The sequence below is a fragment of the Solanum lycopersicum genome, chromosome 2 (assembly GCF_036512215.1).
Source record: "Solanum lycopersicum chromosome 2, SLM_r2.1".
NCBI classification, from domain to species: domain Eukaryota; kingdom Viridiplantae; phylum Streptophyta; class Magnoliopsida; order Solanales; family Solanaceae; genus Solanum; species Solanum lycopersicum.
The window spans coordinates 38514898-38586986 of record NC_090801.1 but is presented as its reverse complement, the minus strand read 5'-3'; the positions used below and the strand labels follow the sequence as shown (position 1 = coordinate 38586986).

The 72089-nt window shown below is 33.0% G+C and overlaps 3 protein-coding genes across 7 annotated transcripts; 1 reads left to right on the top strand and 2 right to left on the bottom strand.

Annotated features, from left to right (window-relative positions):
* Positions 1–23328: 23328 nt before the first annotated feature.
* On the top strand, positions 23329–42246 carry LOC101258313 (katanin p80 WD40 repeat-containing subunit B1 homolog KTN80.4-like). 2 transcript variants are annotated; one of them, XM_004231487.5, is made up of 18 exons: positions 23329–24002; positions 24317–24447; positions 25158–25275; positions 25370–25596; positions 27122–27224; positions 28569–28639; positions 28772–28846; positions 28934–29077; positions 29181–29406; positions 29577–30104; positions 31377–31433; positions 31514–31635; positions 35893–36018; positions 40848–40922; positions 41081–41193; positions 41279–41395; positions 41476–41544; positions 41627–42246. In XM_004231487.5, exons 1-18 carry the CDS (start codon positions 23972–23974, stop codon positions 41688–41690), a joined length of 2397 nt encoding a protein of 798 aa, XP_004231535.2. In that variant the 5' UTR covers positions 23329–23971; the 3' UTR covers positions 41691–42246. The 2 variants fall into 2 exon arrangements, with proteins under 2 accessions (XP_004231535.2, XP_025884963.2); XM_026029178.2 differs by having other exon boundaries at positions 23428–24002; positions 41630–42246.
* Positions 42247–50007: 7761 nt separating this feature from the next.
* LOC101245306 (NAP1-related protein 1-like) lies at positions 50008–52547 on the bottom strand. Of its 4 annotated transcripts, none has more exons than XM_026029176.2 (5): positions 52449–52547; positions 52084–52172; positions 51315–51574; positions 51136–51231; positions 50008–51038 (listed from the first exon to the last, which is right to left on the bottom strand). In XM_026029176.2, the coding sequence occupies exons 3-5, from the start codon at positions 51570–51572 to the stop codon at positions 50328–50330; spliced, it is 1065 nt and encodes a 354-aa protein (XP_025884961.1). In that variant the 5' UTR covers positions 51573–51574; positions 52084–52172; positions 52449–52547; the 3' UTR covers positions 50008–50327. The 4 variants fall into 4 exon arrangements, with proteins under 4 accessions (XP_025884961.1, XP_069149379.1, XP_019067685.2 ...); XM_069293278.1 differs by having other exon boundaries at positions 51315–51548; XM_019212140.3 differs by having other exon boundaries at positions 52319–52457.
* A 5500-nt stretch (positions 52548–58047) lies between these two features.
* Positions 58048–64625, bottom strand: LOC101258013 (uncharacterized). The gene is made up of 5 exons (XM_004231486.5): positions 64388–64625; positions 64122–64305; positions 63830–64036; positions 58629–58817; positions 58048–58523 (listed from the first exon to the last, which is right to left on the bottom strand). Exons 1-5 carry the CDS (start codon positions 64468–64470, stop codon positions 58368–58370), a joined length of 819 nt encoding a protein of 272 aa, XP_004231534.2. The 5' UTR covers positions 64471–64625; the 3' UTR covers positions 58048–58367.
* Positions 64626–72089: the final 7464 nt, after the last annotated feature.

The following is a 72089-nucleotide window of genomic DNA, read 5'->3' as shown; positions in this document are numbered from 1 at the left end:
CTCTCATTGCCCCCTTTTTGGGTACACACTGGGCAGGGCATACCCAACTACTATCTGCGATAGGATATATGACTCCGGCATCCAACCACTTAATAATGTCATTCTTAACTACCTCTTACATAGGTGGATTCAAACGTCTTTGGTGCTGAATACATTGCTTGTGATCGGGCATCAGTTGGATTTTGTGTGAAGAAATACCGGGTGGGATCCCAATAATGTCCGCAATAGTCCAACCAATGGTTCTTTTGGAAATCTTTAACACTTCTATCACACACTCTACTTGTTCCACATTCAAATCCGATGCAATGATTACCAGCAAAGTGTCATCTCTTCCCAAGAATACAAACCTCAGATGAGGTGGTAGAGCCTTAAGCTCTAATTTTGGGGCCTCCTCAATAGATGGTTTCGTGGGTGGATACTCACGATGCTTTATATCTAACTCCAATTTCTTTAGTTTGAATCAAAAGTCACCTCGATCAAGTGGCACAACCAACGATCCATACTCTTCAATGCCATCACTCTCAAAATTCATGATCATTACCGCTAGTGCCTCAACACCAAGACGCTCATCAGCTTGTACCTCAGACGTACTTTGAACCCTGTTGATATAGAAGATACCATTTGGAGCTCACCACACTACTTCATGGACCTATAAATATTGAAAGTTGCTTCTTCATTGTTTAACTTAAACTTCATTTGCCCTATTTCCATGTCAACTAAAGTGCCACCGGTAGAAAGGAACGACCTCTCAAGAATAAAAGGTTCCTCAAAATCCACCTCACAGTCAAAAATCATAAAATCGGCTGGAAATATAAATGACTCCACATTCACTATTACATCTTGGAGTATCCCAATAGGCATCTTCACCATTCTATCGGCCATCAGTAACCGCATCGCAGTGGGCTTTGGGTCACCCAAACCCAACTTCTTGTAAATAGAGAGAGGCATGAGATTAATGCTTGCACCAAGATCACATAGTGATTTAGCAAACCATAACAACCCGATGGTACATGCAATAGTGAAAGCATCCGGATCTTCTTTCTTTTAATCAAGAGACCTTGTAGCAATAGCACTACAATGTTGCATTCGGTCATCATCCTCAAAAATTACCGATCTCTTCTTAGTAACCATATCTTTCATAAACTTGGCATAACCGGGCATTTGATAAAGAGCTTCCATCAAACGGACATTGATGGAAAGTTGTTTCAAAATAGTAATAAAATGATGATATTTACCATCCTCAGTCTTCTTCACCAATGTTTGCGAGAATGGTGGTTGTGGTCTACGAACGGGAATCACCTTTTGGGGTATCTCTGCTTATTTCACCGCTTTATCTACCAACTCACCATTATCTCCCACTACCTCATCATCTTTTCTCACCTCATCTTCAACTACAGACGGCATAAGTGGATCAATAGTTTGCTTAACCCCTCGAGTAGTGACTGCCATATAATGTCCATCATTTTTCGAATTTTGGACAGTATTGCTAGGAAGAGTACCCGGTTGACTTGGGTTCACAGTAGTAGACAATTGGGCCATTTGCAACTCAAGATGCTTGATTGGGATTGCATGTGCATCCAACTTTCGCATAATATTAGAAAAATCACCTCTCAACTCTTTGCGTGCTCATCACTAGCATCAAACCTTCTCATCATCTTTTGCAATATATCTTCAACTCGCGCCATACTACCTCTACTATCCCTAGGAGCAACTTCCCAATTTTGACGTAGAACATAGGGACCTACTTTGATCATTTCTGTTACCATAGTTACCCCACTTGAAGTTGTTGTTGCGGTTATAGTTCCCATCTCGAACATAATGACCATCTCTGTAGTAATTCCTATAGTTCCAACCTTGATTTACTTGACCTTAGCACCAATTTTCCTGATTGGAGCCTTGGGCATTCAGTCGAAAACCCCCCGTCTACTCATTCACTGCATAAAATCCTTTTCATAGTAGTAGTCATCCGCTGGCGGTGGTGGTTTAGTCAAATAATTTACCATATTAACTTTCTCTGCACCCCCACTAACATGTTTCAATACCAACCCGAGCTCAATTCTAACTTGAGTCATCACTTCAAGAATATCATCTGCGGTCGGGTTGTGTGTAGCTTGCACTGCAAAGGTGTTTCTCCCAATGTCCGATTTCCTAGTTTTCCAAGCCTTATTGTTGCGAGAGATTTTCTCCAACTTCTCTGCGATCTCTGCATATGTTCACTCACCGTAAGAACCACCCGCAATAGTATCAAGTATTGACTTATTATTATCATCTCGCCCCCGATAGAATACTCTTTCAATGACTCATCATCAATGCAGTGGTTTAGGACTCTAAGGTGAACCTATCCCAAGAGCAACTCACCAACTCCCCAGGCAATGCCACAAAGTTGTTCACTCTATCTTTGTGGTTGAGATTTCTAGACACCGGGAAATACCGTGCTAGGAGCACATCCCACAACTGCTCTCAAGTATAGATCAAATTATAAGGCAACTCAGTGAATCAAATTGCAGCCTCTCCCGTCAGTGAGAGAGGGAACACTCTTAACCAAATGACATCCATGTCCAAGTCTAGCCTCCCTACACAACTCTTACACACCAATCTTAGTTTGGCGATGTGAGCATGTGGATCCTCAGATGGTAGCCCCGAAAACAAATCTCTGGCAGTGAGCATCTGCATCATGCTACTAGTTACCACGAATGTGTGACCCTGTGGTAGAGGAGGTAGGACAAGAGGCCAATCAGAGTCAGTGATATTGATGTTAGCCCTGTAGAACTCTTGGGGGCGTGGAACGGGAGGTTTCCTCCTCAAAGCACCATCGCCAGGGTTCTCCATAATCTCTTGGTTGTGAACATTAACCGGTTGAGGAAGCCAACGGTTGATCCTATCAACGAGATTTGCGGGATTCTGTTGGTCATTCATTCTGTCGAGTGTACGGTTCAGTCCTGGATCAAGTGGAAGTATTGGTTCTCCTCGACTCCGTGTACTTGGCATACACTAGAGCTATACCTCAAAGACATAAAAACAAAAAAAGTAAAATTAGGTAATTGCTGACTAAAATTCAGTAATTGATATTAAAGTTAATCTAAAAGCCATTTTCTCCGGCATTGGCACCAAAATTTGATATGCTCAAATTACACTTCCCTAAAGAAGTATAAGCGGTCGTATCAAGCAAAGAACCCAATTATTAGGTTGGGGTCGATCCCACAAGAAAAATGGTTTAGACTTAACTTTAGTGTACGATTACCTCTATTTAGTCAAGTTCTTTCCGAAAACTAGTAATTAAGGGGGGGGAGGCTTTTGTAAAACAAAAGCTTTGCAATTTAAACAAGTAGCAAAAGTAAATTATTGGTGTTTATCAAGTTGTGAGAGAAACTAGGGTGTAATTTTTTCCCATAGGTTCATAACGCCATATCCTAGCTATAATAGCTCTTTCCTAGTATTTTTCAATACAAAGTGATAAGTTATGTATCTCTAAATCCTTGGTCCGGCATTTAGAGAATTTCACCCCATACCTTGGTCTGGCTACATGTGTCTAAGTTACTAACCCTTACCTTTAATTCATATTAAGCAACATATTCGATGTTTGGCTTAGTTATTACTTCACACCAATCAAAAATAGCATATTAGATAGTATTCACTAAATCTATGTCGATAATTCTTCTCATATTAACAACCCCCTTGGTCCGACAAGTAGCAATACAGCGAGTTCTAACGCGTGCACTCGTTAAAAAGACTTTTAGACGAAAGAATTATTGATGCATGCAATAACCTATTCGAGAATTGTTATTTAGCTAGGGTTATTTTGTCAATCACCATGGTTTCCACAACCTAGTTGTGGATTTAGTTACGCATGATTAGAAGAACAAAATTCATAATTGATAAATAAGATATCATGAACTTACTTTGACAAATTTGAAGAAAATCCAAAACTTCAACTTGAAATCACACAATTATCTTAAACACTAAATCCGGAATTTGAATTAATGGCAAAAAAAATCTCCAAGAAAAAAAGTATGAAATAAGTAAAACAATCCAACCCAAAAATGAGGTTTTCACCCTATTTATAATAAAAAGAGTCCTAAATTAAAAAGGATTCAAAATAAGGAAAGTTTTGTCCAAAACACGGCTTTAATCGACGACCTCACAGATGGTCCGTTGGTCAAATGATGGACCGTCGACTACCTCCCTCTCGGTCTATTCTTAGAATCTTTTCAAAGCCTGCACTTTTATCTTTTCTGATCCAATCGACGAACCAGCAGCACCGTCTATTGATGCTTATCGTTGTTCCATACTTAGTTTTTCTTCAACATCAGGTACTGGTACAGTCTTTGATCACATCGACGATTGTCCAGGACGGTCCGTCGATCAGTCGATAGACCTTCGATCCTTCCGTAGCCCAACACTTGGTCAGAATTCCCCGAACTGCTTCCAGATGCTTGAACCTCCAATCAATTGGACGACGGGCCATCGAGGGCTTCGTAGGTCACTTTTGCACTTAATTCATCACAGCCTTCTGCATTCCCATTTTGGACAACTTCCTGCAAAACAAAGACAAAATATATTAGAATTACTACAAAAAGGCTCTAGACACACACCATTATTAAGGAAAAGACATTGAAAGTACCGTGAAACCACGACACATCATAGGGCGAGGCGAAACCCAACCCTTTCGTTAGCTATCTTAGCTTTCCCTCTTTTCAATCTATATCAGATCCTTCATTACTTCTTCGCCAATACCTTTTAGCTTTCCTTTAGCTACTATTTTTTCCCAGTTCACGCCTAATCAGAGTAGTCAGTGTGCCTACTCCGTCCTTCTTTGACGAAATGGATGTTGTAAGAGAGGTTGGGAAGGAGGGACTTCGCTATAGATGGTATGTCCGTGCGCGAGGAAGGTTTTTTTCCTTTCTTCTTCCATTGCTTGACTAAGTTTGCTTTGCAAGGAAAGGAAGACATTCGTGCAGGTAGAAAAAGGTGGAGGTCAAGCTATGGTCACAAGGAGGTAAGGTATAGTAAGTTACTTTTTCGTCTTTTGCTTGTCATTGGATTGGAATTCATAGGCGATGCCTTCTTTCTTGTGTAGTTGGCCTTGCCTTCTTAGTGCAGAAGTGTGTAAAGTAGGCTCATTTTGGTTTATAAAGATCTTGTAATAGACGAAGGTAGTCCTCTTGTTAAATTGAATTTCATCTTATATAACAACACAACCAGGGACTTATTAATTTAGAGACTTAATCAATAGCATAAGTGGACCTCTCAAAGGTATAAGTAGATATTAGTCTTGCTGCTTCGGGCGGTAAGGCCCTGGGTAAGCTCGGGTTAGCCTGTCAGATTTATGCAGGTGGTGGATGTAGTTTTTCTTCTGAATCATCTTAGTTCGTAGCTGCCAAAGTGTAGCATTGAGGTGAGCAGCGCGCTAGCTAGGTGGAGTCCCCTTCCCGAACTACTTCTTTTTCTTTTTCTCTCTGTTATCCCCTGAATCGTCAGTATCGAGATAATTTTGGAATGTTGATAATCGTAGACAAGCCTGTTCAGGCAGTCACAAGCTTGCTTAAGCAAAAAATGGAACTTAGCTTTTCACTGACTATATCAAAAGTGAAATACTCAACTCCAAATACAATGCGAAATGGAACGGGGTTGTCATATCTGCTGTGGTGTATATATTCCAAGAATCGCACCATAGCCGGAGTCTATCGATGGAGACTCTAACGGCCAGATTTTGATGTAGAAAGGAGCCTTAAGCTGAGGCGGGGAAGAAAGCTTACGATTTTATTGGTTTGAAGTGAGCTCTAACAATCAAAGAGGCTAAAAAAGCCTGCTTTGGTGACCCTACGACAAAGTGTTGATCATCAACGTCAGCTTCAAACTTCTGGTAACCTCTTATCCCAAGGTAGGTGGGCTTATATAAGAAATATAGGCATTTTTTCTCTGTATTAGTCCTTCGATAAATCACTCAAACCAACGATTAAAGAAAGGAGGCCTTGAGTTGATATTTAAAAGGAGTTCATCCTAGTGTGTTGCTTCCTTTCCTTCCACTACTTTTTGAGTCAAAAACTCATATGTGGTTTAATTCACATTCAAATTTTCTCTAGTGGAATTAGACTTCCATTTCTATTTCATCAAATCCACCATCACATGTATCAAGAATCAAAGAAAAGTTCACAAATTGGCAAATTTAATGTTTCCATATCCCTCAGGCAGGAAATCATATATTGAATATAGGGTACTCCACTGCAGTAGAGGATATAACATATTAAAATAAAGGAGTTGATTGGTGGATCTCTCCCATCCGATAAATCAATGGCACCGAGCACGGGATACACAAGCAGGAGAGTCGATTGACTGCGCAGACCAAATGAGCAAAAAAAATTTAAAGCGAAAGCGTTGTGCCAACTTGCGTACATGATTTACATGTGGATTTGATACTATAGTAAAATCCTCTTCATAAGTCCTTTCTTACAGGTTATTTAAGGCCTATTGGCTTTCTTGCTTATGTGATACTTCAAAGGCTAAGCCTCGTTATGCACAGAGAAAGATCGTCGATAGGAAAGCTCTGTTATGCACCAATGATGGCCCCTTCTCTTTACCTTTCTTGTACCCTACCTCATTATTTTGTTGGCTTAAATTGCATCTCTTTTCTTCTTTGGTTGCGAGAGTTACTCATAGGAATACCCACTGATAGACTAAGACTTGAATGGATAGAATCTTACTACCACTATCGATGCCGGTGCTTCTTTTCGACGACCCTTCGTTTACTTCTCTGGAGTCAACAATGCCACTCTTTCCGTCACGGAAACTGCTTTCTATGCCAGGTCAAGGAAATTCAATTTTCTTGGTTGGGTTCTTTGCTTGCTTATTTTCTTCTTAATCATCCTTTATTTCATTAATTCGTATGGACATGGACCTAAAATGATTTAGATAGGTTCTACACTTTTCTCAAATAAAGAGGAAAGGTTGGCAGTTCAAGCTTCAGATGGATTTCAAGGAAAAATTTAATACGATAGAGCTTCCTCTGAAATAAACCTACTATTTGATTGATGTTCAGTAAGTAACGGGCGAATAAAGCTCTTTGAAGGACGAATGTTAAAAGAAACTATTTACGTAGTAATAGTAAGTAGTAGCGAGAACATGAAAGGTATAATTGCATCTGCCCTTCCAATCAAGAAAGCGACCAACGATTGCCATCAAAGCAAGAAGTATGGACTGAAAGTTCTTGCAGCTACTAAGGTTTCAAAAGGGCGGGCGCCCACCTACACTTTGTGTAGAACTGAAAGCTTAACGCAACGCACACAGGTAATCAAGCAACAATCGAGAGTCAACGGTCTGATTACACCTAGTGGCGAATTAAACTAACAAAGAAAGCAACCCTAGTTTTTGAAGAATTCTTACTCTACCTTTTTATCAGATTTCATCATACTGCTAGTCATTTTTATTCCTCACTAACAAGTTTATCTCCAGTTAGCAATCATGCTTTATTCCTCTTTAAAGTTGGAAAAAAAGAAGTAAGACCCGTATAGTGGTCTAGTTTCTTTACCGGCCAGAGCTCCTAGCTCTTTTGATTCTGTTTTATCTCAGTTAAACTCCACACCTTTATCAATTCATTCTTTGCCACATGTCTCTTTCTTTTTCTTTGTTGCCTTTTGAAAGGAAAGTTCTTCCATCAAGTCTATAGAACTCCGTCCCGCTAGAAGTGATCCTATCTAATTTGAGAATTTCCTTTGGTAATACCTATTTTCTTTACAGTGGATATTTTCCTTTGCTTTGGTCCACCATTCCTGTTCTGGTTGTTTCGAAGGTACAAACCGAGGTTATCTCATATAGCTGGCATTGATGGATCAAATCATTTTAAAAAAGTGATATGCTTAATACAAGCTTCCCAAATCCTACTTTCAAAAAATAGGCCAAGAGCATTTATTAAACTTCTAGATCGTTAGGGATGGGATTTCTAAGACTAAGATCGGTAACATCGTATTCTACGACTGGAAAAAAGAATTTACATTTAGAAAACTCATATTTAAGGTATCTTTATGACCTTAAGGACTCTTTTAAAGTGGGTTAAAACCTAATTTATTATAATAGAAATAGGATTGTAAATCTAAAAGAATTGACACATAGATACTACAGTTGATGAAAAAAAGGATCTGGACTTTCACTACGAATTCCTTTCGTTTTTGATTTGGGATTATAAGTCCAACCCTGCTAGACGTGCTCTCTTAACCGGTCTTGAACTTGAATTAGATAGACCAAAGTCTTTCTTGCCCATCCGATAAGCCTTTTATAGGCTCGACTCTTTCAAATCCTCTAAACAATAATTGACCGTTCACTCATGCCTTCATGGGAACAAGGAACTGGAAGTCTGTTGTTACTGATCTGATCTTTTCTTTCCTCCGTGTGGACGAGGCAAAGAAAAGTCTTCTTAGTCTTCCTTTTTTTCTATGATATCTATAAGAAGGAATGCCTTAAGGTAAACAGGAGTTCCCGGCTCACGAAATGATACCGACTGAAGGTAAGTAAATTCTTTAGTTTAGGGAAGGAATCAACTCTAAAAGCTAGTCTTCTTTTGTCCAAAGAATCTGATGCAGTTATCAAGAATCGTGGTAGTTCAATTCGAAAGGAAAGGAAGTTCAATCATCCGCAGGTAGAAATCCTAAAAAAAAAAGTATGATATCTCTTCTAGCCTTCTTTCTTGTTTTGATTCCATTTCCTGCACCAAGCCAAGTTAACTCATCATAGGGCTTTTGATTTTTAAGAAAGGCTTAAGTTCTTCCTTTATTAAGATAAGGTTCGAGAGTAAGATGGATTTTTTCAGCTCTTCTAACTATGTTTTCCGTGGTAGCTACGCAAAGTCAGGGTTATATCAAAGCAAACTACTTACTGGTAGTTTCGTAAAGGCTTTAGGGAAAGGCGTAATTGCTCTTGTCGAAAGGTATGGGCTACTATACTATATGGTAAAGATCTCCCAAACCTGGACCGGGCTAAAAATGATAAGTCTTCTCTTTTCAGAGTTCTACTCTATAGAACTAGAACAATAGACTGATTGACTGTGGTCAGGTCAGAGCCCTCTATTTTATGTTGGAGGAGATTGATTGAACTTTATACCGCACCTTACTTAGTATTCCGCTGGAACTGGATTATCTAAAGCTAAATAGAAGTACCCATCGGGGGAGGACTGAATAAGGAATTTACTTCTAAATCTAAAAAGGAGAAAAAAAACAATTTCATCTTTTTCTGGAACTGCTTTACTTGGCTTTTTAAGTAGACCGTTTTAGCTTTCATGTGTCAAAAGGGATGAAACCTTTAGCTTTAGCAAGTACTACTACTCCAATTTTTTCAGATAGTATAACCGATTATATGATGTTCAATTTGCTCTTGGAGTAAGAAAAATATGTTTGTAAGGTGCGTAGCGGTGAAGTCAAGAGATTCTGGAATCTCTCTTTCCTGTGCTATCAAGAATGACGAATAGCCAACAAGGTCTTATTCCTTATTATACGCACGTGCAAGAGATTCTATTTAGTGTAAGGTGCAACGCGAAAGTCATAAATGAAATAGAACTCCCTATCTCATTCCCTGCTAACCGTGAACAGAGTGAAGGGTGGGCCAAGAGCTTTTATAAGGGGTCTTTTTTCAACAACATTCCCTGGGCTCACATATATCCTATTTCTCTTCTAGCGGGCAGATTCTTTCTTATATCGATTTCTCAACTCATAATAAGTAAGGCACAGAGAGTTCAATGTATGAATCATGGAAAGGCAAGTAAACTATCTCGCTCCACTATCTAGGTAACTCCTTTTTCTAACTAAGCTTGTTGCATGCAAATAGGCTTTCTCCTCATTCCCTTTCCATTTTTCTTATATATTATGTATTTCAATTATTCAATATGTCATTGCCTATTTATTCTCATGCCTTCCTTCTGTTGAATCAGATGTGTGATTGATTGGGAAGCTCCTTCCCTTTTTTGCCTAGAAGAGGGTCAGTCTCAAAGCAAATGAAAGCGGTTGATTTTATGCTCTTCGAAAAATGCCACAAGAGCTGCGGATGTAGAGTAAGAACTACCCTACTTCCATCCCCTATCTCACCTTATTTTCCTGTGTTGATGTTGTCATTTGGTCACTAATGGTCTAATTAGTCATAGTTTTCCTGTTCGAAGGGTTGGTTTGCCTTCTCATCCAGCTTGAGATCGCCTAGATGGGCATTTGCTTTGTTTACTCAGAGTTCTTTCCGTCTATTCTGGTTTTCTTCTTTGTGTTCACTCGCGGAGTTCTAGTAAGGTGAATTCTTTGCATCTATCAATCAAATGAATGCGAAAATTCTCTCACCAACCAAGTTATCCCAAGCTGATTGGCTAAACAAAGGACTTGGTAATTAGTAGTTGGTTCAACAAGATCAATTTGATCTTATTGGCTTTCTTATTCAACTCGTTTGAGTAAACCTCGTCTTCCCTTCGTCCCTCTTCCCTTTCATCCATTACCATTAGCGCAATAGGCTGCTATATTTTCCATCTCGGCTCTTCTTGCCCTTTATCCCATGGCCTGGGTAATTTTTTTTAACCATAGTCAGTAGACTGTACTTTCCTTGGTGATTGGATCCGTGAGTTCAATCAAATCATATGTGGTATCGTATTTAATAGAAATGGCAGCTTTTAGGCGTGATCTATCTCTCTGCTTTTCATAGTCAAGATATGCCCGTGGGATGAGACTTTAGGGATAGGATATAGGGAGAGACTCTCTTTCTTTCTCAAATTCAAATACGGGACCAGTAGTAGGGGTCAACGTTTTTTCTATTACAAAATCTTGTGCTACGGAATGAATTTAGTCACCATCTGATTTAGCTCTTTTAGTATGGACATGGTTGAAGGAAGCTAATGACTCGAGTTCAAGTAGTTCGGCTAAGCTGGCAAGAGAGATGGAAAGAGCAGATCGGTCTCCTGCTTTCTGAATGCCTTGACTTACTAAAGATTGGAATGAACCATGAACTTGATAAGGAATGAGATTTGATATCTACTCTACATAACATCTTTCCCATAAACCTACGCATGAAAAATCTGTATTCCAGAGCAAATCAGAAGATTAGTTATAAGGAGAGACTCTATTCCATATACCAAATCCAAGAGCCAACCTAACTCAATAAAGGAAGAAACCCTGCCAAACCAAAGCTTAAAAAGAACAAAGCATTCCTGTTGAATGAGGCTATCACTCCTTCCAAGCGAGCCTCTTTCATAGGAAATTCCCCCCATTATATATATACATATATATATAAGAGAACCCTAAGTCCGCCTACTTGGAGCCATCACAAATCATGATTTCAATTTAATTTATTAATTTCCAAAACCAGTCTTCCCCTATCATGAAAAGTTGTGACTCTTATGAAAAATTGTGAATTTTATGAAGAGTTGCTATTTTTATGAAAGGTTGAGACATTTATGAAAGGTTGTGACATTTCCGAAGGATTGTGACTTTTCCATAGAGTTATGAGTTTTTCGATAAGACACCATAAGAGTTTGTTCACACTACTCTTTATGTCTATAAATATCGAGATTTCTTCTCATTTCAAACAAAGAAAATTTTGAACTTCTTCTTCTCCATAATTAAATATTTGTGTACTTTGCTCCTGTTGAGTGGCAAACTAACACAATTTTTTTTTGCATCAATATGTTGGTGAATAAAATCGTTCCATACTAAGAGATATAATTCTTTAAACTCTGATATATTAGAAGGGAATAATTTTCTTAAGGGGACACAGAGCATTAGTGGACTCAATTTTTTTCTTTCCATTTCATTCTATTTTTATATATCTTGGTATGTTTTTTTACAATCGTTAATTTATGTTTATGATATTAATTGTTATTTTTGCATACATGTTTTAAACTTTGTTGTTCATGTTTCTCCAAAATTATTGTCTCGGGTTATATTGAACATATACACATATAGTAGGTGTATTCATTGTGCAGAAAAATAATTATGATTCTCAGTTTCAAGAATTTATATTTTGGTTTTCTATATGAAGTTCTACAACTTAAATCCTAATACAAGTCATACTCCAATACAATATCATGAGTTAATCATAATTGAAGTAAAGAATAGTCTCCTTTATAATTCATCATCAAGGTCTTTCCATTAACCCTTAATTCAACCCAATTAGGGTATAAAATATTCATAATTCAATTACCAACGTGATAACATTGCTAAGAGAATCACTACATCACAATTCAATACTAGATCATAACTTAAGACAAGATACTAGGGTCGATTCACAACATACTTCTTAACCTAGATAAATTCTCAAGAACTAGTATGAAAAGACTAAAAATAACCCTAATTTACTCATGATTAGTAGAATAATGTCATCTAGTAGTAATTCAACCAATAACCAAGTCAATTGAATCAATACAATACAATTCATATCAAGATCATCGCCTAGGGTTAAAGGTTAAGGGTCATCTTCTACAAGCTAGACCAATCCATCAATATATATCATAATTGAGTTAAAATACATGTTAATAGAATCATAATATCCAAAAGAAATCATAAACAAATCAATTCATAACATCAATTCCGAGATTGGATGAAACCCACTTGAAAACTCAACTTTTGAAATCAATTTGATGGAACCTTTGATGAAAGAAGTCTCAAAGGTGAATTAGATCACATACCTTACTAATTGATGAAGATTTATGGATGAAATTGAACCTTTGCAGACCTTAAACCCTCCCCTATATTGGTCTTCAATGGTATTCTTCACTAGAGACAGAAAGAAGAGAGAAGGAAGAGAGTTTTGTTTTGTGAATTGTGATTAGTCTAATGGGGTTGGGATCTTTATATAGGGTGTTAATTAACATAATTAGACTTTCCTAATCCCTAACTAAATACCTAAACCCTTAATTAATTAATTTAAATCAAGTCAAACCAGGCAAGCCCTCACAGATAAGACCTCGACCAACGTTCCGTCTGTGAATCGACGACCCTTGCTCCCTTCCGTGCTGCTCATCCTTCGATGAGTTCAGATCCCTACCAAAATAGTTACTTCAGGGATTTGGCTAAGTGTTGGTCGATGAATGGCATCAACGCCTCGTCGATCCGCACAAGTTTCGTGGATTATCTTTCGTGGGTGCACACTGCCCAGGCAGTGTTTGACTCCAACATGCAAGGGTCCTCCTCAAGGGACCTTGGTTGCTCCTTGGGGATCCGTACCCAGATGTTTCAATTATGACTAAAATTAATCACATGTTAGACACCCTTCCACCAAGTTTCATCAATTTCCAACTCCTAAAAGCTAGTCAAATAGGCTAAGGCACGCTAGTACCTCATTGAACTAGTTTCCGAATGTCATGAACATTCTTGGACGTTGTGGTTTCTAGACTTCCTAAATGACTTATAATAATTAAAGTGGACCTTAAGGCGGTGTCTAAACCTTAGGACACTTATGTTAGGCTCTAGAACACGTCTTGGATTTTTGAAATGTTAAAGATTATTTGCAAATTTAATCCAATTATTATTTATGATCGTGCGAAGCGACGGACAAATTATCTAATTTAATTATAGATTCAATCTTATTCGCTCCACAAATCCAAGTCCAGGCCATATATATATATATATATATATATATATATATATATATATATATATATATATATATATATATATATATATATATATATATTAAGCCAACAAGGCTAAGACCAACATTATATGACCTTATTGTACAAAATGCATGATGAATTGTACTACAAAGAGGGATATTTGAGGTTCCAAATGAATAAAGTTAACTTTATCTTTCACAATCCTCACATCTCTCTAAAATAAAATTTATGTAGAAAATTTTGAATCAATATAACCAACAACTATTAGATGGTTTGTGGTAATTTAAAGTTCTCAATTTAGAGTTACACCTCTTAATCTCTCTCAGCTTACTCTCTTTCAAGATGTAAAGTGTTTGTTGGAAATTTTGGAATCAAAATTTTTGTTAATTTTTTTATTTTTGATTAACTTTTTACTTGCATATTCATAATGGAGTTTGAGATGCCTCGAATTGAATTCATGAGTTTCATTACTTTACTTAATCATGATGCTAAGTTTCAAAATTGAAATTATATATTCAAATTTGATGTTTGGAGTTTGTTTCCATTTATTATTCAATGTTTTACCCATTTTTTAAGATGTTGAATAGAAGAAACTGTTGAATTAGTTATGCAGTCAAAACTATTGTATGGTTATGATGTCGTCCATAACTTTTTCTGATTTGATATGGTAATTTGCATTGCCCACCCCTATTCCTTTTTTTTTTCTCAACTGAAAATAGTTTTAAATTTCTTTCAGTGTTTGTGCTTTTTGATTCAATTTAGTTCTATTACTTTTCTACTAGAGATATACATGCATGCCATTTACAAGTTCGAACATTTACAAAAAATCTGTTGATTGGATTTTCAAATTTTTTCTTGCACAAACAACTGGAAGAGAACATGTTTTCAAGTTCTCAAATTAATTATTGAATTGGGCTCTTAATTAGTCAAAGTCGACTGTTGTTTCTCAAAATAATTTGTATTTGATACAGTTTCATTGAAGCTAAATTTATCAAAATACATGTCCCCTTGGTTGCTTGCAATGAAAATCGTTGAATTGATGACCAATCCATCAATTCCTATTGAAGAGAGAGACTTTAATTCATAATTTTGTGATAATCCTTATTAGCTTACAAATGTTGCACCTCTTCCCCATATGTTTACACATTCAGGTATTTCTTATCTTGCTTAAAATATCACATTAGTTGTATTTTATGTTTTGAGAGATTCAATACTTATCTTTCGTGTGAACTTTGTGGGTTATTCTCAAATGAGTTTAATTTGACTTGTTTATGAAACTGTCTTTTACTACTTTTTCAGTAATTTAATTTTACTAATTCACAACTTCTTATGATGAGAACTTGGTCAATGTTGAATAAAAATAATTTGTCACTTTTTTATGTTATCTTAGATAAATTTACTTTAACTACATTATTTAAAAAATTATTTATAATTTGTATATCTACGTCCTTATGGGTCTAACATTGTTGAAGAGTTATTCTTTCGCATTAGCACTATGATGTGTCATCTATAAATTACCTTCATGGATATTGTGGATTTTCTTTTCAATCTCAATTCAATCTCTTCATGGATATTGTGGGAAGTTCTTCTTAGATTTGCAAAACTTTCTTACATGAGGTGCGTTTTTTGCTTGATATATTGAATATTTGTGTTTCTTAATGTTTTATTTGTTAATCTAAATTACCACCTTTTACTTAAAGTCAATTTCGATTTGGTTTGATTATCAATTTATGTGTGAACATTGCTTGCTGGAACATTAGCTACCATTTGTTGGAAATTTTAACGAAAACAAAAAAAATGTGTTGTTTTCTGTTGTAGCCTACTTTGCCTGCTTTCCTCTAATTTTGAAACAACTGGTAAAGGAAAGCATATGGTTGCCATGTTCTTAGTTTACTGGCTTCGATTTTTCTTATTTCTCTTCTTTAATTTGTTACATATTTAAAATATACTTCAAATTGTGTTATAAACTACAATAATTAAAATGTAAGTATGTAAGTCAATATATCTTACTTGTTTCTTCTCACATATTTACTTGTATTAACCAAAAAAATGAGACAATGAATTATTATTTTTATGATAAATATGTGATTCTAACTTGTATCATATTAGCTAACTTGTTCCGATAAAAGTACGGTAAAATTCGTATTTATAATTTGTCAAAATTAATCTTTTCCTTTCTAATCCAAATTACAAATTAAAGTGAGATTATAAAAATTAATTTTTTTCCATATTGAATTCTATTTCTCTAATCCAAATCATACATTACGTAGAATAACCAAAATTAATGTATAAATACACATAAATCTCTTTGATTCTTTATTTCACAAATCCTAAAATTTAGCATTAAAAATTTATGTTACCTCATTGTTTATTTATTGAATTGTTATGGATTTATCAAATTATGAATATGATTGTCAATGGAAGATTATATTACTAATAGGCATTCATTTCGACATCAGGAACAACTGGAAGGGCTCTCGAGTGAGAAAGCAATATCTCATTAAAAAGTGAACGGCGCGGAGCACACGAGTTTATGTTTGTGCCAACGGATGAAGAATTGAATATGTATTTGAAACTTAAAAGTTTTAATGGTTATAATCCAGCTGAAATTTTTACTAATCATGATGTTTATGAATATGAACCTAATTTACTATCTAATACACATCCTTATCCTTAGCCAGCGTTTGTTTAGTTAAAAAAAATGCTCCTAATTTATGGCTTTGATTTAAATTTTTGATGAAGTTGTTGAATATTTATCCTGAGTTTCTTACCATAAACATAAAGATTATGTTTAGTATATATAGAGAGAGACTTACTCTATTAAATAGATTAAATTGGCTAGACCTTAAATGACTTCTCCCACAAATGTGGTAACTATTCATATATATTACAACTATCATAACAATAATTTCACAATTCAAAAATCATTTCACACATGTTGTACTTAAGGATCTAAAGCACACTTCTCAAATTAATATATGGCTTGATCAATTCTTATTTTTATTTAATATACTTTTATTATAAATCCATTGAACGAGTGGATTCATTGAGCTAGTACATGAACAAATATCCATATTCACTAGGTTCTATGAACCTTTTTAGAAAAGAATGTATCCATTTACTATTATGATACTTAATATGGTGACTTTTTTGTAAGACACAACTTGAGACTTGGACAAGCTTGAATAAAAAGAAAAGTTTTCTCCTTCATCTACTTCTCTTGTCTTCTTCTATTATCTTGATACTTATATTACTTTGAGCTTGACTTTATAACACGTTATCAGCACGAATGTTCTACGATAGAGAATTAATCTTAAGGTAAAGTAGACCAGGAGATTATTTATGAAATTTTTTTCACCACTCACGATTTATTTTGGAATCAAAATCAATGAAATGAACTGGAGTGCATTTGATAAGAACAAGGTTGTGGCACAAGATAACGTCACAAAACTTTCAAAATATATCTTAAATTTGTCTTTAATTATTTTTCATAAGCCAATCATATTGGACATATATCGGATTGTATGTTTCAATTTTGTTCCATTCTCTTATTGATTTATGTATGGTTTTGTTTTCTTTGTTTCAAGTTGAGATTTACGGTTGATTTATAACTTTTAAATAATAATATTACTATCTTTTGTCATTAGTAACTATAAATTTGGATTTCAAAATAAAATATGTCATGTGACAAAAAGGGTAGTTCTTTACCTTTATTTGGTGCTGAAGAGTCAAAAATTAGTAGAACAGAGTGATATGTATATATGATATTGTATCGCTTGTTTCTCTTTGATCTCTTTATTATATTTCATATGTTGTTAAAATTCTCTTATGCAATTAATTACTAAGGAATGATATTTTAAAGGCTTAATGGGCGTTTGTTGCATTTTAGCCTATAATGTCAATGATTGAGGTTAAGACGATGGATACAAGTTCTATCACACTAAAATGATAAGACATCTGATTAAAGGCAAGATGCACCTTAATGAAAAATATTTAAAGGTAAGACGGTAAATTCAATTTTATCGCACTAAAAGGGTAAGACATCAATTCGAGTTCTAAGTGAGGCAGTATTGAGTTTGATATCATAGAATTATGGCCTAACGCTCCTTATATGGATAAGGCATTGAGTTCGAGTCTCAATGCATTGTAATGATGATAAAAATGATGACTAAGGCTTTGACGAAAAGTCATGAACTTTGTCCCATCGAATTTGCTCCATTCCTTAAAAAAATGTAAAAGCAATGTATGATAACTTTGAAACGCGCAGTAATTTTGCTCCATTCTATCGTATGAATGTGGTATCAGCGAATAATACGTCTGAAAGACACAAATGATTGAATGTACGAATAAGGGCATTGATGGACGAAATTATAATAGTCATCACTGTGGTAAGGAAGAACATTATGGGTTCTCCAAATGCTCCTTCAAAATGTGAAGGTAACTTTTATCATCAAAATGATATAAAAAGTCATTGGACACAAGATTGTTGTCCAATATATAATATGATAAGTTTATAAATCCTCCATCAAAAGAAAGGAAAATAAAGTGTTTTACAGTTGATGTGATGTTGAGGTGTGTCATGAAAATATGATGAATTTTAAAGCATGACAATATGCTTATAATGCAAATTTATGAAACACATATAACTGATTAGCCCATTCCTTAATGAGAATGTGACTTGTGATGAGTCTCGTGAATGCTTGATGTTTCTATAAGTGAATGTGGCAAGATATGAAAAAATTATATGAATAAGAACATATTTTTAATGGTTGAAAATATATCACAACTCACCTCTACAGAAGGTTTGAGAGAAATAAATAAATTTTATTTGACACAAATTGTCAATGGTCGTGTACGTTTATACGTCATAAATATTATTGTATATTTATTGTGAACTACCAAAAGGAAAAATGAAAGAAATAAGTCTTGCCTATAAGATTGTGACCTTGATCAAAATAATATTATTGTGTGGCATACAATTTATCATTGGTTGTGTACCTATGGTACAACAAAAGTAAAGCAAGAAACATGTCTTGCTCGTAATAATTTTGATCATAATAACATAATTTTCTCCTTGAAGGAGATGTTCACCATATGGATGGTGTCATGCAATATGTGATAGTATACAAAATTGATTACAAGCTCTAACAAGTTGTGTTATTACCAGAGAAATAATATTGGGGTTGTAGTAAGTCTCAAAAGAAACTTTTTAAGTTTCGGATGAATTGAAAAGAAATTTTGAGACTATAAATTTTGAAAAGATTTTATATCTTCACACTACTACAACCGAAACGGGTTATAACTATTTGTGTAAAAGATTACCCATTTTTTTCTCTTATTTGTTGCAGACAAACATGGATATGCTAATGAAAAAAATCACATGCAAAAGTAAATTATAAGTGTACTAGAATAACAGTTGACATAATAGCTTGGCCACTCCGATTATAATATAATGCAAAAGTAATTGAGAATTTATGTGGTTATATATTGAAGAAATAAATGATTCTTCAAGATTGTCATGTGTTGCTTGTTGTCATGATGAAATTATCATTATACCAGCTAAGGTTGAGATTGTTATTTCCATCAGATTTTTGGAACATATAAAACGATGAACATGAGCTCATTCACCTGTCATGTAGATCATTTGCAACTATATAATAGATGCATCTATGTGATGGTTAGATGTGCTTTGTTGTCAACTTACAATTGGTGTTTGTAAGATTATTTGCTCAATTGTTGAATTAAGAGTATAATTTCAAATTATGAAATTATATTGATAATGCTGGTTGGTTTAGTAGAAATTGTATGCCTCCTATTATACTTAAACTATTAATTATGAGGACAAATCTCCCAAAAAGAATTTGGTATGCATCAGCCAACAAGGGTCCCATATTAAAATTGGTTTAAGGTCAGGAACCAAATAATTTTCATCTTAAATGTTGAATGTGCAGTATTATTTAATTGTTCCACCACGCACAAAGAAAAATTTCCAAATAACATTGAGGTGAATGTTAGATTTTCTAACATTAGAGGGAGAGATAACTGACAGCTGAAAATTATGTGTGAGGTTAATTATGAATTATCTAGATTCTCGTTAAAAAGAAAATACGAACTTGATGTTCAAGTGTAAATCATTTCGATAATGTTGAAAACCTATTGTCATATGAATTTACTGACCCTATGGTATAATTCAGTTGTTAATGCTCCAATGATATGTCCTTGAAGGACAAATTTATGGTACGACTAAAGCGTGATAGACTAATCGATTCCAAATGAAAAAAATTTTAAGATTGGAGAGGAGCAAATTATCAAGATGTTCATGAGAATGAGACAAGTGCTTTATAAGGAGCACGATGGCATAACACTTTATAAAACCTTGGTAAAGGTTCGAATACCTGAAATGATGAATTATGAAGAGTAATGAATAAGTTATGTTGCATTGCAATCGAGTAAAAAGAATATCAATGGTATCTTTGATATGAAGTAGCGCTCATGCTACAAATGATGACAAGGATCTTGAATACAAATCTCTCATATAATGTAGACAAATAAATGATTGATCAAATGAAATGCACAATTCAAGTATATTATGTTTCTCTTTCAAAGTGATGTTTTGACTTATAGTCCGTGGATCAAGAAAAAATGTCAGTGGGGTACAAATAAATCATTATGTGAAAGTATAACCGTAACATATAAAGTACGGTATATATTTTGGGGCATAAATTTTTTTTTACAAAATTCCTAATATTATTAAATTGAGATATATTCTCTTGTGGTGGGTGCAATGAAGTTTGTTTAAGTCTGACAATACTTGAAACACTTGAATATGTGTAATGAATATTAGTCATGTCTAACTAGACGATGAAGGTTATATGAAAATCCTTGAAGAATTTAAAAGGTGTTAAGTTAATTCGATTGAGTACCCTAACGATTGTGAAACTGTTTAACATAACGAAAGATCTTCGGTCATATGAAAATGATTGAATGATATCATGTATTAGTGCAATTGGTGTACATAGAGATTATTGATTATGTGTGATGCCTCTTTGAAATGAGGTATTCCAGTCACCGTATATGAAGATAATGGTGCATGCATAGCTCGATTGAAGAAAGAATACATCAAAGGAGATTGGATAAAATACATTTCATCAAATTTCTTCTTCACACATGATCTTCAATAAAATTGTGACATAGAAGTCCAATAGATCTATTCAAGTGATAATCTTACAAATTTATTCACTAAGGCATTATCAACATCAACATTTGAGTAGTAGAAATATAAAGTTGGAATGCGTCATCTTCGAGATATCAAGTAAAGCTTTTATAAGGGGAGTGAAATACGCGTTGTACTCTTTTTATTAACCATGGGTTTGTCCCAATTGGATTTTTTGGGTAAGGTTTTTAATGAGGCGATACTCAAAGTGTATTATGAGATGTGTGCATTCTTTTTCATTCACTAGATTTTTTCCCACTGGATTTTTCCTAGTAAGATTTTAACGAGACACACTATCTATGGACGTCCAAAGGGGAGTTTTATAAATCCATTGAATGAGTGAATAGTCTGTTGAGTTAGTACATGAACAACTATCCATATTCGTTAGGTTCTATGAACCCTTTTGGATAAGAATGCATTTATTTATTACGATACTTAATATTATGACTTTTGGAGTGATTTCTCAACCTATAAATGAGGTTGTTCATTCACTCTAGTAAAACACACACTTCTTGAAAACACTTGAATAAGAAGAAAAGTCTTCTCCTTCATCTACTTTTCTTGTCTTAATCTCTTTATACTTATATTACTTTGAACTTGATTTGATAACAAATTTATTATTAGTGATTTCTTCTTCTTCTTATTATTATTATTTTATTTTTCAATTCTATGTAACTAACATGCTCTGAAATTACTTTGATAAATCCAATTATTTAAGTGTATTATTTTTTGAGTAATCATATACATTATGTGTTATATTGTCTTTTTCTAAAATGGAATATATAAAAATCAAACAAAGGGAATAATTATATCCAATCAATCAAACTCTTTATCTTGATCCTCGGAGTGTTTATTAGAAATATGAAATTCATTTAGTTAAAATATGAAATTCTATAGAAGCTAGTCGAAAGAGGTTTTTGTATGATATACTCATTCAAGAAAATGTCTTTTTTTCTTCTCAATATTGTGAGTTAGTCATTTTATTATGTTAATCAAAAGAGGCATATTTAAAATAAAAAAATAATACTAAGATATTAGTCAGCTAATCGATATAAGTAAATAAATATGTGAAATATAAAATGAAAACTTGCATAGATATGCTATATTTAGAAAATATTTAGCATGTATTGTAATACATTATTTTTTCGCTGAAAACTTAAAATACATTGAAAAAACAATTTTAATACATATTGCAGAGATAATTTATAAAACACAATTAATACAAATTTTATTGATGGATTATAGTATAAGGTATCAGTTTCTTACTAAATAAGCATAATAATATTTTAAAACGCATATAATACATCTATATTCTATGCAAAATTCACTTTTAATACATAATACATCATTATCACACTATTGCTATAAATGATAGTAAATGAAAAATATTGTTAAAATCAATAATTATTTATTACAAAGCATTCATCTAAGTAATTTTTTCAATACAAAATAAATATCTAAACTCCGATATAATTTTGTATTAAGTGAAATCATTAAAACTCCACTTTTATTTAACAAATTAAAAGTAACTTTCTGATTTTTAAGTAGTTACAAATTCAAATCTTTTCCCCATAAATTGACTCTCCTAAATAGTAGAATCGATGATTAATTTTGTATGATATATTCTGTGGAACACTATCTTAAACTACACTATAATTTAATAGAGTGAGAGCAAAAATCATATACACATTATGAACATCAATAATTTAAATAAATACGTTGAACTAGACACGCGCTTCAGAATAGTGTTAATTTTATAACTAGTAAGCTAGATTTTCAAAATAGCTAATTAATGTGAATGTTTAATTGAATTAGAGAAATCTTCTTGTAAGTAAAATATATTTCATTCTTTTGAATACTCAACAAGATTTAAAATTAGTTCACATTTCATTTTAGATAACTATAATTTATATTTCTTTTAAAGATAACTATAATACACATTTCTCAATAAAATCTTTAATATTCGTTGCTATTTGATCTATTTGAGAAGTTATTTAAGTTCGGAAGAGAATGATATGTCCCGGAATAATTATTTTTAAAAGAAGATGAATATTTTTTATGATGGATCAGTGGATTCTAAATATAAAAAATTACATAGATAAGCAAACATATATTAGTTAATTAATTAATATAGTTAATTATACCTTGCCTTAATAACAATTCCGACCTATTTTTAGCTATAATTACGCGACTCAATTTTTTAGTTTTCTTATAATCCCACATTTGTACAATTCAAAAATTATATAATATAGTTTATATAACTTTTATATAATGTAATTTTGTATAATCTAATTCATATAATGGTTCAAAGTTCAACTGTTGTCGTTATACAAATTTGTTATATTGAGTTTATACAAAAATAACGAAAATATACAAATGCATTCGCGAATTATACAAACTCACCCACTAATCATATAAATGATGCATCTTAAACTATAAATACGACTCATAAATATATACACTATAGCTCTAAAATATAATTAAATTTATTATAATGATTGTTCGCGAAATTTTCCCTAAATATGTGGTACCAAATATTACAATATCCAATATATTTTCAGTCATATTACACTGACTAACCAAATAGGTTTACAATGACTCAAAAGTGTAGTTTGTGAGTTAAACTGGCTTCAAAAACATTTGGATTGTTATTTTTTAAAATTATTTTTTGAGTTTTAAAAATTTAAACATTTTTCAAAATTATTAGATTAAACATTACTATTATTATTGTCTCCCTGCGATGGTGAAAGGGGATCTTGAGAACTCCATTTTTTTCTCTTTGTATTTGGCCATCGTTATTCAGGCTGAGAAGACGAAGCTATCAGAACGTATTGGAGCTACAATTGAGTAGAGCAATGAAGAGCCATTGTTGCTAAACAAATTCGTTTGTTTCAACTCTCAATTTAAACCTAACAACGATTAATCAACTGTTACATTTGCACGCTTCGAATGGGAGAAGTGGTTCTGTAGCGAAGCATTTTGAGTAGAGGAATGTGATTGAGAAGTCCTTTTTCCTGTACTAGTGGTAGTAATTGTTGTTGCGAAAATGTGGAGGAGGTTCATCGGGATCTTGAGCGTTTATCGCTCTCAGATTCACTAGTATGACGACAGCCCTGCCATTATTTCTCGCGTGCACTAGGGTTTTCTGCCGTAGACATTTCCATTTCCGAAAGAGATTTTGACTTTTCTCCATGACTACTACTAAGCGTGCTTATAAGTTACGTATCCTTTTCCTTTGTTTTTCTGTTTTCTGTTTCTTCGCTTTATGTATTGTTTCGCATTGCTGCTATAATGTGTATTGATCCTAAGTAAGAGAATGATATTTCTTAGTTTTTTGTTTGCTTTGCTGGAAAATGTGGAGACATGCCTTGGAATTTGCTTCTATCTAGTGGATAGAGAATAGGAATAGTATTCTTTTTCTTGTGGATCTTAATAGTTAGTTGATTAGGGTATTAATGTTTTGAGTTACTTCCTTTTGGGTGTAAAAGTAGAGGACTTGAACCAAGTTTTGGAAAACCTTGACAATACTGTTATAGAGGAATTCGTAGCTCATTCTTTAAGCGTGAACTGCTTGAAGATTGGAAGGAAGTCATCCCGGGTTCTTCTAACTGGGGGAGAAGATCACAAGGTTAACCTTTGGGCCATTGGCAAGCCCAATGCCATCTTGGTTAGTTTCTCTCTTATCTTCTTTTGTTGTTGTTTCATTTCATCTTTTAGTTTATACCTGCATTGAAATCAAAATCTTTTTAGTTGGAAAAAAAGGAGAAGCTTTTGAGTTAGAAGACTTAACTTAAGAATCTGTAGCAGAATCTGCTCTGTTTAAGGGTGTGTTTGGTATGGTGGAAAATATTTTCAAATTTTTTCATGTTAAAAATATTTTCTCTAGGAATAAGTTCCTAAAAAATGAGGAAAATGGCTTCCTTGATCAAAGTAGGAGAAACAAGTTACACAAGTGACATTGCAAGTTCATTATCTCTTTCTCACCCACCCACCCATCTAACACCCCCACCCCCTCCCCTTGACCATCCCAACCCTCACCATCCCCGGACCTGCACTCCCCACCACATCCCACCCCTATAGTGTTTTGCTAGATAACACATAAATACTCTTGAGATAATATTTTTTTGCGACCTACCAAACATTAGAAAATAAGTAAGAAGCCCACTTGTATTCCAAGAAAATATTCCTCCGAGAACTTTTTCCTCCATACCAAACACAACCTAACTTGTTCAGTCTTTTCTTTTCTGGATGGGCATAATGGGACATTTTCCGTTATCGAGTCCGCTGGTTGGATGTTGTCCATTTTTTTGGTTCTTTATTTCGTTCATGGCTGTGTACTTCGTATTTACAGATGGTCTTCTCCATGTATTTGTGTAGAGCTTGTCAGGTCATTCAAGCGGAATTGATTCAGTTAGCTTTGATTCTTCAGAGGTATTGGTAGCTGCTGGAGCGGCAACTGGTACTATCAAGCTTTGGGATTTAGAGGAGGCCAAGAGTATGCTTGTTATAATACTTTTCATTGGGGAGTTTAAATCATTTTCTGTTTTTTTAAAATGGAATATAGTAATCCGTCCCACACATTTTCACAGTTGTTCGCACACTCACTGGACACCGATCCAACTGTATATCATTGGACTTTCATCCCTTTGGTGAATTTTTTGCATCTGGGTCTCTTGATACAAACCTAAAGATTTGGGATATCAGACGAAAAGGGTGTATCCACACATACAAAGGTCACAGCAGAGGTGTCAATGCCATCAGGTTCACTCCAGATGGCCGATGGGTTGTATCTGGTGGGGAAGACAATACTGTCAAGGTCAGATTCCACACTTTTATATTCCATGTGTTCAATAATTTATTCAATTAAAGAGCTTGAAGAAATATTCCATGTTGAACTGCCTTGTATATTGTGTATGTCGCTTTCAAAGCGCTGGAATTTTTAGAATATGCCTACTCCTTAAAGTTCAAAGTAGAGGACAATACCATCTTGCATTTGGTTGACTATGTGGAGAGAGAAAAATAGTAGATGTTTTGAAGATAGATCTAGTTCGATTCCCAAAGTAAAGTGGAATTGTATTGTATCTTTTAATTGTTGGTGTAAGTAACAATGTATAGAGGATGTGGAACAACTTGTAGATTTATTAGGATCTCTGTAGGTTTTCCTTTTCTTTACTTCTTTTTTGTTCCTTTTTGAAGGTGACCAACATATCCTTATTGCTGGGGAATACAACATTATCAGTTTCAAAAAAAGAAAAAAAGAATTCAAAGCAACTTACTAACCATTATCAACATTATCTTACTTGATGAAACACTCACTCTATGTTTGTTGACTTAAACCTTGCTGCATCCTACTGAGACTATTTTGCAATCGATTTTCATTAAGGGGTGTCAATAGTTATAGTAAAAATATAATTATGAGGACAGTAGGACTGGAACACATGACCTCAAGGAATTTTTGCAGCACCTTAACCACTAGACTAAACCTTTAACTTGTGGCAAGAGGTGTCAATATTTGTATATATATAGTTGAATCAAAACTTGACTTCTATGCACTGTAATTTTTCGGCGAAGGGGTGCGCTTGACACTTCTTGGGTAAGGGTGGGTCCGCCCTGATTGCAATAGATAGGTCTATTGCTAACTTAATGAGTGAATGGATGATACAACATAATTTTTAGTTAATCTTTGTTTTACCCATTTCCATGTTAACAACAACTACGTTTGCGGTGTAATCCCATAAGTGGGGTTTGGGGAGGGTAGTGTGTACACAAACCTTACTCTTACCTTGGGACTTGGGAGGTAGAGAGGCTATTTCCGTTAGACCCTCGGCTCTAGAAAATACATGAGTGAAGAAACCAAGACAAAATAATTAACAAAGCGTACTGGGAAAAGAACAATAATTACAACAAAATAATACAATAACTGAATTACAAGGAACAAGAAATAGTAGCTGAAATTGAAGGATAAGAACCTACAAGAGTAATACTACGACTACTGGTTTGGAAGGATAAGTGAGACAACACTCAATTACCTGCTAACCTTTTACCTAAATCTGTGTCCTTCATAATCTCCTACCTAATGTCGTGTCCTTGCTTAGCCGAAACTATACCATGACCTGTCTAATCACCCCTACCCATTTCCATGTGAAAATAAGAAAAAGAAAAACCAATAGCCATGTCCATGACAGTAATTAATGTTTCATGATTTTTAGTAGTTCCATTCATGTGCATCTAGTCTTCTTCTATGGTATTTACTGGTGGACATTATATCAAGTAGATGCATGAAGTTTTGAGCATTTTTTTCATTATTATAATATTTTGATACCAGTTCTATTTTGTGGCAGCTATGGGATTTGACTGCAGGAAAGCTTTTACACGATTTCAAATGTCATGAAGGGCAGATTCAGTGCATAGACTTTCACCCCCATGAGTTTCTACTTGCAACAGGTGTGATTAAAAGCTGTGACACAGTGTAACATTGTCTCTTTTCTCTCAAGGGTCAATCTGCTATTCAGAAAGCCGGTCTTATATTGTTGTGCTGGCTCCAGTAACTTTAATTGTATTCAACGAGATCTTTAATGCATGCCGTGTGTCCCAGTGTTTAGGAAAGCAAGCGCTTCATTGGTTAACACGGGGCCTTATCGCTTTTTTCCGCTTCACGCTTCCCTGAACACTGGTGTGTCCTGTGTAAAACTTGGAACTTGTTGGCAGTCTAACTCTTTCCTAATGCTGTAGGCTGTGTTATTTCATAAATCATAAGATAAGTGCATATTTAAATTGAAAAGCGACGAGTGTATACAGATTTTTATGGACTTGTAGATTTGACTACTTATGCCTGCCAGCTCTGAGTGCTCTATATAATTTTTCAATTTGAAGCTTTTTCGATCTTCCTTTTAATTTTTTAACAATGAAGTTTTTCATCTCTCAATGCTCTAAGAAAAAATGACCTCCCTCACCTATCACATCTGTAGAATACTATCTTCATCCCAAAAATCACCCATGCTAACTTTTTAGAAGTAAAATTGAACTTCAGTTAAATGGTTTGTTTTTTTTTAAAAAATAATGTATAAAGGTTCAGAAAATTCTAAGCTCTCCCATGATAATATTTTTCACGTGGTTTATTTTTATTTTTAATTAATAATGTTGATTGTAAAATAATATCGAACTGTATTCTACCAATGGCTTTAACCGAAGCCCAATCTGGGGATTGAAAGTCAAATCTTGCAAATTTTTGAGAAAGAGGGAGTATGATGGAAACTAGAGATTATGGATTGTAAAATATATTGAACTGTAGTCTACCAATGGCTTTAACCATAGCCCAATCTGGCGATTGAAAGTCAAATCTTGCAAAACTTTTGAGAAAGAGGGAGTACGATGGAAACTAGAGATTCTATTTTTTTGTTTTTTTTTTTTGTTTTGCAGATGTAAAATGGACTAAGAACTAACTAGATTATGATGCTTAAATCTTTCCATGTAACTAGTTCATACTGAGTTTTGCTTGGATGCTTCTTTTTCATGATTGAAATGGGTGTTCAGACAAGAGGGAATGGAAACAGGAAATGTGGGCAATGCATGAAGTTTCTACTTTCTAGAAACTAAAAGGTTCTATCTAGTTGAAGTTTGCATGGTAATGCTGAAAACCCCATGAAAGTAGGATCGTGGGATGGTGGTGGTGGGAGGATTAAATGAATAAAAAGAGGTCTTCAGAGTTGGATGTTGCATTTATCTCTGATCATCATCATCATAGTAATCAGCTGCTCATTTTTTTTTCTTGTTCTTTATCTTCACCAGGTTCTGCTGACAGAACTGTAAAATTCTGGGACCTTGAAACTTTTGAGCTCATAGGTTCATCTGGACCTGAGGTTAGTAATTTCGTCGTCTTCGCATCTCATTCTGATCTCTGGTCTCCTATCGATACACTATCGCTACTGAATGTTTCTTGGAATTGTTTTGATATTGTAAAAGAATTAACTATTTGCTTGTCTCAATTCTAGACATCAGGGGTGCGCTGTATGACCTTCAATCCCGATGGAAGAACCCTTCTCTGTGGTTTGCATGAGAGTTTGAAGGTAGCGTTGGTTATTTGCCATTCCTTGAGAAATAGTTGTTCCATGAATTGTCGCATATGTGTTTTTCCTGTACAATTTCCTTTGTAGGTTTGCTCGTGGGAACCAATTAAATGTCATGATACAGTAGATGTTGGATGGTCTCGATTGTCAGATCTTAATATTCACGAAGGCAAACTCCTTGGCTGCTCTTACAATCAAAGTTGTGTTGGAGTGTGGGTTGTGGATATTTCGGTAAAAAGTCTTTTCTTTTGGTTGGAGTTATGTTGGATATATACTACTTTGTTTGATTCTCAAGTTAGGTTTAATATATATGTATCATGCTTTTATCATGCAGCGTCTTGAACCATATGCAATGGGTAGTACTACTCGATTGAATGGTCATTCTGATGTAAAATTGAATTCCAGTATGAAATTATCCAATCTGGCCGAGGATGCTAGTAAAGCCAATTTGGGTAGACTCTCAATTTCTCAAGATTCTGATCCTGTTAAAGAGACCAAGTCTTTTGGAAGACTTTCAGTTTCACAAAACTTGGATCAAAGGGATTCTAGGGCTCTTGCTAGTATGCTATTCTTCCTACTTTTCCTTTTCCATTCCTGTTAATATGTTAGCTTGGTACCCTGTCTCAAGGTTATTTCTTTCTTCCCATTTGATAGCATTTTTGCTTACTTCTTTCATCTAAGTTTGGCTCCCAGAAAATTCTGACAGTCTTTTCTCATCTTCTCAACGTAGCTACTGCAAGTGCACCTGGCACTCCTCAAAGAATAAATCTGAGTGTTGGCTCGAAAGCAGCTCCAATTAATACAACAGCAGTTCCAAATACAACTGTTTTGAAGAGGAATTCAGCTAAAGCCCAATCAACAGCAAATTCTTCCATTATCAATAGATCAGAGATCATACCTGTTATCGTGCCTAGAAATAATGACAGAATGGAGCAAGCATCTGAACCCAGGAAAGAAGGAACCGCAACAAGGGCAATACAGCAGTTATCGCAGACAAAAGTCTCTGATTTACGGAAGTTTCCAACTCTCAAGGAAGACCTTGGGAGGTCACATGCTGTGTCACAGTCTGACATTGAAGTCCCTAAGGCTATTGAGTTCAGCAGTATAGCAGACAAGAACATTTTCCCTTCAGTTAAATGCTCAATACTTGGAGCTGCAGCAACTGAGAGGAATGTGAAGGATGACAATAGTTTTGTTTCAACAAAACCTGAAATGCATTCAGCACCTGAGTTACTTTCCAGAAACCAAAATGAAAATTGTGCGTATGAATTTGTTAGTCATTTTCTTTTCACAAATGCTGATATCTAGTGACTACTTTCTTATATCCTTTTGTTGTCTGCTATGTTTGTTCTATGAAGTATCATTTATCTTGAGCAACTCTGGTGAATGCAATAATGTGTGTGTGTATATATATGACAGCAGTGTCCGGGCCAGCTTACACATACCTGAACTAATTCCACTGGGCACCTGCTACCTCCACCAGCACAGGTTTCGGGTAAAACCTGTCCCCAAAGCTTAAGAGATGGGAAGAAACCACTTAGTATTTTTTTGCCTCCGTTAGGATCTGAACCTACCTAAGAGCTCAAGGCCCCCTCCTTCATTAGCCACTAGGCCCCACACCCTTGGGTGCTATGTGCCCATATTATATTAGATCTTAGAACCTTCAATTTTTTTTTTTTTGCTTGAAAATTGTGTGTGATAATGTTTTGTTTTCCTTCTCATTTCTTTTTTTCTGTTGCCATCTGATGTTTATTAACCTTTGAGTGGTAGGACTTGTATAGGATTTCCTTTAAATGCATACCAGTCAGACTCGTTCACTAGTACAATAAATGAATAACAATATTGCTGCTAGTAAAAATATATATTACTAGTTATGTTTGAATACAGGACAGCCCTTGACTTTTTTGTAACATGCATTTCACCCTTCAAATTTTATCAACTCTTTTTACCTTCCATGTAGAATGTTTGGCCCCAGCTATAGTATCCTGCATCTTCCATTGATTTATACGCCCGTGTGTTTGTATATTTGTCACTGAACAATGTTCGTTCTGCCTTATGCTTTTATGTTATGGCTGCCTTGTCTTAGACTGATTGATATTTTTCATTGCTCTTGCATATGCTTACTCATCTCCTAGAACAAATATGGTGTTTGGATTAGTTTCTCTGTCTGCCTTCTGTTTTGGTCCCCTCCACCATCACTGCAGTAGAAGGAGAAGTTACTTCTCTTCTATGATTTCTTTCTTTATTTATTTTCACTGGTTTTCTTTGCACTTTACTGCTTTCTTGTTTTTGTAAAATTTCTTTGGAAGGTCATTGTTTATTGGACATTTACCTATTGGATCAAAATGGAGTCGTGGACTGAAGTGGAGCGGAATGAATGTAGGAATTTGTATTGTTGTCCAAACTAGGATGAGATTAAAGCTTTGTTGTTGTTGCTGTTGTATTAACAGATGAAATTTCTTTATTCTTTTTTTCCTTTTCTTGATAACATGGAGTAGATGCAATTTATTAAACCTTGCATTTGTTCCAGATGAAGCACGTGGAAATGTTGTTAGGAGTGTTAATCCCATGGAAGGTCAAAGAAGAGGTACAATTTTCACTTTAATCTTGAGTCTGTGTCTGCACATTCCTATAAAAGTTACGTAATGCAACATTTTTGTTAATTAGCAAGGACACGGTCTATTGTTGCAAATTGGGAGAAGAGAGAGAGGATTCAATATCAAGAGTGTCTTGCTCCCAGCAATGTTGTTGGGACAGTACCGGCTCTAAATATGCTTCCAATCAATTCGGTATTAATCTAATCTGAGATTTTTTCTTTAGTTCTACATATATTTTCGGGGTCGTTTGGTGTGAGGGATAAAAATAAATAGTGATGGGTAAATTTTTTGTATCTTGTTTGGTTGCCATGTTTCGGATAACTTACCCCACCATTTATATCATAGTGATGGGATAAGTTATCCCACATAACCCAGGAATCCGGGATAACTTATTCCAAACCAAACGACCCCTTAATATGTTAAGACTTGAGAGCTCTCTCTCTCTCGGACAGACACACATATGTATGTTTGTATGTTGTTTGTGTCATTCATATATAATATTCATGCCTGCTGATATTGTAAATTATGATGTGCTTCCACGTTTTCTAGAAGTAGAATAACAACAATATACTCGGTATAGTTCTTCAAGTGAAGTTTGGGGAGGGTGGCGTGTATGCGGACCCTACCCCTAAGTTTACTGAAAACACTTGGAGTAATTATATTTGGTTGAAAAAGGTGAGCCCATTTATAGTACCTAGAATAGGTCTTTCGGTACCCAAAAGAAAAGCAATTTTGGTCCTTCACTGAAATTGAAGAAAGCGTGAACACTAAAATTCAAACCAAACTATCACGGCAAAAAAAAGAAAAAAAAATCAAGGCTTTAGCTCATCACAAAGAAAAGCAGAGCTCCTAAGTCAGAGATCTGAAACGAACGTTTCTAATAGATTAGCAGGGAACAGAAATCAGCAACTTTCACATACAATACCACTGTTTCTGAAAAGATAGATGTTTAAAGCAAGGATGGATCAATGTAGTCGATCAGAAGTAGTTAAAGATTTAACAAAAATATAAAGTATTTTTTATGAAGATCACAATGGGGAACTTTCCAATTAAGCTTTTTGAGCAGTAAACAATAGAAGGTTCAATAGACTCCAAAGGTGGTAGATAATGGCTATACCGTGTGAAAAGTGAAGAGATCCTATTAGGACTCATTGCTGCAATACATAATGCTGCTCTTCATATACTTTAAGTTGATCGATTTAATAGAGCAATATTTCATCATTATTTTCTTTCACGATCACTGAGTTTTGGCAAACTTTTTTTATGGAGTTTTTGGTTGGAAAAAGAAGTGAAGAGAAGTAGAGAGAGCAGAAAGAAGGTGCAAAGATGAGCTTTCTGATATTTTGTCAAGGGAAAAAGGTCTGATATAGCCCTCAACCTTATCACTTAGAGCTGATATACTCTCGTATGAAAGTAACTCATATGTACTCCTATTGGTACACAAATGAAGTTGATAGTATTTTTAAAAAATAAAATTAATTTTTTGGGGTTGGTAGGGGTGGGTAGGGGGCTGGCCCGGGGGGGGGGGGGGGGGGGAGAGGTAGGAGCTTAAAAATAAAAATTTGGAGTTGAAAATATTTTTAAAAAGTAAAATTAATTTTTTGGGGAGGGGTGGTGTTGGGGTTTGGGGGGGGTAGAGGGGGAGGGTGGTCAGAGATCGGTGAAAAAATAAAATTTTGAAATTGAAAATATTTTTTTTAAAATTTATGTTTTTCCAAAACAAAAATGTAATTTAAAATTGGAGGAGAGCTTTGGAAAATGTTTTCCTTAATTTTTGAAGGGAAGTCATTTTCCTTAATTTTGAGGAAAATGAGTTGATCTGGAAAACATTTTCCAAAACTTTTGCCCCAACCAAACATGAGAAAATTTTGGAAAACATTTTCCTTCATACCAAACACACTCTAAGTGAAAAATTAATTTAAAATTAATTTTTTATTAAAATATAATAATCCATGTAGGTATATATTTGATCCTCTCACACATTTTTTTTAACTATTTTGATTTAACAGCTAATTTGAAATTTATTATTTTGATTGTCAAATTTATTCTTTTTCACTTATTTTCTTATTAAATTTATCATATATGCCCCAATTTTTTTTTACAGATATAACAACTAAATTGCAATATAGCCGCAAAAAATAGTTTTAAATTTCTTTTTTTCATTCACACTTCTTTCTTTTTATTTCTTTTACTTTTACACTAAAGAATACAAGAAAAAATGAAAGAAGAATAATAAACTCAATAATAATAATCAAAGGAGTCAAATAATTTATGTTTTAAAAGATCAAATACATGATTTTTTCAAATATTAAAAATAAAAATTAATTTTATCACTTTTGTAACAGTAGGGGTATATTTGAGCCACTTTTGTAATGGTAAGGGGTATATGTGAGCCACTTTTGTAATGGTAAGGGGTATATGTGAGCCACTTTTGTAATGGCAAGTATATGAGCAAATTTTATGGTGATAGGGGCATGTGTGAGTCACTTTTGTAACGAGGGGTATATCAACTCTAAATAGCAAAGTTGAGGGGTATATTAAGTCCTTTTCCCTTTAGTCAATATAGACGCACAAACCGGGAGTGGAACATGCAAATTCCCATATAAGCTTTGTGCATCCATGGAACACATTTTTGACAAGAAGGTGTCATCTGGTTGTTACTAAAATTGAGGTATCTAACTAACATGTGGTACATACTATTAGGGGCTATATGTATTTGGCCAAAAAAATGTTATTAATTTACCTTCATGAGGTACCACTATATAAGATTGGTCAACGGAACGGGACGTACCGGTACCGTTTCGGTTCGTCCCGTTTCGGTTGCCTACGGGACGGGACGGGATAGTTTGAACCGGTACACGGAACGGGACGGAACCGTGATTTCGTACCGGTGTACCGGTACCGGTTCATCCCGGTTCATTCCGGTTCATTCCGGTTCCGGTCCGGTTTCGGTCCGGTTTATTTAATATATATTAATTTTTTTATATTTTATATAATTTATATTTAATTTATTTTTTTTAAAATTACAAATTTTATTTATTTAATATTTACAAGATACAAGTTATAAATATAACTTATAAAATAAATATTAATGAATATAAGTAATAACTTATAAAGTATAAACTTCAAAAGATTTAAATTTTGAAAACTTAATTAGACTTTACTTGCAAACTTAACAACAAAAAAAACATTAATAAAATATCTTTAAAATAAACTTAAGTAAACATTATAGTATAAATTTAAAAACTATTAATTTATACTTAAAAAATAAAAAAAATAATTATATTTTTGTAATTCCAAAAAACGTCCCATTAATTCCGTCCCGTTCCATTCCGGTCCGTTCCGGTTCCATCCCGGTATATAGTGGAACGGGACGGAACCGATGAATCATCCCGGTAATTCCGGTCCGGTTCATCCCGGTACCGGTCAACATACCGGTCAACGGGTTCCGGTCCGGTCCGGTACCGGTTCATTCCGGTCCGATGAACCGGTTCCGGTCCGTTGACCAGTCTTACCACTATACTAGTATTCTAATTTCTTTAGCAACGTGCATTAAACTAAACTACCTCTGTTTCATTTTATGCGTCATAGTTTGATAGGTACACAATTTTAGAAGGTAAAGGAGACTATTGAATCTTGTCTTAAACTAAAAGTATGTATAATGTACCGAAAGTACCCTTAAAATCTTTTGGTCTAAACATGCTATTTTCCTTTTATAAGGGTAAAATAAGAACGCTATAACTAGAGACTTACTAAATATAGAAAACTGATATTCTTTTTGAAAACAGACTAAAAATAAAAAAATGACATAAAAATTGACATAAAGGATAGTAAGTTTGTGAGATGCTACAATTTTAAAAATCAGTACAAGTAAACAGTAATGTACATTTTCTGATAAATTTAGTACAAGATAAAAAAGAATCGTAGAGTATTTTGAACATTCCAATATAGGCTTAAAACACGTGAAAAGTAGAAGGAGAAATAACTTGGAGAAAAAGATGGTAAAAATATCAACCCATTGTTAATCATTCAAGCAAATGAGTTAAGATAACTTGCCGTTTGTCCTTTCTTCTGCTATAACCTACAGAACCTATGACCTAAGGAAGAGTATATAATGTACTGCCACTTTATTAAACAAATGTCACTGTTGTCACTACAAGACTTTCTAGATAGTCAAGCCTTTCAATGACTATGTAAACAATACATAAGGTCACAATTTGTAGATAACCAAATGAACTGCTAGTTCTTTGAAAGTCTTCCACTTAATGTACATGATTTAGTTTCTTTTAAAATTTGCAATTAGGATAGACACCCGTTGATGTGAAGATTTATAACAAGTTTTGTGTTATTTTCCTCTCCATTAATGTGAAGTTATGTATAATTCTGTATCACTATCCCAGTACAGATTTTAACTCATCTTTCATTCTTTTTTGATTGTATGGAAAAAAGAGAGGGCATCCTTCATCAGCAGGAAGTGTAACAGTTTCTGCTACAGATGAGGATGTCATCACTGACTTGATGGAACAACATGACCAATTTGTTGGCTCAATGCAATCTCGTTTGGCCAAATTACAGGTAACTAATAGTATAACAGATGCAAAATGACTTTCTAATGATGTTATTTAGATGCTCTTATTTGTGATGTGAATGTAAGTTTACTCTTTGTGCGATGATTTTTAGTCTTTGCTTGTGCTGCTTTGCGACTTACAATTTGGAAAGAAGTAAAAAGTTGTCCTTATAGATAACGAGCTTTGGTGGATTAGTGGATAAGGTTATTCGGTCATTGACTTACAGCACGCACAGTCCTTGTTTTGAGCATCTAAATTTTCTCAGAAATAGTGAAGTAGAAACAAGTTCAATTGCAAGCATGCTCGATAAACATTCAAACAGGTCTGCTCAGAAATCTTCTCGTGCGATGAAACTAGTTTAAGAGGCCTTTAACAAACCCTTCGCTAAATGTAGACATCATTGTTATGTCTACTGCAAATTTATTTGGATGTCTATTTCATTATTATACTTGAATCTTTGTTTTAACCACTCTCTTTCCAGAAATGGTAGACCCTCACTGAAATCCCTTTCCCCAACTAGTTTTAGATTGTGGCATATTTGATTGATTGACCGGTATGTCTTCACTTAATCCCTCTATTGATCTGAACTTTGGAAAGGTAAGAACCCCATTACTGATCAATGAGAATGGTCTTTCTACTTTGTAGCATTGTACCTGGTCAACATAGAAGTGTCAGCGTTCCCTCTATGCTTTTTCCCCAGTGAGGAGGCGTGAGAGGTTGACCATGGTGGGTCTGAGTAGAGGTAGAGGTAGGCCAAAGAAATACTGGGGTGGGGAGAGGTGATTAGACAAAAAATGGCTCACCTGCAACTTACTGAGGTGAGGACATGACACCTGAGAACTATTCTGATGATTTTTGAAGTAGTCTGTAGACTTCAAGTCAATTGGCATAAAGAGCAGTTCATGTGCGGTCAATGTAGTGGACAACATCCAAGAGCTTGCAGGTGTTTTGGATTGTGAGGTAGGATCCCTACCTACTGTCTATGTGGGCCTAAATTTAGGCGCAAAAAGTAAAAACATGGAGATCTGGAGTGGTGCCATTGAGAGGTGTTAAAGAGGCTTGCCAAATGGAAGGGGCAGTATCTCTCTCTGGGTGGTAGGGTCATACTAGTCAACAGTGTTTTGGATGCCCTTCCTACATATGCCATGTTTTTTTTCCCTTTATCTGCAAGGTAAGGAAAAGAATAAACACTATCAAGAGGAATTTCTTATGGTAAGACAACAAAGAAAAGAGATCAATTTTAATAACCGGGATGGTCTTATCAAAAGCAAAAAGGATAGTGGCCTTGACATCAAGAACCTTAAAACTCATAACCAAAGTTTATTTGTGAAGTGGTTACCGAGGTATAACCTTGAAACAAAGGCCTTATGAAGACTTCTCATTCATAAGAAATAGATGACCAGTGGTGTTCAAAGGTGGTTGTTAGTCCTCATGGCATAGGAGTCTGGAAAGCCATTAGATATCTTTGGTTTTTCATGGCTGGAAAAATCAACATAAGAGTGGGCAATGGAAGGAAAATTTATTTTTTTGGTGTAATAATTGTATTGGGTATGGACTTCTCAGGGGAACTTTTCCTTGAGTTTTTAGTATTGCCACTCTGCCAGATATTAATCCATGATCAGCAAAAGGTGTGCAGGGATGGAACATTACTTTTAGAAGGCTACTGCATAATTGGGAGGTGGAAAGAGCTGTTGAACTTTTCAAGACCTTAGAATCATTCCAAGGGTTCAAAGACACTGAAGATTCACTAATATGGAAAACTACCAGTAAATGCTTATTCTGTAAATTCAGCTTATAAAATTCTGATTAGACATAATCACTTTACTGATCAGTGGCCATGGAGATCCATTTGGAAGGTGAAGGCTTCTTTTAAGGTGCTATGTTTTGCTTGGCTTGTAGCAAGGGAGGCTTGTCTTACACAGAAAACCTTTAAAGAGGGGATTTTAACTGTGTGTTGTAGTTGTCTTTTGTGCAGAGCTTCTAGGGAAAATAATAGTCATTTGCCCATACATTTCTAAAATAAATCAAAATAATATTAATTTATATTTTGATTCAACTTCAATATATATTGATTATATAAGTTGATTTATGTTCAAGTAATTTTTAATTTTCAAAATATATAAAGCACATGAAAGGTTTGAGATGTTTCTTCAATTATATTTACAAGTAATAATGACTATATTTCTTTTTACCACAAATAATTTACAAAGAAAAAAAATAAAAATGGAGAAATTAATTTAGAAGGAAAAGAATAAAGAAAGAGCAAGAAAAAGAATATTGAAGAAAAGAAAGAACAAAAAGAGGGAAAAAAGAGTTGAAAGAGAGAGCAAGATGAAGAAAAAATGTTAGAAAAACTTGCAAATAAAAAAGTAAGAGGAAAATAATTATATAATTATAAATACTAGGGATGAAGGGTGTGTTTGGTATGACGAAAATGTTTTCCTGGTAAATGTTTCTTGGAAAACAAGTTGATTCTAACTTATTTTCTCATATTTAGTTGGTGAGTAAAAAATATTTTCTAAACAATATTTTGTAGTGGTTGGTTGGTGAATGAAAATATCTTTTATTTTTGGCTTGAGACTAAAAAATACTCTTTATGAAAATAATTTTTTATCCGAAAATCAACCCGATAATTGATCTAGGACCGACCCCGACACCCAATCTAGGACAAGACCCCGATGACCGTTTCAAAATTTGACCTTGGACTGACCCAGAACATTTTTTTTCAAAAACATTTTTTTAAAAAAATTGACAGGGTTGCGGGGGTGGGGGTGGAGGGTGGAGTGGGTGTGGCATAAAAAACGAGTCCGGAGCCTAAAGGGAAAGAAACTTAGTCAAAAATTCCAAAAGGACAACAAAATTGAGTTGAGAACCAAAAGGGCAACATTTTGACGGTCTAACAAACACCTTCTAAATTAGGGAAAAAGGAGCAAGGCGCGAAGTATGATGCGCCTTATAAGGCACACGGTTGCGCAGCGTTACAAGACGCAAGGCTCCTGCACCTCTTTCCTTTCTCTTTTTTTTTTTGTTCTTGTTTTAATGTTTTGTTTTAGTTAGTTTTTTCTTCTTTTTTTTTTTGTTTTTTAGATTTTAATTTTTGTTTTGAAGTTCTTCCTAGTTATTTTGTATGTGATTTTTATTTTTATTTTAGCAAATTATTCAAAATAAAAAACAAAAATTAAAAGGAAAAACAAAAAAAAATATTTTATAGTAAGATTTTGATATTTTTCAAACTTGAATTAATAAAATCTTACCTAAAAAAACGGATACTCTGCTAAAAAAATACAAAATAACTAGGAACAACTTCAAAATAAAAAACAAAAATTAAAAGGAAAAACTAAAGAAAAAAGGAGAGGAAAGAGGCGCAGGAGCCTTGTGCCTTGTAAGGCTGCGCAGCCATGAGCCTTGCAAGGCGCATCGTACTTCGCGCCCTGACACATCGTACTTCGCACCTTTCTCCTTTTTCCGTAATTTAGACGGTGTTTGTTAGATCGTCTAAATGTTGCTCTTTTGGTTCTCAACTCAATTTTGTTGCCATTTTGGAATTTTTTGGTGGTAGGGAAAAAAATATATTTGATATTTTAAAAATAAGAAAATTTAAGAATTTTAAAATTCTTGTTGAATGGGAGGATCCGGTACGGGGTATTAGTAGGGTAAGGAAAAAATATTAAAGGATGAAGTAGAATTATGGATAATGTTTTCCTTAATTTTGGAAGGGAGTTGTTTTCCTTAATTTGAGGAAAATGAGTTGATTTGGAAAACATTTAAGCCAACCAAACAAGGGAAAATTCCATACCAAACACAAAAAGGTAAAATTGTTGGTCGAACATAAATGACTTTTAAGCCCAAAAAAAAGTAGGGGGAGACCAACTTTTAACTTTTGCCTTTTTTTTTGGGTTAATTCGAACTTATTTTAAGCACTTTTTCAATTTGCCAAACACATTCAAAAGTTAAAAAATAACTTAAAAGCTGGTTTAACCAACTTTTAAGCCAATCCAAAGAGGCTCAAAGTGTCACTTTGATTCATAGTGCTCATCGTTTTGTAATTCCTCCATTTGAAATTTCTTACATTTTAGGTCTTCTAGTGCTTCTTCATAGCTAGCAGGGTTTTTTAATTGCTATATTACATCTTCCATAGATGTTTGAAAGTAGCATTGTATCTTTAATGGGAGGATTGTCTTCCAACTCATCTCGCCGTAAGCCTTTTGGTTCACTATGCTTCGGTTACTTTGGCATAGTTCTGCTGATTGTATTCACCAGCGGAAGTTAGTTTTTCTTCGATCATTCATTATTAATTGTTTAAAAGCTACAGTTAAGGTGATATCAGATGGGCATTAGAATTTATTTCTTAGCTGAGGACTACTCGCACGACATAAGTAGGAGCTAATTGAAATCTGAAACATGGTATGAATGGGTAAGGAATCTAATAAACAGAGTGTCTTATAGCAATAGTCATGTTGTGTGGCTTTGTCATTCATTATATGAACCTTCTGAAGAATAAGGGAAGCAAGAAATACAAAGGTAAATCCGCAAAGAGGAATTGAGAGAATGTAGTAGGAGAAGAATTGATGCATCAGTAAATAGCTTATTTTGGTGAATCATCACCTCCTGATTTGAATAGCTGAAAAATACAACCTGTAAGTAGGTAAATATAAGTAAACAAAGCAATCCTATTCTATTCACTATCCTGAAAATTAGCTGAAAGCGAACAGTTTATTATATAATAGGATACCAATTTGACTCGGAAAGACTTATCTAGAAAATCTGGTGAAAGATTAAAAAACATGTCACTTGTATTCCTGAAAGCAAACATTTAACATAGTCTATTTGTCACAGGTTGTTTATCAATACTGGCAAAGACATGACACTAAAGGGGCACTTAATGCAACGGAGAAGATGGCAGATCCTGCAGTAAGTCTTTCTTTCTGTGCCATTCTTGATCTTGAAAATAACCCTTTAACATGATGTGGTAAGGAGAAGATAGCAGATCCTGCTGTAAGTCTGTCCTTTCTATGCTGTTCTCGACCTTGCTAGTTAACACGATGTGGACCTTCTGATTCATGATACAGGTGCTTGCTGATGTAATAAGCTTTTTAACAGAGAAAAATGACATGATCACATTAGAGATTTGCACATGCCTTCTACCACTGCTTGGGGGGTTGCTTGAGAGCAACTTGGATAGGTACAAATTTGAGCTTGATTATTTTTTGTCTTTGCTGTAATTGTGTAGTCTGATTCTCATCAGGCTTTTGGTGGACATTCCTTAGGCATCAAGACATTTCATTGATTATGCTGCTCAAACTTGTTAAAGTATATGGTTCAGTGATTTATTCTTCAATATCTGCACCAGCATCAGTTGGTGTTGATATTGAGGCAGAGCAAAGGTACTATCTCATATTTTTTTATATTTCTGTGCTTTGCTATCTTCTAATTTGAAAGTTTTTCTTCCTTATTGATAACTAAGGATGGAGCGCTACAACCTTTGCTTTGTTGAGCTTGAAAAAGTAAAAAATTGGCTGCCTGCTCTTACTAGGTGCGTTAGTGCATCATCACCCACTTTTGGTCCAGCTCTTTCTATTTATTTTCTCTTTTCGCTTATTCATTTGTTATTTCAGAAGGGGAGGGTCCATTGCCAAGTCTGCTCAGGAGCTGAGTTTAGCACTTCAAGATTTTTCGTGAGTTAAATGCAGTATTGGATGGATTAGTAAGAGCTATATTTTCGGCAGTAACCGTGATGTTCATATGGAGTGGCTTTTGGAGCTCTGGAGCTGCCTGTGCTGTATGCTCTTTGACCTGGCAGAGTTAGCATTCTGCATGTATATTCCTGCCAAGACAAAACATTGACAACTCATATTCTTATTACTGATTACTGAGAGCTAGGGGACAACCTGATCTACACTGCTGCTGCACCAAATGTTTGGCAATTGAACGTTCATGGTGGAGGGATCCACCATATTTATTCTCATCTAACCCTGGATGCCTGATATTCACATTTCGATTTGTAATTGTAGGTTTGAGTAAAATCATGTATCAATATGATCATGATTTCAGTATCAATAGAAGAGTGCTAAACTGCGTGAAATCTGGAAAATCTTGTCAGCATCCACAATTAGATATATAGCATTTCTAACGAGTAAATGACACAAAGGGTGTTATGAAATCTATGTTGCAACTACGTTGTATTTGAAAAAAAAAAAAAGACAGCAAATTGCATTTTCTTGGTTTCGGTTATAAATTCTCGTTTTCTATTATGTGAATTCATTGACAATATACAGCACAGCTATTGTTGATCACACAATTATGTGAATGTTGCATGGTACTACAAAAACCATCAAATTCTTTGGAGGTCCACTTTGCCTCAAAACTGTTGATTCTGAAGTTCTATGTGTCTTCAAACGGTTATTATTCTAATTCAAATCAAGTGTTTTGGCCATAAATGATGTGATAATAAAAAATAGCTATAGAAGAGGATTAAATTGTAATACCCCTGTGTTATTTAACATGCTACTACTCAAATGACAACGGATCGGTGTGAAACTCGGAGATTAGGAATACAAATGGATAGTTTATGTTATTAACTTATATATGGATGTGGTTGGAGTAGGGATGCATATAAGTTAGTTTGGTTGTGAAGTTTATCAGTTCTACTTATTAGTTATCAATGTGTAGATATGCTAAAATGTTATATTGGTTATTGGCTATTTATCGTGATCGATATTAAGTTTTCACACAATGAAAAATTATTTATTGGAATTGAGATGACAAACCAAATGAACCATGCACATAGATTGACATATTTCATATTGCTCAAAATCAAACCCTGACACCTTAAAAAATAACAGAGTTTTTGAGACAATCCAAAAATTATGAAACCAAACCCTAAATCAAGGACTTTATATTTCAATTGATATAAATATAACTTTTAAAAATTTACTATTAGGTTATTCAATTGGTATAAATATAACTTTTTAAAATTTACTATTAGGTTATTGACTAACCCGTTAAAAAGAACCTCATAAAAAGATCATAACCATTATCGAAACCGCTAAATCAATAATCCATTATTGATAAATCAATAACTTCTTTCCAGTTGAAGTAATTGGTTTCGATTCAATTTTTAAAAAAATTCAATTTGTAGTGTTAAGCCAAGGTTTTTCTCCTAGGGAAACCTTAAAATAAAAGTTCAAATCAAAGGAGATTCAATATATGATATGATTTTGAACAAGCACATCTCCCAACATATAAAGAGTTAGAAGGTGCAATAGCTATTAAATTAAAGATCTTTGTCCACCAAGACAAATCGCTCGGTCAATCTAAATTCTATATCATCAAGAGTTAAGGAAGTTTGAATAAGACATTATCGGGAATATTTCTCCTTGCGATCGACTCTTGTGATTGAGATTATTCGAGCATGGAAAAAGAGACTACAATAATCAAATAGTTTTCAACGTGAACAATAAAATCATACAACCAAACCAAATAATCAAATTTACAAATAAAAAGTAGTATACCTTAAGATCTGAAGTCATATAAAACTAACTATGGAAATATAAGATTTTTATTGAAGAGTGACTGTTGAAGGCCATTGTACACAATATAACATTATTATATGTTGGAATTCTGACCCTCAAATTCGCCTTAAGAACAGGTTTATTCTATATGTTCCTTTGCAGAATTACAACAGTTACGTTTTGTGAAGCAAATAAAATAATGACACTATTTTATCGCGAAACCCCACAACTCACAAGGGTAAAAATCACGACCTACATCTCTATAGGATTTAACTCCACTTTATTAAATTTCAAGTTTCAACAAAAGATTACAAAGCTATGTAACCTGAGGAATTATAAACTCTAATTTCTAGAGGAATTATAAACTCTAATTTCTAGCTACCCAAAGACACAAAACTCCTCAGTTTTATATCTTTCAATGTTCTTCAAGTTCTACAACTTGTCGAACAACTCCTACTCACAAAACTCATATTGTAAACAAGACTCTTGAATACAATCTTACAATTTTTCCTCACAAATTGCTACACTCTCAATAAATCTCAAAACTCTTTCAAACCTCTTGATCGTGTTTTGATCTTCTATCTACGTAAGTGCACAATTTTCTTCAAGCGAATCTATCGCCCTATTTATAGATTTGGACTTCAATCCAAAAACAATATCAATTAGAAATCCTACTTCATATAGGACTCTTGTTTTGTGTGGAACTCCTAGTTCAACTCGAACTTAACTTTGTCGCATCAAGGAAACCTTGTCTATGTAGGACTCCTTCTCCTATATGAATTTGTCCTTAAATAGACAACAAAACAGTCTCCTTTATAATCAGATTGGACAACAACAAAAACTCGACTCCTTCTCCTATTCAGATTAGGCAGTGACACGAACTTCGAATTGGACAACAACTTCCAACAACTTGGTTCTGATTTTCTTCACCCTCAACCATTCTTCAACTTTCTGATTTTCTGCAGCCTCAACCATTATTCAACTTTAACTTTGCTGCATCAAGATTTTGTAGAAGTCAACTTGGATTAGATAATATACTGCCACAAAAATTTCCAAAATTAAATAAGAAAACCTTCCACAAAATTTCCTTAATTAAATAAGAAAACATTATTGATTGCGAATTCCTTTTTCAACTTGGTTGCAAACTCTTTTATGAAAGGAAACTTTTTGTATTTGTTAGTTGTTGAAAAATAAATATTTCCACAGCTTTATATCTTCTAATTCGCGAGGTTGACGTTCTCCTTATCCAAGTCAGATTCGGTCTGTAAGGAACATGTCGAGCAACCTGTTTCTTTCATCCGTTTCTGTATTTGTCAATTATCAAAATATTTCTCATTCTAACAAATTGCCCCTTTTGATGATGACAAACATACATTACGAACACAACAGATAAGACACACATCTTCACCCTTTTACCATGTTACTTGTACAACTCCTTAGTTTGCCAAACTTCAAAACAACAAGACTTTAACAAATTCTCCTTTTTGATTATGGCAAATTTTATCTGCTTGCATTGAATAGGTACAAATAACTCATATGCAGCTGCTTTCCCCTTTTGACATCAGTCCAAAATAAAACACTTGTGAAGGCATACACCATACTAAGAGAAACAACTTCGATACTTGCACAAATACTTAAAATCAAGAACTCAGTTAGCTATAACAAAGTGTTTGCACAAACATATGAGATATACATGAACCTAAAACCCAAACCCAACATTAGCATTAATAAAAAAGCATATACACCACAAATGTAATCAAAATTAAACATAGAATCAAGCACTTGTGATGAAAAAAAATTGGAAGTCAAAGGCTAGAGTGACTAGGTAATATCAAAACATGAGAGGATAAATAAAAGTCATTTTTCAGCAACAAAAATATCTTTTGGATTAACAAAATTTGCAGCCTTCTCAATTTCAAAGGAAACCTTGGTCTATGCACGCTCAATCCTTTTTTTTAATATCACTTTTAAGGAATTTGTTCAATCAATCATGTTGCGTCTGTAGAAACAATAGTTCACTCATCTTTAATTTCAATAGAGTCAGCAAGAGGAACAAATTTTCTTGAATATCATTTGTAAAGGAACATGTTCTCTCAATCTGTTTCCTGGACGTGTACTATCAAGTGCAGCACCAACTATAATTTTTTTTATATCAATCCGAAATTCCAGTTTGTATGGTTTTCAATAGAAGAACTAGGCTCGACATTCCTTCTTACTAGATGCACCCAAGTTGAGCCTAACAAGTGAACTTTGTTCAAGTATAGGGTCTCCAAAATATTCCCCCTCACAATGTAAATCCTCCAAGACTTTACTCAATACAAAAGATTTCCCCTAAGAACCAGCACACTCTACTTTCTTAATCTGTATTTATAAGGCACCAAAGTAGAGGTATCCTCCATCAAATTCGTCTCAACCATAGACCATCACATTGGGATAGGGCTTTTTAAGAAGATACTTGTTTTGATAGTATTTAGGGCATGGATATCTTTTGTGACAAGTGGAAGAAATAGTTTCAAGTGCATTGACTTTAGATTTAATCATCTATAATTGTAGTGCACATACCTTAGATCTCTGGATAACGCTGAATTTTGCTTCAATTTTACTAAGTCTCTCTCCTGTGCTTAGATGCAAATACAATGTTATAATGCATGAGTAGCATGACTTTAAAAGTGGTATAGAGACATACAACTTAATGTACAAAACTGAGCATATAATTCAAGATTAAAGGGCAGTATGCGCAATGTTCATTAGCCATTTAGAGATACTCATGTGACATTAATCATCCCCAAGTTTCAAATTTTTCTTTTTGAAAGTCTTTTCCTTGGCTGATCATATTTTTGATTGATTGATCATCTGAGTGCACATAATTGTTAGATACTGCATAGTTGGACCTGTTCTTTTCACATGCTTCTTTCAGTCTTTGCCCTTCTTTTTTTCAACCCCTTTTCTTTTCAGTCAATGTTATTCATCCATTCCTGTTTCTTTTTTTTTTAATTTCAAGTGAGAGAAATTTCTTCTAGTTTCAATCATGCATTTGAAACAACATGTTCAATTGGTGAATGTTGCATGTTTCCTCTCACTTTTCCTGCAAATTCAAAGGTTAGATATAGGAACCCAGACTAGCTTGGGTCCTTTGTTTTGATCAAAAGGATAAATAAGATCTCTATAAGCCCACTTGGGCAGATTATTTTTCCTTTGAGTATATCTGTTCCTTTGAACAGTTTTATAAGTTCCTCTTGCATTATATTCTGCACTAGCTTTGTATTTAGGACAATATTGTTTAGAGTGACCTGAGATACCACAAATAATACAAAACATAGGATTCTCATTTATGGGTTGTTCATACCCTATTTCAATTTTAGTGTTCCTATTATTGTTAAGATGGGTTACTATCATAGAGGATTTTGTCTACTTATTTGCTCTTTCCAGATCACTTCTTATCCTAGTTAATTCAAGATTTATTCTCTTAGATTTTTTCTTTTCTAGTTTTAATTTATTTTTGAGTTTGTCGACCTCAAGTTTTTTGTCAGACAGTTCACCCCTTTTTCTTTACCAAGAACTTTTAATTTTAGATTCTCAGTTCTTAGTTCCAGATTGTGAGATTCAAGTTGTTTGATTTTACCTTGAAGGTCATGTTTGTTCTTATTAAGATCAATGTGCTCAAACTTTAAGCTAGATAAGAAAGCAAGCAGTTGGCTCTTGGTGTTAACAAGTTCTTGAATTGTGCCTATGGAAGCAAACACTAAGAATGGAAGTTTTTTCTTAGAGAACTTTACTACTTTATCTTTTAGGTTAAGAAGATTTACCTCAAGTTCTTCGAAGTCTGATTCAAGTTCAGCATCTGATTCTTTATCGCCATCAAAACAATGTCCTCATCATTTTCTTCATACATGTCCGAATAACCTGTTCCCCAAGCTGCATACATTGCTTGTTCTTTTTTTGTTTTTGTTTTTATTAAAGAGTTTCTTCCTTTCTTTTTCAGTTTTTTCCTTTTTCCATTCTAATTCCCATATTGGACAATCCTTGATCTGATGATATGTCTTACAACACTTGAAGCAGCCTCCGCTTTGTGGTCTCTCAATATTATTTTTTTTTGGGATAGTGATTTCTTGCTAGTGTTTAATCCCCTTTTTAAGAGTTTCTTAAAGTTCTTACTTATCAGAGCAAGATCATCATCATCTATGTCAGATTCATCACTTTCAGTTACTTTAAATCTAAGATTTTTCTTTTTGTTTCCTTCACCTCTTTTGTCAACATTCATCTCATAAGTTTTGAGATTTCCTACTAATTTATCCAAAGTCATATTGGTTAGATCCTTGGCTTCTTTGATTGCAGTAACTTTTATTTCCCATAATCTAGGCAGAGTCCTTAGTACTTTGTCTACTTGTTCCTTAGTGGTGTATACTTTGCCCAATGATATTAACTTGTTTACAACAGTGGTAAATCTGGTGATCATATCTTGAGGTGATTCTCCGAATTTCATCTTGAAGGCTTCATATTCTAAACAAAGTCTGGCAATTCTGAATTTACGAACTTGAGTTGTACCTTCGTGAGTGTTTTTCAAAGTGTGTCATATTTATTTTTTGCAGAAGTACAACTAGAGATGCGGTGAAACTCATCAGGTCCTAATCCACATACGAGAATGCACTTAGCTTTTACATTCTTTCCTAACATCTTGTAATCGGTTTCCCCGTATTTTTCTGTAGGTTTTGGTACCTTATTCCCTTCACAATCAGTAATAGTAGGAATTAATGGTCGATTAGTTATTCTAACTCATAGTTCGTAATCTTCGGCTTCAATGAAGTCTTCCATTCTTGTCTTCCGCCAACAGTAGTATTCTCCATTAAATAATGATGGTCTGTTGATGTGTTGCCCTTGACCATGTCCAAGAGGAGGTGCAGAATTCATTATGATCGTATCTTGAGTTATTAGACTCTTTAAAGATAACCTACTTTGATATCAATTGTTGGAATTCTGACCCCCAAATTCGCCTTAGGAACAAGTTTATTCTATATGTTCCTTTGCAGAATTACAGCAGTTACATTTTTGTGAAGCAAATAAAATAATGACACAATATTTTATCGCGGAAAATCCCAACTCACAAGGATAAAAACCACGACCTACACCTCTGTAGGATTTAACTCCACTTTATTAAATTTCAAGTCTCAACAAAAGATTACAAAGCTATATAACCTAAGAAATTATAAACTCTAATTCCTAGAGGAATTATAAACTCTAATTTCTAGCTACCCAAGGACACAAAACCCCCTGATTTTATATCTTTCAATTTTCTTCAAATTCTACAACTTGTCGAACAACTCCTACTCACAAAACTCAGATTGTAAACAAGACTCTTGAATACAATCTTACAATTTTTCCTCACAAATTGTTGCACTCCCAATAAATCTCAAAACTCTTTCAAACCTCTTGATCGTGTTTTGATCTTCTCTCTATGTAAGCGCGCAATTTTCTTCAAGCGAATCTATCGCCCTATTTATAGATTTGGACTTCAATCCAAAACCTATTTCAATTAGAAATCCTACTTCATATAGGACTCTTGTTTTGTGTGAAACTCCTAGTTCAACTCGAACTTAATTTTGTCGCATCAAGGAGACCTTGTCTATGCATGACTCCTTCTCCTACATGAATTTGTCCTTAAATAGACAACAAAACAGTCTCCTTTATAATCAGATTGCACAACAACAAAAACTCGACTCCTTCTCCTATTCAGATTAGGCTGCGACACGAACTTCGAACCATTCTTTAACTTTAACTTTGCTGCATCAAGACTTTGTAGAAGTCAACTTGGATTAGATAATATACTGCCACAAAAATTTCCTTAATTAAATAAGAAAACCTTCCACAAAATTTCCTTAATTAAATAAGAAAACATTATTGATTGCAAATTCCTTTTTCAACTTGGTTGCAAACTCTTTTATGAAAGGAAACTTTGTGTACCTGTTTGTTGTTGAAAAAATCAATATTTTCATAGCTTTATATCTTCTAATTCGCGAGATTGACGTTCTCCTTATCCAAGTCATATTCAGTCTGTAAGGAACACGTCGAGCAACCTGTTTCTTTCATCTGTTCTTGTATTTGTCAATTATCAAAATCTTTCTCATTCTAACAAATTCCCTCTTTTTGATGATGACAAACATACATTACGAACACAGCAGATAAGACACATCTTCACCCTTTTGCCATATTACTTGTACAAACTCCTTAACTTTGTCATATTTCAAAACAAGACTTTAACATTATATCAAGTGTATTGAAAGAAAATAAACTTGCAAATTCTATCTTTGATATTACATAAAAAATGTATCTAATTTCCAGTTAAAAACGACTTATTTGGACAGCATTGTAACATCTATGACAAACTTACTATCATTTTAGCCAGGAGTGTAACCAGCTTCAGTGAGAAACTATAACCTGATTTATGTGTTAAAAATCACATCAAATAAATAAACTGCATGTGCGCGCAATGTAAGACATACAATACTGTACATAAAGAACCGTAAGAGATACTTGTAATGTGCTACAATGTAGTCCATTGTCAGATTAATCAGCGAGCTCACCACAAACTAATTCAGCAGTTCTATATGTTAGTCTGCTAAGGAAATGAGATCACACATCCGAATGAACTGTTGTACTGATCTTTCTATGGACAAAATATACCTTCAGACAGATTAATACAAAATTATCAACATAGTAAGGTAAACTCACATGAAGAGTGTCGCTATAATCAAGTTTGTGAATAGTTCAAAACCATTTCTAAGGCATTTGAATAACAAGGACCAAACCTCTAATCATTTTCTTCTACATCTTCACTGTCCTTCACTACCATATCTTCATACTTCTTCACTGCCACATTATCAACATTTTCTTCATCTGCCTCATATCGAAAACTAAAGAGAGGATCGGACCACAGATCATCCTTGATTATCTCACCGATTTCATCAATATTATCAACTTCGCTGAACCACTTAAAGAAGCTTTGTTCATCAACTATCTTGCCTTGTGCCCATTGTATTGGCGATGCAGTAGTTTTAGTACGTCCATACTTCTTCCAAAGCTTTGTATTCTCAAAATATTCATTTGAATCAAAATTGAAGATAATGGTATAACCTGATTTGACATCTTGGGAAACTTCCACTTCGATTGATCTTAGAAACTCGAAAATCTTGAGGTCCTCTTCGGTACATACAAGCCCTCCAAGTAAGTGATGCTTCAGGAAAGCTCTCGACCAAAAACCAGGAATATCTTTAATAATATCTGCTCTCTTCTCATAGAAGGGTTGACGAATCGGATTGTACTTTTGTACAACTTTCAACAACTCGCGACTCGCCTCTTTGTTAATCTTCTCCAACTCCTCTTGTAACTCTTGCAATTTTTCAACACAGAGAACGAGTTGATTCCCATCATGATCAATAATGTTGTTGTTTTCATCATCCTCAACTAATTTCTCCATCTTCCTCCTCCTCTTCCTCTTCGGCTTCCGTTTGTCATTCCACATCTTTATAAACCATTCATATATTAGTCCCACGAAGTAAATAAGTTTAGATGAACTGTTACATTGTTACTCCTTCAAATTTCTAATAAATTTTGAGTACCTTGTTCAAATCAGCACGTGCATCCGTAATCAGTTTCATATGCTCCGCCTTCAAATCCCAAATCTTATTCAATGTCTCTTGTTCAGAAGCATATTCCTAAAGATAACAATACGAGTAATTGATGAATTTTGTGCATATAAAAAGAGACAAATTAAAGAGAAGAGACATTGAATTTATACCTTGTTGAGAACCCTAAGAACAAGGGTCATGAATAGTTTTTGAATTTGTAAGCTCTTCAACAACAATTTAAATTGGAGAATAGTTGTGTTTCTATGATTTCCTAGAATCCAAACCATAGTTTTCAAAACAAGATTTATATCTTCTGCCATGCTTTTTATATCAAATTCCCAATCAAGTGATCTTTTTTTGCTTTTTTCTTCCATCAACCTGGACCTGCTGCCCTCCATTTTTTCCTTCCACAAACACATATTCATCATACCTTCAGTTTTAGGAACCAAAAAGATTTTCTCAAAAGTCATAGTAATACATTTCTCTAAACAAAACTAGATATCTATGTATTTCCAGGCATAGTATACATTGCAATATAGTTAAAGTGCAAAGAAGAAATACAAAGATAAGCGGTGTGTAGTAGTAGATATATGAATAAATGGATCCAGTAGCCGGAAAATCAAACCATAACAAAAGAGCTTTATTATACAACTAATGGAAAACAGATACATATGAAAGTAGTTTGTGTAACGCTAAATTCGAGCAGCAAATATTGATAGATTGAGGAAAAAAGGATCATAACTTGATATACAGACCCAAATGGTTCCAGTGGGAACAGAACACACAGACTCCAAATGCGACACGTGACAAAGAAAATATAATCGCTTTCTGTTCAAAGTAAGAAACTCTAATCTACTATGTTATTGATCAACAAAAGACTTTCAACGTGTTTGGATAAAATTTAATATAAGCAAATTAGTAACAGATATATTGTCTTACTGTTTTTTTTTTCTTCTCCTTGCTTTGAGTTGTTGTTATCTTTATCCTTCCGACTTCAAAGGTTTGTTAATTGAAGAAATAGCGGTAATCTGTAAAACATAGGATTTTTATCAGTAAACATATGATTATTTCTTTGTTCAGCAGATAGTTGGCTGGCGTTTGAAACAGAGGAAGGAGAAATAGGAATATTTTTCAAAATCAAAAACAGAAAATGAAGAGTCATGTTCATACGTACATACAACATAGTCATTCAAATCATGCATATAATTTCAAACTATGGAACCAAAAAGTGTATTAGCCCTTTCCATCTACTTTTTTTTTTATTTTTCTAGAAAAGTAAAAAATATTAATAATCGAAAACTCACATTGTCAATGTTTTGAGAGAGAAGCAACTCCAAAGCATCAAAACAAAAAGTTAATCACCAACTTCTATCAACTTGTCAAATCTCAATAGTCAAATATCAATAGTCTTATATGATTACACCCTCCCTCCGTCACTTTTATTTCTTCATTTTACATTTCATTAACTATATATCTATTTTTAATTCTCATACTTCCCTCCTTTTCAGACTCAAATATTATACAATCTTTTTTTTTTTATCATCTTAATCTGTAGAAATTATAACGTATACTTTTTTTTAGTATAAGTTTTGAATCTTTTAAATTTTTTATTTAAAATATCAAATTAATCTAATATAATTTAGATTTTTAAAAAAATGCAACATAACAATTAAAAGTGACGGATAAAATATAATGTTATCATAAAATTAATATTAGTTTTTAAGTCTTCCAAAATAAAAATAGAAAGGTATTTTTAGAATAATGAACGAAATGAATATATTATTTCTCCTGGGAGTTATAGAGGACAAACAGTATTTACCAACTTAATAAACCATATGTACACTAAAATTTCATGAAATTAATATAGATTGTAATTGATACCATGAAATATTATTATTTTATAAATATATTATTTATTGATAAGTTAGAGTATTTTGAAATTAAATAAAAATTTCAAAAATTATGTGTGGTTTATAATCAAATAACGGTACTTATATATTTCACATTTTATAAATAAAAAATAAATTCATATTTATTTTTTATAACTAAATTTCAAAAATTATGTGTGGTTTATAATCAAATAACGGTACTTATATACTTCACATTTTATAAATAAAAAATAAGTTCATATTTATTTTTTATAACTAGTAAATTGCGCGATTATTTAAAAAATATAAAATTAATATATAAACAATGTTATAAATTTAGGAAAAGAATTATCTATTGGCAAACATTTTTTTTTAATGAATTTACCGTGAATTACTGTAACAAATTAACAATTCTAACAGCGAAAATCTTTTCACATACAATTTCAGCTGTTCTCTATCTTCAATAAACGACAAAACTTGAATTGAATGAAAAACTTTTAGAGGTAATATCTTGGACTGTCAAAAGTCACTAAATTTTAATATTTATTCATTTAATTATGATTTTTTTGGAAAGGTAATTCAACTTTGATTTTTAATTAAAAATAATTTAATAATGAATTTTTTACTTACAAAGTCACTCAACTATGAATTTTCTATTTACAAAATCACTCAACTTATTCATTTAATTTTTTAAATATAAAATTTACTTGAAAAAAATTATTTAATTCTAACTAAAATTGTAAAAAGATGATCCGCCTATTTAACTTGATCCGTCAAAAATATAATAATGATCCTTTTATTTTACCTTTTGCCCCAGATTTAATAGTTACTCCTTCGGTCCCATTTTTGATCGGATATTTGCGGATAAAATCTTCAATTTTTTGAAATGAAAATTATATATTTGTAAACTACGTAAAGAGTACTATAAGTCACAATAATTGATAATTCAAAATGTTAAAAAGATCTATGAAAAAATTACAGTTTAAAATAGACTTATTTAAATCTCAAAATGCGAAAAATGTCACATAAAATGATATGGAGAAAGTATGTTTTATTATTTTAAGAACTTTTAAATTCGGTATATTTCATGATTTTTCCCTACACTATGTTTAATTAGAGGCGTACTAAGAAAGGGTTTCGTGAGTTTACGTGAACCTATATTTTTCTCTCTAGATCATATATAGTAGAGTTAATTAAAAAAAATAGTTAAATATAGAGGTGTGAACTCACATTAAAAATAGCATATAATAATACCATGATGACTGGTGCACCTCTCTAAGTAAAGATAGAAACGTAATTTTATATCTATTTTTTTTTTAGTGACACTCCTCCAAAGTGGTTAATGATAACGCATTTAGCGTTTCAATCATTTTTTCTTAAGTTTTTTGCTTTAATCTTTTAAAATCTTCAAGTATGCTACATTTTGGAAATTTAAAAAAAAAAAAAAAGAGCAATGCTAAATTTTTATATAATTAACTCATATGTGTATATTTAAATTTAAAAGTAGGAGTATTATATATGTTGGACCTATAATTTTTAAAATTTAGAGTTTCAATGTTAAAATCTTAGAGGTCAAATCAATTTAATTCATATCTTAGATGTATTTTTTTTATTTTTATAATAGTACCCATTCTTCCGATATGCATCTGTACTGTTTAATCTGTGTTTTTATAGGAACATCGTTACAGTTTGAAAAAATTAAGGATAGTGTACTGAGTACTGACGATGTTAGATAATTTTTTAAGCATAGTATACTGCCGGTGTTAGACAATTATTTAAGCATAGTATAATTGGCAAGTTCAAATGGATAATTATTTATTTTTACAAACTTTTTTACTAAGAAACAAAAATTTGATGCAACTAAATTTTAACTTGAAAAAAAATATTGAATAGATGAACGACTATTAAAGTAAAACAGTCATATTTGAGTGACTTTATTAAAATTGAGTGATTTTTTGAGAAAATAATTCATAATTAAGTAATTTTTTGAGAAAAAATCATAATTAAGTGATCATTTGAGATACTATCTTAAAATTTTACGAAATAAATAAAATAGTAATTTAAAAAATTACACGCAACATAAAATAAATTAGTAAGAAAGAGAGAAATATTTTGGAAAATAACATATTATGCTTTCTTTAAAGGTAGAATACAAAAATATTCATAGAAAATAATTATAAAATATATAATTTTAATATATGAAGACTGAAAGTTGTTGCCCGTTGGATAATTGTCCTAAGTTTTTTTTTTTTTTTGGCCATAAATAAGTTTTTTTTTTTAGGAAAAGGTTTAAGATTTGACTGGTCTTTTTTTTTTTTTGTAAGAAAAGGGGAGCGCATAAATATCGAAAAATTAAAAGTCCGAACCAATTGAAAAATTAGGATATCTTTGGTGTTTCGGTTCGATATCGATTCTTTTCCGAAACTTCGATTCTTCAATTCGAAGTTCAGCGTAAGGGTCCTGAAACTACGGTGCACCGAAGAATCGAAGTTTTATTAAATAAATTCTAAAATATTTATTACATTACTTAATTTTTAACTCTACTTACTTATTTCAATTTTTATATTTAGAGTCTAAACTTAAATAGCAAAAAATTAAACAACAAAATAGTAAACCCTATAGACCTAAAGTCTAAACTAAACATAACTCAATTCAATTCAAGTTTGAGCCACAATTCGGTGTTTCTACTTTCTACTTTATGATTTTATTATTTTATGTTGTTACTTTGAATGTGTGAACAACAAATTAATATTCTTACCTTTTATTGTTAAACCGTTAGTTGTTACTATGAGGTTTGAAGTGTGAAGTGAACAACAATTGTTACTTTATCACATTCTCTCTTTAAGTTTATTCACACTAAAAACTGATTTAAAAACACCAGACTAAATCAAATCGAAGTAGAAAAAATCAAACTGAATCGGTCTAGTTTGATTTGAAATACGGTGCACACTTTTCTAAAATCGAATACCGAAGAACCGAACTGAAATTTAATTAAACCAAACCGAAGAATCGAATGCCCACCCATATTTGTTTCTTCTAACTTAATCAACATTCACAATGTAGTCTTAAGGGTTTTTGTTACGGGAGAGAATTTGTGAACCTCCTTGTATACAGAGTCAATTGGTTGAGGTTATTTCTCTCTATATTTTGTAATCTCATATTGATAAAGTGGATTGCTCATATCCTTTGTGGATGAAGGTCGCTTGATCGAACCACGTTAAATCTTTGTGTCTTTTGATATATTTCTTGTTTGTCTTCTTACTCGTAATCTTTCGAGGTTTACTTTACTACCTTTCACATTACACCTAATTATTTCGATCATAACAAAAGTTTACCATCAACAAATAATTTAGTTATCATTAATAGTCATGTCAATTATTAAGTCTTATAATCCTTGTTGTAAATCTGTGTTTCAATATTTTTTAATTACAAAACAGATAAAGAATAATGAAAAAAGAGTTTGGGCTAGGGATAGACTTGGTATAGTATATATTGAAATATCATATATATTATATCAAAAAATTTAATATTGTAGTTTTGATATAATGGTATTTGGTGTGGTATATGATATATATTTTAATTTTTTTAAATCTTTATATTCGATACGGTATTTGATATGTAGATATACATAAATAACATATACATTATTAAAATAATAACAAATATGCAATCGAGTATTAGTATAAATTAAATGTTTAGAAGCTATACTTTTTGACTACTCTTTTTGATTAAAATATATTTGAATTGTAATTGACCAACAAAATGAGTTGTTTGTACTTTATTTTGTATATATATTTCTACGGTAATGTGTTAATATGATATAATTGAGACTTTTTTTAATTGCGAAGTCATAATACTCTATTATAACAAACATATATTTGACAAAGTTAAACAAATTATAATTACCGATTTATCATACCGTAAAATATAAAAATCGAATTTCAATATACCGAACCACATCGACTTAAATTAGTATGATAATGATATAACATTTTAGAAATCAAATATCAAAATTACAATATTGGAACTTTCAAATATTGTACCATACCATATCATGATCACCCCTAATTTGGGCTTAGTTGTGAAGATCTTTTTGTAGATTCTACTCTCCGTTCGTTTTGCTTCCTCTATTTCTTTTTAATTGTTATATATTGTTTTTGAGAGTCGATTTAACTAATTTTTAAAACTTAATTAGATTACATTAATTTGATATTTTAAAATAAAATTTTAAATATTCAAAAATTATAAAATAGAAAACAATAAATTACAACCTTTTTCTTATCAACATGATTAATATATATATATTAAAATGTTAATCGAAAATCATATTGTTTAACTCTTAAAAAAGAAAGGGAAAATGCATAATATCTCCTTTGAATTTGGCAGCAAAACTCACTTTAGTACTATAACTTTACGGGTAATTATTTACCTTCCTAATCTTTTTGCAAGTGAATTAAAGGGACAAGGAAAATAAAAATATATTGTTGAAATAGCTAATGCATACTATCTCCGTTCCTTTTTACTTGTCATATAATTTAAATATTTTTTGAAATTGTGTAACTCATCAATTGTCCATGTTTATTGAACTGTTCAACTACATCATCCAGCATACATAATTTAGTGAAATCTACTGATTAATTCTTTGTTGAATTATTTGAAATTCATACCTCAAGTTGTGAGGTCAACAGATCTGTCAACAATTCTCATGTCGAGCTATTTTGTCATCAGTTAGTACCTTCGGCCGTCCTTACCACACAGGTTGCAAAACTTGTCTGAGCTCTAATACCAATTGTTATGATCTCAACTAAGATTTGGATATCAGTTTGCAGAAATCGAACACAACAATATTTTTGGGGATTTTCTGGAATTATAAAAGAAAATGGTCCTCAAATACAAGATGTAGTAACTATAATAACTAACTACTAAATGAAGAGATCACCATAACTAGCTAGTTGAACCTGCAAATTGGATGAATAGATAATCAGAGTAATAATAAAAAAGAAGTCAGAAGTCATCACTGTCACAGCAATGGAAGTTATTGAGTTATGACCATTTTTTATATATGATTTTCTTAAATCAGTATCAGTGCCTGCATTTATATTATATACAACACAGCTTATTCTAATGCCAGCAACTAACATTTAGATACACACTAATATATATGGTACCTCTTAATAAGCAGAACCACTGCAAGGAGGTCCTGGAGCAATAAAATGAAATTCAACAACAGGATAACTAAAATAGTATTTGATTATGCAGAGATTAAGACAGCAAGATAATTCTGTGCTTTGTCCATGGAAAAGATCACAAACATTGACTTGTCTGCATCTTGGTAGTTCATGTTCTAAGAACGCTTTAGGACGTAGAAACAACACCATCTATCATTTTCTCAATTACAAAGGTTATCTGCTGCTCCTTCCATATATCCTTCTCAAGATACACTTCATAAAAGGTTGCGTCACCAGAACTTCTCACTGCCAGTGAAGAAGTGCTTCTTGTGCAAAAACGCCCCTATGCATCGGCCGTTAAGGTTTTTTTATTTTTTAAATCAAGAATAGGCAAATACGTCACTGCTTTAAGTTGAAAAAAGATTAAGAGAGGAGGTAATAGTAATACCATGGACATTTCAGTGTCAACAAATATGGAGCTCAACTGGTACTCACACTCGGGGGAATAGATGCCTGGCAGGTTACTATCTTCTTTAGCCACGTCTCTCATTATTCTTTCAGCTGCCTGCCCTATTGGAATTTCCGATTCGCCATATTCATCCAATAATTGCTTGAAATTGCACTCCAGCCGTTGAGACTGCAAAAAAAAGATTGTTAGTATATGGAGGCAAAGGCGCTCTTAATAATCTTAGGCACTTCTTTTGCAAAGAAGGGGAACTCATTTAAGCTCAAGACGCTTCCTATGTCGGGAGAATGATCAGAATAATAGTCATTTGATGTTACACTGCAACAGAATGATCAGTCTGGCAGATTTTCTTGAGCATGGACTGCATTGGGTCATGCCAGAGTTCACAATTGAAGTCGTGAAGGGCTGGAGCAATATGGAAGGGAAAGGTTGAAGACAGGTGGAATTTATTATAGGCTTGTTTATGGTGGGCTGTGTAAAGAGAGAAACACAAGGTGTTTTGAAGACAATAGCAGATCTATTCAGAGAATTAAGATGAATGTAAACAGTATTTGTACTTTCGGTGTTAAAAGGAAAATATGTAGAGAATACTTGATCATTGCTAGACTTTCTAGAAGCCTTGTACTTGAAAAAGGACAAGCTTTTTAGCTGATCTGAATTGTAAATATGGTGTCCAACATTCCTTAATGCTGCTGAATACACTGTTACGATTCTCCAAATAAAAAATAAAATAAAAAATGTAGGCACCTATCAGAAAAGAGAAGAGTGGACACAACAGCATAAGAGAGAATCCAATGAAACCTAAAAGATAAACTGGCTTGGGCGAAACTCAGACAAGCCAGCAAAACAAAATCTGCTCCACAAGGTTGACAGCAAGCAAAACCACTTGTGAACTAATAGAAGCCAAAAGCATTAGGTTAAACGCTTTCATTATTATAACATAAAAGCTGAGTTGCAAGTTAGAGAAACAATCCGAATGCAGACTATTCAATTTCTCTTATGTTACAAGTTAGACCATGCCAACCAACAAGTACAGGACAATTTAGGATTTTACATAAGTTTGATGTCCTTCAAAAAAGCTACGGGTATGGATCTGTGTTTTCACGTCTTTTCCTTTATCCCTTTTGGTCTTGGAACAAGCCTTTTACTTGCATTAATAATATCCAAAACAACCATTTGTAGAGCAGTTATAGATATAAACCATTACCAACTTTTGCAACACTATCTTTCCTGCTCTGTTAATAGTCTGCCATCAACGTTAGGAAGCTTTGGAATTGAGCATTAAGTGTGGGAAGACAATAATATTTTCCATATGAATTGTTGTTACTATGTTCATGTTCATATGGATACTTGAAGTTGTAATGCTTGTCTCTCTTGAACTGAATTATTGCTCTTAGAACTTTTAAGTTTATTCTATATAAGTTTGTTGAGTTTTATCATACCATAAGGGAGGTCCTAAAAACTATTTAACACGACGATCTCAGGGAGAGTTTCTTATTTATAAATTGATAAAGCTGTTCCTTAACCTAGGTAGTGAATCTCTTTTTACCAGAATTGCATGTTGCTAAAATAACTTGATGCTCTTTTTCCATCAATCTTGTCCATCAATTTGTGGTGAACCTATGTATCTCAACGCTCCAGAACATAATTATCCAACAATTTAAATTCAGGAATGTTGCATGTTCTTTTTGCCTCTTAAAGAATATTTTGGTTTGACTAATTAAGCGTGATTATAAAGGGTACTTTGCTTAATTACTATGATAACCTATATACTACTGATCATGATTCATCTCCACGATACTACTCTCCTTCCCAGTGTGGTATACTCCTTAATGATGTTAGACTCTCCTCTAACTGAAATGGAAATTAGTACTGCTCTTAAATCTTTTAAGCCTTTTAAATCTCCAGGGCCGGATGGATTACACTCAGTTTTCTGCCAAAAATTCTGGCTCCAACTTAAGACGTCAATCATCAATTTTTGCAACAACATTTTTCCCACTAAGCAGATATCTGAACTAATAAATGAAACCTTCCTTTGTCTTATTCCTAAGGTTCAAATCCTATCTTCCATGGCTCAATACAGACCAATTAGTTTATGCAATATGACATACAAGCTAATCACAAAATTATCGCAAATCATATTAAACCTCATATGCCAAACCTCATCCATCCATCCCAATCTGCTTGCTTCAAATCGAAGAGCGTCCAATAATGCTATTATACTTCAAGAAGTTTTGAATCATTTTAGAGTTTAGAACTTCCAAGGCCAAACGATCCAAGACTTCCTAAAAATTGACCTCCAAATGGCAATTAAGCCAACTCTTCTCAATTTTGATTTTCTATCTGATCTTGTAAATCTTGATATGAGTTGTATCTCTACAGTCGCAACTCAAATTCTCATTAACGGAGAATGTGCTCCTGGTTTTTCACCAACTAGAGGGATTAGTCAAGGAGATCCTTTATCCCCATAATTATTTATTTTATACATGGAAATGCTCTCAGGCCATATTAATCTTGCAGTTGATCACCACACTTGGGAGCCCTTTAAGATCAACAAAAAAATCCCTCCAGTTTCGGCCTCTTCTATGCGGATGAAATTATTCAAGCTTTCAAATTAACTACTAGTAGCTGACACTGCTGTTATTGACCATCTAAATTACTTCATGGAAGGAAAAGCTAACTTTTTTCTGCCCTCTCTCTTACCTATACAGGTCAATGTGCTACTATAGTGCACCAGCTAGCCGGCTTGGGTGGAGTGGGCCGAGAAAGGAAAGCAAAGGCATATTTTTAGGCTTCTCCGACTGAAAAAACTCGTTCCTCTTGAGTGTCATGCACTGGTTATGGAAGCGCAACAGTGAACAGTCGGATCTAGCCAAAAGAGTGTTATCACCACCTCGGAGCACCAATGATGGAGCCTCAGAGGCATGGCCAGCACTTCTTAGGCGGACTAGTGAAACCTCTACTCCTCCTTATACTACTATTGGAAACCTTTCCCTTGTTCCACAAGGGTCGAGTGTACCACATGCAGTGACTGCAAAACACTTCCTCAGTGTTTAGATCTGTTCCAGACAATGGAACAGTAACTGAATCTGGGCTTGCTAGGGTTGAATGTGGAAGCAAAGGTAAAGGGAAAGGAAGTACAACAGATGTAAACCACATCCATGAGGCTGGCCACATTACCTGGGTGTTTAGGCACCTGTTGAGGCCATTGTAATTGGGGGTTCAAGGGACAAAAGCTTGGTCTAACCTGTTTAAGGGAAATAAGCTAGCTGAGAAAGGTAGAACACTTGACTTTCATAGCTCCTAAAATCCAGGATAGACACAGAAGATTGTGGAGCTTCCGAAAGTTGAAATTGATAAAGAGACTCAGAAGTGGAAGACTGCTCTTGTAGTCTATGAGATAGGAGCTTCACCGACCATTGCAAGTCTGGAAAGGTTCATTGCTACTAAATGGTCTTTTACTGCCAAACCTAAGATACACATCATGATGATGGGTATTTTGTCCTCAAATGCACTTATTTCGAAGATAGAAATGAAATCTTATGTGCTGGACCTCAAATGCCCAATGCTAGCTTATTGTTATCAAAACGTGGACTTCCAATTTTGACTTTGCTACTGAAGTTCTGAAGACTATTCCCTTGCGGATGAAGTTCCCCAATCTCCCTAACAATTTTTGGAGTGCGGAATCCCTCAGTAGTAGAACTAGTAGGGACTGGGAACCTCTTTTTATGACTGATGAATGTAGCACACAGCTTGAAAGGATCTCTTATGCTAGAGTTTTGGTGGAAATGGGCATTACAAGACCTCTCCCTCAAACTGTGGTAGTACTTATCCTAATGGTAGAAGTTTGATCAAGTGAATCGATAAGCTTGGAAACCTATGTACTGTGGCACGTGTTGTCAGCTAGTGATGGCTGTGCCGGAGATAGACCAAGGCAAGCTGAGAAGGGAACAGAAGCAACAGGCACAAGAGACTAACCAGAATGTTCTTCATAGTGGAGGGAAGAAAACCCCACTCATCAGGGGGTTGTCCAAAAAAACAAGAGAACGTTAATTTCCTATAAGCAAGGTCCTCTGAAATTTAGGCAGGAGTGACAAGTTTCAACGGAAGATCCTCTGCATGGTGAGACAGGGTCTAGTCATATTCCTTCTGGTGAAGCTAGGTTGGTGGATGAATGGCATATTACTAAGAGGAGATCAGCAACAAAGGGTACATCAACCTCTAAACCTGATACAAATTCCACGGTAATAGTTTTGAGGTCTTGTCACCCAAGTTAGCATTAGGAGGACAGGGACATCCTGATGCACAACAGGATTGGGTCTTATTATGAGAGGCCCCTGGAGGTAGTGCACCTCCTTTGCCTAAAGTATTTTTTTTGTAACTCAGTAACTTTGTATTATATCACAGCAAGTACAACCCATGTACTGAAACCTTATATACATATGTACTGCATTGTGTTGTTATGTTTTTGGTGTAACCAGGTATACTCAAATGATATTGTCTCTACAGTTGATGTTTTAGACTTAATTTAGGTTCAGAGCAGTAAAATTTGCAGTACATATTTACTTTTTTCAAGTTCAACTACAGAGACAGTTACAATTGAATGTACCTGATTACACCAAAAATATAACAACACAACGCATTTTATTTTAACCTTCTGCACACTATTCTCTATGCTCTCAAAACACCTAGAATTCCTCTATTTCCAGGTTGACCACCATATGGCAGAAGGGATAATTCTCCATCTATCTCTGTTTTTTGCATGTACTCATGCTTCCTCCCAGATCTTCAGAGCCTATGAGACTTCAATAAGCTCATCACATGGAATGTGAGGGGCTTCAAAAAGCATGGGAAATGAATAAATTTATAAAGGATAATGATGTTGGGTTCATACATATTTTAGAACATAAAGTTGGAGCAAAGCATGCATCCAGAATTGTGAATAGAATTACTCAAGTGTGGAGTTGGGAACATAACTAGAAATTATAATACTGCTGGGCAGGGCAGGATATATAGCTTCACTGGGATAAACATGAACTCAATGTTCATGGTCATACAAACAAATGCCATGATGAGTTCATTCATATTAAAATCACCATTGGAGGTATGCATTAGAAGTCCCAGGATGCAGTTAAAAGTATAAAAATAGCCTTCAAGAAGAAGATCAATGAGGAATTTGTTACCTTAGGCCATGGAGAGTCTAGTGATGCATTTGATAAAACATGAATACCGGGTGAAACCTCAGTGACGGACATACCGGTGTGTTTCGGTCGGTTAGTTATATAAAGCATAGTCATTGAACAAAGATCAGCTACTATCAAATTAAACCCATTATATTCACCTGCTTCTATCAATAGTTGCTCTGAAAAATCACGAGGGCTCTTCACACTCTGCATATCAAAATCAGAAGTTAATTAGGCGTTTTAATAGATAAATTAAAATGCCCAGATATGAGAATGAACAAAAATTGATGACCTTTAAGAATCGAAGAGGAAGGTCTCCCCTACTTTTGGTATGTGAATTTGAATTGATTTCTCGAACATTAGTAAGAAAAGCAAGTCTTCCAGTGCGAGTACAAGCCAACCAAGTCCCACCAGCAACTTCATCCCTTCCACCAAGTATATCAGTATCTTCCCACCATGACAATGGTTTCGTTGGACTTGATGATAACATTAACAAACGAATCATAAACACTAAAATTCATAAAACAATATGTATAGAAGAAGAAGAAGATAGCTTACCGATTGTGGTATTCATCTCTGTTGAGGAAGAGAAGGAAGGGATACAACGGATGCGCTTTCCATATGAACACCGCTATACACATGCCTTTTTCTTTTTTTCGCCAAATGCTTGGATTCTATTCTAAAAATTTAGTATATATATCACTCCGCTATTTAACTATATTATTTAAGAAACAATAAATTAAAGATTGATTATTTTCAATTTAATTAATTACAATGCTTTAAAAATGTGCTAGATGAACAAAGAAACATAATAGTAATAAGGGTAAAATAAATAAAAAATATAAATTGTCGCTTTATTTTTCTCAGTGTACAAGTAAGTACTGTTGAACAAAGAATTCAATCTAAAACTCCTTTTTTTAATGTTTTACCTATTCTTTTTTTTTTTCAATCTTTATTTTCCCTTTATGTTTTACTTATTCTTTTTTTTCTTTCTCTTTATCTATTTGCTTGTTTGGAATTTAGAGAACAAATTAGTCATTTTTTAGTTTTTTTTAATGTTTTTATTGAATAACATTTTTTACTTTACTTTACGTCTTTAGATATGCCTATATTATTTATAAATAAAAGTAATGACAATATTTTCGTAGGATTAAAAATTAGAATAGTAATAAGTAAAGATTTTGACCCCTCCCAAAAAAGTAATAAATATCAATTTTTTTTAATTGACGTATTATTTTATTTTAGCTTGAATTTTTAAAACTTTAGAGTGTTATAAAAAAAGGAAAAGAGTCATATTTGTCCTTCGTCATACTTTGTTGATATATTTGCCCTTGTCATCCAACTTTAAAGCTATATTTACCCTCTATCAGTTAAATCTCCATGTTTTCACGTAAAATTATTATGTTGTGCCTGTGTAGATTTTATTTTTATCTAATTAAATCAAAATATTATTAAATTCATTTAAACTCATCCATATTGAATTAAGGGAAAATTTCATATATAGCAAACATAATTTATTAAATAACATTATATGGGTTTAGTTTACATAGTTACATTTTATGAGTATAGTTTAGTTTGTTAGGTATCTTTTAATTTGTATAAAGCATTTTTTTATTTTTAATTTAATTAAAATTTTACTTATTCATTGAATGGTAACAATACCGCTAAATAAGGTAACAAACATTTACACAATTCCATTATTTAAGCTAACCATTCAAAATAAAATATTTTCTCAATTTTGTTTAAAAATAAGTCGTATGAAACACTTAGACGTTAATATTTTATTTATATATATAAATTGATTATATTGTATATATTTGAGAAATTGTAAATAATTTTTTATACAATTTCATGTGTAATTTATTATGTATTATTAAATGTATATGCAATCATCGTAAATATGAAAATTGTGTATATGACAATCATGTTTGTTTTTTTAAATAAAAAGTGTGTTGTATTTGTTCTTAATTATTTCTGTAGTTTATTTGTATACAATATTTTATTATGTTCATTTTATAATAGTATATATCTACAGATTTGTATAATATACAATAATTTGGTATATGAATTATATTTGTATATGTACATATGTAATTTCATGTTTTTTTAAAAAAAAAATTAATGATCAAAATGATTGTATAATATTCATTTGTCAATTGTATATATGGTAAACTTGAAATATGTTTGTGTATTTAGTGTGTAATGTTTATATATACAATATTTTATCATGTTCATAATTTTTTGTATATATCAACGAATTTGTATAATATACTATAATTTTATATATGTATTATACAATGATTAACAAATTTCTTTTATACAAATATTTGTATGCAAATAACAATTATCTCATAATACTTTGTATATATTACCTTAATACACAATCTACTATTTATATAACTTTAGTAATTTGTATATAAATTACACAACCTGATGTTCTTCAGATTTGTCTAGTTCTGTCCAGTTTTGATAAGATAGATTCGATCTCGTCTGAATTTATGTTTGACTTTTCTCTTGCTTCAACCTTCAACTATCTTAATGCCACTAGATTTCGCGTTGTTGATGACTTTCTGAATTGTCATTGGGTCATTTTTTTCTTGAATCTCTATTCAAGATATTGTTCAACTTGAACTTGTTTATGTTTTATCATATACCCTACATTAACCCCAAAATCCTGAAATAACTCAATTGAAAACGAAGGTGGATTATCAACAATATTGACATGCAATGACATACCTCTGGTAATCCTCATATATGGAGATGAATCCTTTATTCTCATTTTGAAGAACTTTAAACTGATAAGAAAGAAAGAATTTTTTTAAAAAAATATGAAAAAACTAAGAAAAATAATACATATATAATTATGTTGATGAAGGTAAAAAGTTAAAAAAAAATTGGATTAATGAAAGTAAGACAACAAGGATATCGTGAAATTTTTCAGAATTCAAAATAGGAGTGGAGGAGTGATTTTAGGAAAAAAATATAGAATAAGTGTAGGAGAGATAAAATTGATTTGATAAAATTATATATAAAAAGATAACTTTTTTTTTATGGTTGGGTATGCAAAGAGATGGTGGGTCCCTTTAATTATGACAAAAAAATGAAACTATAGTTATTGAGAGTAAATAAATTAAACTATACCCTTATTGACTAAAAACTTAGAGATATTTGCCATTCCACTTAATTTTTCCTTGAATTAAACCCCATTCACTAATGGACCAGGAACAAGTCTTTAACTATCGTGGGTTTGGGCTTTATATTTATATGGGACATATGGTTTAATGTAATTGTAATCGAAAAATCAAAATACTATACTGAACCATCAAAGTTTTCACCATTGATAGCTACCAAAAACCAACTTAAATCACTCATCTTCATTGTTGAAACTCACTTCACATTTTTCACCTCTGAAATAATCGAGAAGACAGAACACATGTCAGATTTTTTTAAAATTTTACTTATTTTTTTTAATCAAATGTAGATTAATCAATTTTATTTGTCAAAATTAGCGATAAAACTTGGCTTTTATTTACTTAACAAAAATATCAAATTGAATGCTAAAATCTATATTAGTTCTAAAGCTGATTGTTGTTTAATGTGAAAAAGGAGATTCTACATAGTCATTTTACATTTGTTTCTATAGAGATGCGCATAAAGAAATTTACAGAAGATCAAGTTGGATTTATTTTGATTAGTGGATTGGGTTTAATGTATGAAGCAAGTTAAATGATTTTTTAATAATATTTAGATTAGATTATATAAAAAATAAAATCCACATAGGCCCAACATAAAAATAATTTTATGCGAAAACATGGAGATTTAACGGATAAAGGGTAAATATGACTTTAAAGTTGGATGACAAGGGTAAATTTATCAAAAAGGTATGACGAAGGGCAAATATGACCCTTTTCTAAGAGTATAGGGATAAATATGACCCTTCTCCGTAAAAAAAAAGGATAATAGCTAAGATTGAATCCAAAAAATAGGTAATAAACAACAAAAAGATTCTTCTTTTAAAAAAAATTAACAATATGTACAATATTGATTGAAAATTTGAATATGTACATTTCAAATAATTAAATTAAAAATGTAATTAAAGTTCCTATACTAGATGTTTAAAAATATTAGAATATAATCTTAATATTAAAAGTACATAAATACTTGTCTTTTTCGTAATCTGACTCTCAAAAGCATTTTGTAAAGAAAATTAACCAAACAAAAATTACTTATCAAAAAAACTTTTCAAATGAATTTGTCAATTTTTAAAAAAGTCTTTCTGAAATAAAAAATTTTTTAACAGTAATACAAAACAAGCTCTTAATGTGAAACTCATTTTCTCTGCCACTTTTCTCTCTCATCACTTCAACACGACTTTTTTGGTTATAATTTTCTGTCCTTATTAATTCTTTTTGAATAAAATGATTTCCCGTATGCAACTTATACTTTGCTATGTTTGTGAGAATTTGACGTAAAAAAAGATTAACTCAAAAACGTTTATAAATTAAAGATAAAATTATTAAATTAATCACAAACTATTAAAGTTTCGTCCCCATTAATCAATGTTATATTGGTTTTTGCTTATGTTATTTCTTTCCGATATTAGTCTATCTCAGTGTTATGAATTTTATGTAGATATATCAAATTTAGTTTGTGCGTTTATATTTTAATTTTCTATCTCAACTAAATTTTTCTTTTTTTAGATAATTAAGTCCCCTGCTGATATCTACATAACTCTAACCAGTTATAAAACGATCCCTTACAATTTGACTCTTATTTGACCGAACTGTTTTGTTTGGACTGAATTCCTCAAGTTCACGACACAAAATCTCGTCTAGCAAAAATAGAAAAGGAAGTTAACTAATAGATAGAATTTGCACCTTTATAGAAAAATCAAGAAACAAAATGTTCAACATCACATTTTTTTCCTTACATTCACTTGTGTGTTCTTTTAGTAAAAAAGTTAAAATTAATTAAAACTGGAAATAGATTTAATATAACGTTGAAGTCAATATGATTGGATTTCTATCTACACAAGGAATTACAATTATTATATGAAATTCAAAACATTTCTCGGGATAAGATTTAAAAGACCAAAGAAAATATAAGAAAAAATTTAGCAAGAAAAATTATTGTTCAGGTATACATCCCAACTATTTGTTCAGCAGTAACAGAACATGTTTACAATCATACATCAATTATTAAAACATAGCACCAATAGCTTCATTGTTACTGGTTAGTTGAAAATCTTGAAGAAAGCAAAAACTAAGAACTTCATTCTTGGAAAAAGGAGAAAAATGAAAAATTTCATAAATGGTAGGCACCTAAATAAGTAGGATTTTCAATTTGATATTCTAAAAATAGAAAAAAAAATTAGTAGATGATAATCTGAATATTAGTATTCATACCTAATTCACCCAAAAATCAAGAAGAAAATCTTCAATGCTAAGAATGGGTTGGTTAGACAATGATGATATATATTGGCAATGTTTAACGTTTATGTGTTAAGTGCAAGACAAAAAATTGTGATTATAATTTATTTTTTCGTTGCATCTTCTCAAGACATGCCAAGTGAAGAAAGAAGCACAATTTTTGAAGTCTATAAACTAGTATTGACCAAAAACATATACACTACTATATATGGAAAGAGAGGAACAAGAATAATTTTTTTGATGAAAAATTAAAGTTTTGATAAAGAATTGATCAATCGAATATTTAAATGAAAATATTGATACTAATGAAATATCAGGAAAACTGTTGGAACCAAATTTAGCCCATAAATAAAATCATCTAGAAAAAGCTTCATTTTCTAATATATTTCAATCTGCTATATTTTGTGATATAAAATTATATTTGCTAAAGATAAAAAAAAAGTATCATAGATTTTGTAATATTGCGTCTAATTTATTTAGGGATTATAATTTTCTCATATTTTATTTGTTGATTTGTACCTCAAGCATCAATATGCACACCTTCATTAGGTTAGGAAATTTGTATTAGTTTTTCTCCTTGTCTATATAGAACACAACGAGGTAAATTGAAGAGGCAAATTAGTTCAACTAATTGTATTCTCTTTTGTAAAATAAAACAAAGTAAAAATAATGCAAAATCTGATTTGTAAGCCTAAATGTTCTCGTAAAGAAAACAAGAAACATGTCATCAATATTAAATACTACAGTAACAAATATTTTCTATATTCATTAGCGTGCTTAAAGTGTTGAACTTAAATCAAAATTTCAGATACATTCAAAGACTAAAGAAACATCAAGGAGCTAAGGGTAATTTTTTTTTGTAATTTGAGAAGATTAACAATGATAACATTCCAATCTATATATGTGATTGGAGATCGAATGAACTAGGTTCATATATGTAATAGCAAGTGATCATTAGTTCATTATATATTCATTATTAAACCATGAATTCCCTCCTATGGAATGTGAATATAGTGTCGAACCACAAAGTGAGGTTAAGTTAAACACTTAATCTAATTCATGTCGTTTATATTGATTTGATGATTGGACCTATATGAGTGTGGAGTGATGTTGCTTCTATGAAATAGTGACAATTGTTTTTAAAGAACAAATGAACATCAGGATACACAAATGACCTGGTAGCACAAAAATCGCGACAATGACAATGATTGTGCGAGTACAATGTGATATAATAAGCCCTGAGCTTATAAAATAATTTTTAGTTCATAAAGATTCTAAACTTCACAAATTATTTTATAAGATTCATACTGATTTTATCAAAGTATGGTTCATAATTTATCAGACATCAAATTTGACGCATTGTATACCGAATTAAAAGCCCATTTATATTAATCTTTTTATTTCTTTCTATTCATTATTGTTGTTTTCGCAATTTACGGAGGATTATAGAAAAAATATATTATAAGATAACTCAAAAATAATTATTTTAGTTAATGTTCAGGTTCATTCTTTAATTAATACCTTATTGGCTAAAACTAACTAGTATTTAATAAGAAGATTAACTTACAATCAATTGTTATATGTGAATAAAGTATAACAAATAATTCCATTAATAAGCTTGAATGTAGATTTAGAAGTGTATAGGTTCATTCATTTAATATGATTTAAAAAATTTATAATGAGATTTATTTTTCTCTCTCTATATATAAAATACCCACTGTGTATACCAATATATGTATCAATCTTCCATTTTGTGTGTGTCTGAGCTTGTGAATAAAGAGAAAATCACCATGAAAAATAATTTTGATAAACTCGTAGTGAATGCAACTCAATCCTCTACGCACCCAACGTTGGCACAACTTAATATTGTGAAGAATAAACAAGAACAACTGGAGATGTTTTGGACAAATCAGCGGAGAGAAATAGAGAACGATAACGAGTTCAAGAACAATCATCTACTCCCGCCTAACCTTATCAAAAAGCTCATGAAGACGGATGAGGATGACCAGATGATTGCTGCTGAATCACCCGTTTTGCTAGCTAAGACATGTGAGTTGTTCATTCAAGAACTCACTCTTCGTTCCTGGCTTAATGCTCAGGAAAAGCATCAACATATTCTGAAGAAGGATGACGTCACTGATGTGATTATACAGACTGACAATTGGATTTTCTTGTTGTTGTTGATGATGATGCTATCGATGGCTCCACACCAAGTATTGTGCCATTCTATATTGCTGGAGGCAATAATCGATAGGATGATAATAATTTTGATCATTAAACGTAACAATCTCATTTCCTCAATTCACACCTATAGGGTTACAAAAAAGTACTAACAACACACTCTTTGTCTGAATTGTTTAATAATACATGTTCTGATGTTAGTATTCAACTCGTGGTTATCGCTATCTCAGATAAGTGAGTAACAGTATTGGTGATTCGTCTCCATCACTTTGAGGACAAGTACCCTTATCTTTATTTTCAGTTTCAGGCGGTTGGAGTTAGCAAGGGATTTGTCCTAGCAACTCATATTAATAAAGGATTTTAAACAGTCATATCAATATAAATTCAGCCAATTAAACACGGCCACGTCATTAATGAAAGGATGGATTACTATTCTTAAAGAATCTGTTAAGTGGAAGGGTAATATAAGCCCATATAGGTAGATGGAAGGATATTTTGGAGCCTAAAGATGGAAGGAGAGTATTTTTGTTCCACTTCCTATACTTGAAGGGTATTTTGGCGTCCCAAACCTTTTGAATAATGATTTTTCAAGAAGTTTACCACACTCTGAAGTTCATTGTTTGGATATGCTACAACTTCCATCCATCGGA

Bases quoted from the DNA above. Each gene is read 5' to 3' on its own strand.
- LOC101258313 (XM_004231487.5), top strand. From the start codon at position 23,972: ATGACTACTACTAAGCGTGCTTATAAGTTAC. The intron at 40,923-41,080 runs GTAAGTCTTTCT...TTCATGATACAG, and splicing joins AGAAGATGGCAGATCCTGCA to GTGCTTGCTGATGTAATAAG. The intron at 41,545-41,626 runs GTGCGTTAGTGC...TTGTTATTTCAG, and splicing joins TGGCTGCCTGCTCTTACTAG to AAGGGGAGGGTCCATTGCCA.
- LOC101245306 (XM_026029176.2), bottom strand. From the start codon at position 51,572: ATGATGAATATGTGTTTGTGGAAGGAAAAAATGGAGGGCAGCAGGTCC. The intron at 51,232-51,314 runs GTATAAATTCAA...TGTTATCTTTAG, and splicing joins TTCTTAGGGTTCTCAACAAG to GAATATGCTTCTGAACAAGA. The intron at 51,039-51,135 runs GTACTCAAAATT...TGGTTTATAAAG, and splicing joins CACGTGCTGATTTGAACAAG to ATGTGGAATGACAAACGGAA.
- LOC101258013 (XM_004231486.5), bottom strand. From the start codon at position 64,470: ATGTGTATAGCGGTGTTCATATGGAAAGCGCATCCGTTGTATCCCTTC. The intron at 64,037-64,121 runs GTCATCAATTTT...TTTGATATGCAG, and splicing joins TTCCTCTTCGATTCTTAAAG to AGTGTGAAGAGCCCTCGTGA. The intron at 58,818-63,829 runs GTAACAAATTCC...TTTTTTTTGCAG, and splicing joins TAGACTCTCCATGGCCTAAG to TCTCAACGGCTGGAGTGCAA.